Here is a 72,089-nt window from a genome sequence, read left to right on the forward strand (position 1 = left end):
CATCAAAGTGTCGGCTAGAATATCGGCTCCCCGCTTTTGCTCTCTAGTTTATTCTCTCGTCTTCCTGTCGACGTCACGCTCAACATAGTTGCAGTCCAAAAACAAGGAAGGGGGGGTGGGGGAAGTTATCTGCTTATGAATGATGAAAAATGTTGTTCAATGAGCTATCAAACGCATGGTCGTACGAGATTTGTCGTATAAGTCAGCAGAGTAAGCGGACACTCACGCAAACACACTTGCGCGTATCATTTAGGCTGTTGATTTGTTCACTCATGGTCATGCGTATACTCCCTCCCGTCGGCACTCAATGACGTTCATGTTCTCACTCTGACCAATACTCACTCGCCCTCGCTATCATTCACACTGACCTGCACCCACTCGCGCTCAAGCTCGCGTCAGCTCCCACTCACTCGTGCAATTACTCACGCACATACACTCGCATCAATTGACATTATCTGACAATCGACCGCGTTCTTACTCACATCCATTCAATGTCACCGTCACTTTCGTTCTCACTAGCGTTAACCAGTACTCACTTGAATTCACACTCCCGTACAGCCACACTTTTGATCACTCGCCCGCGCTCTGTTTAAAGCAGGGGTCTCAAACACGCGGCCCGCTGACCTTTTCTTAGGGGCCCGCGGCTTCACAAAAAATAAAATGTTTGTGACTATGCTAAATGGTACTCGCATTATTTACTCGCCTATTGCGATTAATAACGACTTTTTAGGGTAAGCTACAGAGGCGGGACTAGTCTTGGTATGTAGTATTGATATGTTTGATAGTAGGACTAGTACCGATATGTTTCGTGAATTGATGGCAGATCCCCTCCGGAAATTATTCATGTACAAGATATGGGAAATGTGTTATTTCAAATGGCAGCGTTCGATGACATTATGTTTAACCCCCCCCGCCCTTCCCGCTTCAACCCACTTTGCTGTCCCGACACTTACGGGGCTAAATTTCGTGACTGCGGCCCGCTAGCTGAGGTTAGTTTGAGACCCCTGGTCTAAAGTCTGGGAAATGGAGTGTGTAGCAAGTATTGATTAGTGCACTCGTGGGTGTATGTATTACGCGTATCGTTGGGATTACATTATAGTATGTATGAGAAGTGTCGTAAACGCCTGCTCTACAACTTGTTTCCTAGTTACATAGCTAAGTTCTCACATCTACCACTAATTCGAAACATGGATCGGGAAAAGCATGACTGCGGCCTCTTCGCTTGAAACGAATGTTAGGTCACTGGATTTAATTGTCCATTTTCGTGTCTTGCTACCCAACTGTAACGCTCGTCCCGCCGATATGATAGGTGCACTCAAAATACGGGCATTTGTTTGGCCGCTGAAATAATTCATATATTGGTTTTTGCTGCTGTTTTCCGTATCGCTTGCTTATTGATGGTCTCACGTCATTATCATCGTCATTGTTATATTTATCTCTACATCTGTTTATATCTTAAGGCAGATTAGCAGCTTCAGAAAGGAGAGCATGGGAAGCGACTCCAAAGAAAGTCTAAAGAGCCACCTAAATCAACTCTAGCTGTCCTAGTGTTGACGTCAAGATGGCACGGTGTTAAAGGCCCTCAAGCATCATAAGCCCCCGACAAAATTCTTAGTGGTGTTTTGTGGTGCAAGGGCCATGGATGGCCAAAGAGCGCCACCCGACAAAATTCTTGCAATCTCTTGACTGCTGCTTCGTAAGAAAATAAAAATAAAAACAAAACATAGATGTTTTGACACTATGATACCTGCGAGAGCTGTCATCAAAACGGAGTGAAACAGCCGTTGCTACTTTGGAGTCGCTCATGATTCTTTAGAAATATCGCACGCGCGGGCCATCATGACCGAACGTGATACCGGATGTTCGCAAATTTTATGAAGCGCTCTCCACGCACTAACGCATTTTTTTTTCACCAGCTTGTGCTGATTCTTCGTCGTCATTTAAAGCCTCAGTGCGTTTCACGACATTATCTGTTCGAATGAATGATTCACATTTGTATATATTTGTATATATACACGCACACATCCAAACGCACGCACGAACATACATACCCACTCCTCTACACCACTTCCCCCCCAAGAAAAAAATTACTGGCTACGCCTCTGCGCTACATTGTCCAAGGACATTTTTACCTTTCAAATCTTTGCAAAAACAAGACAAAGTAAAAAAAAATCACAGCATATCCACGGAGTGAATGATGATGAGTGGGCGAAGCTGCGGAGGTTCATCGGTAAACCGTGAATCTTCCGTGAATTCTGCCCAGTACGTCATCACCGACGTGAGATCGGGCGCGTTTATACTAAAGGTTCGATGAGTTATGACGACTTGCAGCTCACTTTAATTTTACATGTACGCTGTGAATTTTCATTGTTTAGAAAACCATTGCTTTAGAAAACATCTGGCGTCTTTCGTTAAGCAGCTGGCGTCTTTTCGTTTTGCTTTAGAAACATCTGGCGTTATTTCGTTTTGCTTTTAGAAAACATCTGGCGTCTTTCGTTGGTTTATTTCATCAATCAACGGCGTTTTGAACAAACTTTTTATTGTTTAATCACGCACAGGAGAAATCTCACCAGGCGCTACCTTGGAGGTAAACAATGGCCGCTAATGGGAATGAGAGACAGAAGAAGTCAGCTTTTAGCTAACACTTACACTTCTACTTCTACTAACGTTTCCTACTGGAACATGCCAATGGCTGCTAATGGGGAATGAGAGACAGAAGAATTCGGCTTTTAGTTAACGCACACGCTGCGAATTTTTTATTGTTCAGCAACGCACAGGAAAAATCTCCCACCGGCACCACCTTGGAGCTCAAGATCTGGTACTAGCGTTACGACTGGTTACGCACTACTACGACTATGAGGGACGAACAGGTGCCGCCTTAAGGAGCTTCGCCCCTAAAAAACGCGCATCTCCACGAAGTGAATCATGACGAGTGGGCGAAGCTCTGGGTATCGTATGGGTGAGTAACCGGTTACCCGGGCGTTGCCCCACATAATGTAAACTGAGTAACACAAAGGGACATAAAGAGTCGACGACAAAGCTAGGTCCTAAGGTCCATAATGTCTACGTTGAAGTCGCCGACTAGTATAAAGAGTTTGTGCTTGTAGGTGATGTATATTGTTCTGTCACCTAGGAACACGTTCCATTAGTCTTACACGTGGTATAGATCACGTGTGCGAACCGCTGTGCACGTGTATAACATAAGTGATTAATGCTGCATGAGCATTTCCTCTCCGAGAAATCTAGCGATGAGGCGACGTCACGTCTGACAGCCACGCAGCAGTTATATTCAACGCGAGTAAGCCTAACCCTCTACCCCATTCCCTGTCACCCCTCTGGACTCGCATACCGAGGAGATTAGACGCCCCTCAAGCGCAGGCAGCACCGTATGCGCGCGCAAATTCGCGACGCTAGTTGTGTGCAGAAGCGGGCAACGTCCAACGTCAAGCTGTCCTTTCTTCGCTTTATATCTTTTTTTTTTTGCATTGTTGTTTCCTTCAACTCTGAAGGAAAGCGATAAAAACAAAATCATTGAAAGAGATGCTGGATTACTATCGCAACCTCGTGTTTCACTACAGTTTAGACCACATTACGGATGAGTTAGGGTGCCGCCATAGTGGGCAGTTAACCTTGGCATTTTTTAAATGCGAAGCATTTCTTATCGCACCTTTGGCACTTTGAGCGTTTCTATCTATCTATCTATCTATCTATCTATCTATCTATCTATCTATCTATCTATCTATCTATCTATCTATCTATCTATCTATCTATCTATCTATCTATCTATCTATCTATCTATCTATCTATCTATCTATCTATCTATCTATCTATCTATCTATCTATCTATCTATCTATCTATCTATCTATCTATCTATCTATCTATCTATCTATCCGCCTACGTCGGGGTGCTCTCATGATTGCCTCCATAACTTGGTGTAGACCAAAACTGGCATGGGAGGGTAAGAAGATATGACGACTATGACTCTCACGTCATGACATGAATAACGTGAAAATCCTGTCGCTTACGTCGTCAAACCCTTTCCTTCAGACACGTGTGGCACATACCCGTTTACCACGGGCCGCGGTGTACGGGTATGCGCCACAAGTGACTGACACCTTATATCTACCCAGGAATGGCGAGAACAGACACTAGTAATTTAAATGAGAGAGCGTTAAGGAAAACCGATATCGGCAGCGTTGACCCGACCGTTGCAGATAATAAAGATTACAATCCTAGCAGGAATCGAACCCAGGCATTCCGCGTGGCAATCAGGTATTCTAGCACAGAGCCCCGACAGGCCTATAAACTGGTTTGGAGAAACAGCCTAGGCGTAATATCGGTGCAACGTGCATTATGCTTGTGGTGCTGGCTATCTAATTTTACAAGAAAGCAATAAACACTACCTATGTACTCCTACGATACAGGCGTCATATGCAACTAACGTCTTTGGTTCCAGTGTTGGCTCCGCTTTTATAGCAATCTAATAAACATTACATTTGTATTCCTATGATTCAGCAAGTTATATTGAAACATTGCTCGACCACGGAGGAATACATTAACGAAAGTTACGTGTGATATTCACGTGATTGCACCATAAAGTGCACTTAGTTTCGATAATACTGACGCATGTACTCTACCGTGAGGGCTGACGTTACGTCGCATTATAAGTTACCCTTTAAACGCCAGTGTTGTCGAGCGGTACGTCGTGAGTGGTACGTCGTGAGCGCGGTGAAATTGAATGCGAGACATCGTAGTGACGTGATGATATAATAATATCTGGGGTTTAACGTCCCAAAACCACGATATGATTATGAGAGACGCCGTAGTGGAGGGCTCCGGAAATTTCGACCACCTGGGGTTCTTTAACGTGCACCTAAATCTAAGTACACGGGCCTCAGACATTTTTGCCTCCATCGAAAATGCAGCCGCCGCGGCCGGGATTCGATCCCGCGACCTTCGGGTCAGCAGCCGAGCGTCATAACCACTAGACCACCGTGGCGGTGCGGACGTGATGATATAACATTTATATATTTATTTTTTCCTGCGTGCGTGCATAGTCTGTGCGATGAAGCTCATAGATGAATCGTGCCGCTCTCTGGTGTTGCGGCGTGAGCACCGCTCCTCGGCAAGAGCAAACGAGGTGGGTGGACCCGATCTTCGCCGCGGGCGTCTGTCAATCAAACTAATTGACGCACGAACTCGAATACGAACTCGTTGATTCTGAAAATGCCCCAGTTCAACTCGTGACTCTCATAGTGCCGGTGTGCCTGTCAAGTGTTTCATGCGGTGGACGCTAGGCAGCAGCTTCTTTGCACGTATAAAATAAATTGGTCAGCCTGCACGGCTTGTGCAAGGCTGCACCCATCAGAGGAGCTTGTACAGAGTCGTCCACATTCAAGCTGAACACCTCATTAGTATTCAAGACCCCATTGAAGCTGTTGTTTAATACATAATTCGGAAAATCATTACTGTGTTTGTCGACACCATGATTAGACGTTCTATAACGGGCATTGCACTCGTGAAGTATAAGAAACGTTCTAGTTTTGTTGGTTTGAATACTAATGAGGTGTTCAGCTTGGATGTGGTCGACCCTGTACTTCTTCCAGCTTTTCACGTGGCTCGTCTGCTCAGTCTGCTCGCTCTTCTCCGGAGTGAAGGCCACGTAAGGTCGGTCTCAGTTTTGATGGTATTAATTACCTATAGGTCTTAATTAACGTAATATTGAATAGTTCTGTCCTACGTGGTAATGTTTTAGTCAGCACATTAATTACTCAGGTGTAATTAGCAAGTTTTAGTATAGAGCTAATCAGCATGACCTTAGTGAGTAAGGCCCTAATTAGCTTGGTTTTAATTAGCGCGTGCCTAATTAACGACGTGGCCTAATTATTTCGGTCTTAGCATGACGTGGCTTAATTAGCTTGATCATATTATATCCATGTTTCATTAGCTTGGTATAACGCCCAGCCAATTAGCTAATCAGCCGTGCGCGCGTGCTAGGGGAGCGAGCAGACGATTAATAAGAGAACGAAGAGGCGCACGCCGGTTGAGCAACGCGCTAGAGTGTACGTACAGGCCGACCATGATGATTACACATGTTGCTTCGGCGGTTAGCTCCGGCCGCGGTGTTGTATGGCGCTCGGCTGGAGCTAATTTAAAAGGCCGCGGTGCTGATTATTCTACAGTATGCTTATTGCAGACGTTAAACACTTGAAAAAGGATTGAAACAGCCCGTACCTCTAAAAAAAATCGTTAGTAAAAGTTTCTGACACTCTTCTTGCGTGGGTGCACTTCTGCACTCAGAGGAAGGACAAACAAATGAAAGAAGATGCCTCTGGTTTGAAGACACCACCCAGCTTTGTCGACCGCCCTTCACGTGACGCCGCGTTCCATCGTAACCAATGGAACGCAGCACGCGCTGAGGGATGGATTTCACCTTTTCGTACTGTTCGCTCGCTCAAAAGGGGGTGTCGCCAGAGCTCGGAAAGATTCCGAGTTTCGCAAAACTCGGGCCATCCTGTATAGCACCTCATGCATGGTTTCGGTTCTCGGTGGATGCCTCAACCGTGCCGCGAGGAAGAAACGTCTGTGCGCGTAACATTGGCCGTTTCAAACTATCCTAGAGTGCCTGCTGCAAGTACAGTTGCGGGGTGCCCACTACATCATAATTCTTCCTTTTGCGAATCGGCACGCGCCCGCAAGGCAAAACGCGCCCGTAAGGCAAAACGCGAACCTGCGCAGCTACTCACTTTTTTGATGCTTTTGCTGCTGATGATGATTAAATATGTCTGAGCACTTTGTAATGGGTGGGCCTTCGAAACACCTACTCGTTGCGTAATTCACATGTTATGACGCTTGGTGCGATTCTACGCTTCACCCACGCAATATTACTGCATTAAGGAGACTCCGCCCACTACAAAACATTCACACAGGTTTTTTTTTTTTTTTTTGAAGCTGTTTCAATAAATGGCGCGGTGCTGATGTAGAACATTTGCTTGCCACGCAGAGGGACTAAGTTTGATTCTCGCTCGAACCAAACTTTTTACAGCGAAAGATGTTATGAGATCACAACAACAGCCGCTTTTGGCGCCGTAGTTGTCCGCCGCCGCCGCCGGTGTCCGTAACCGCTATCGCGCAGAAAAAAAACAAGAAAAAAAAAAACATCCAGGACTGAATGGTACTAGAACCTGGGCCCTCTGCGTGGGAGCCCAGTATTCTACTACAGAGCCATGCCGCTGCATGAAAGTCTTCTGCAAATTAACCCTAAACAGGCTTCATGTCGGGAAGGAACCACATTAACATATGTAATAAAGCGTGGTAGAAGAGTAAAATAATAACCAGGCGCCACGCAATGAAAACTGCGCAAAGAGTGGGTCGTTGAATGCTTCCAACCCATTACACAACGCTCAGCCATAATTCTTCATCGTCATCAGGGACAGCATCAACAAAGTGCACATAATGCCTTACAGATGTGTAGCGAGTACCACGGTTCTCCGCAGAATGACGATAAATGGCATAGTGGATGCTTCCCTACATAAGAAAAATTGTGATGATTTATAGCGTAGGGGGTACCTAGCAGGTGCACTTGTATTGGTTACCAAGGAAGCCCATAAGGCCCCCATGATCCATTTCCTCAGGGCCTCAATAAAGACCTGCCCCCTACTCTCTCTCACACATTAACGTAATTATTATAGCGTGGTAGGAGAGTAAAATAACCACCGGACGTGACACAATGCGAATTACGTAACTAGTGGGTCGTTTAAAGCTTCCAACCTATTACAAAGGGCTCAGCCATAATGAAAGAGGCCGGATTAGTAGAGGTCGGATTTCTAGGCAAGAAAAAAGGCGCGTTTTAGGCGCCAAAAATAGGCAGGCAAAACAACGGTTTAGGCCTGCAGCGTCGCAAATATTGGCACTATAAAATTTTACACTAATGCAGATAATTTCAAAACAAGGCCGTGCGCGACCTGTATCTACGACAGCAAAGCAAGAAATGCTATTGTTTATGATGACACAAAGGCGCCAGCCGTTGAACATAGTCGTGCAGTTGTCCTTTTTCCCGCACGGTTCGCAGAACCCGGTCTCTCCTTTTGTTCTATAGCATGGTGGGTCATGTGTCCTCTGTCGAATCAACACACTCCAGGGCAGTGGCGTAGACCGGGGGGGGGGGGGGCACCGGGCCCGTGCCCCCCCCCCCCCCCGAATTTTTACAGAGCGCAAAGTGACACTCGACCACACTTATCTGCCCAGACCCCATGTCGGGCAGATAATTTCATTTTCTTTTCTATTTCGCTTTTCGAGCCCATCATAGCAGCTATAGTGGCGTGACCACTCATTACATGCGCTGTATTTTCATCTTCTCTAGCTTTGCGTAAGACCTACGACAGTTACTCTGTACGACCAGACTCGCCGATATTGCTGAGCCTATATTTCCTTATTCATTTATAAACTCGTAAGTTACCTTGAGATTCATGTGACGGAGTCTCACGTACATAAAAGCGACTATATAGAAGTCAGCTTATAATTTGAAATATATATACAATTGATAGAGAACATAGTAAACGCGACAAACAGGAAGCTTGCAGGAGGTGTCTCACCCCCTATAGTTTTTCCAATAGCACTGTCTTAGTTTTTTTTTTATTAAAAAAATTGGGGGACGCTTAAGCTTCACCTTTAAGAGTTGAACGCGATAGCGTTATCCTGCCCCTAGTGCGTACTTCGACCACTTAGTGCATACTTCTTATTGTACAGTGTTACTCGAGAAGTTCGGATTGTGCATTACTGCAATGTAATTGACAAAGTACAAAGCGGTTGCATATAGCCGCAGTATGCCGAGCTTTGGTGTCTGCCTTCTCTGCCTTCGTCTTGCGTGGCCGTCCTCGTTGTCGTGCGCCACTTGACACTGATGCCCCACCAAAACTCGCCGATGAAGAAGACACCGCAGTGTGGTTGGCGCTTGTAGACGACACACAATGCATCTCGAGCGTGTCAAGAGCCCGGTGGCGTGAGAGAAGCTCTGTGGGCGTGACATTCTTTTCGAAGTATCAGTGCACCAACTACGTGTGTGTAACAGAATGAGCGCACTAAGGTGTGTGCCTCATGTAATGGGTAGCATGCTTTAAACCAGGAGCAATATTGCGCGAGAAATTTTTCCGAAGTTGCGATGCACCCACTACGTGGTCCTAATGAAATGCGCGCCTTTTGTAATGGGTGGCTGGCTTTAAACCACCAAGTCGTTATGGTATTCACATGATGTGACGCCCGATAGCAATGGGCGCGTGTATCACGCAATATTACTGCGATATTACATCTCGTACCGTGACACCCGTTTACAGGATGCCTACGTTTGTGAAGCATGAAAGTTACTTTCAGTGCAGTTCCAAGCAGAGGCGTGGCTGTGCGTTAGAACAACTGCTTGCCACGCAGACGGCCTGTGTTCGATTCTCAGTCGGACTCAAAATTCTTATTATTTATTTTATTTGCAGCTTTCTTAATTTTTCGGTCTCGGACGAGATGATGATTTTTCGCTCACAACCAACGACGCCGACACCGGAGTTTCTGCGAAATGAGCTATTTAACGTTATCGCGTTAATAGATATACGCTTCTCTGGGTAATCAGATCATGCCAAATAAGCTCTAAAACGAGGTAGCACTGCCCGAAAGCCAATATTGTGCGCACATCATGACAACCAAATACGAAATACAAGTCTGCTCACTACTGCTTCTGAGTGTGACCACGTGCTCCTGTAACAATTTGGGACGCCGGTCATCAGAGCGGACCGAAAGGGAGCATGGCAGCATTTCACCCGGAAGCTATATTACACTCGGAACACACTGGTCACCTCGCGTGTGCATCTGTTTCGCATATGCACACCGAATCGCTCTCGCAACACGCGCGAGCGCACAAGGAGCGAGTGTCCCGGGCTTGCACAAAAAGGAACCGCGCTCTCCAACCTTCGAACATTTCACCGCGCTTTCAGTCGTGACGCGTCACACTCACCACGACGTCACTGTACGCGTATGAGGACGAGCCCCGCCTCCCCGCAAAAAGATCTCGCGCTCCGAAGCGAAAGCCGCGAAAGAACGGCGACGCGCCAGCGTTTGGGTTTCCCCCCACACTCGCCTTGCCCTTACCCATACTCGAAATCATCGCGTTTGCACCTGTTGATCCACTACCACTCGCGCACTCTCCTCTACTCTCCTACTCGGCTTGTGCGCTCGGTGGTGGAGGAGGAGGAGGGCATCGGTGCGCTCGGGTGCGAGGGAAGTCCTCGCTCCGGACCAATCGAGTAGCACGGAGGCCGATGCGCCTGCGCCGCCGGTGGGCACATAAAGACCGCGCCGGTCACAAACAGCGCGCACACATTGTTTTGGAGGCACGACCCTTAACGCGCATTTTCCCGTCGATCCCGTTTCGATATCGGCGGCCCCCTCACGCTGCAAGCACGACCTTGTTCCTCGCACGTGGGCAAGCGACCACAAAGGAGAGAGAGAAGAACGAACAGTGTGCATTCGACGGACGCGCTGTGGAATCAATAGTGTGACTTTCGCTTTCATCGCACGTGCTTGGACCGGCGTCTGAGAGAACTTCGTCGAGGCCCCGCCTTTCTCTCGCTGATTCGGGATCCGCGTGCTACCGGTCCTCACCGGCCAGCGGCCCTTCGGTGGAACAAGTCGAGACCTACCCCCGCCCACATTATCGAAACCGGTGCGACCCAACCTCGGCTCGAGAAAAACACAAGAAAATCGTCTCGCCTGCCGCTGCAGACCAAGGTGAGTTGGCGAAAACTCGTGTAACGCGAGTCTCAGTACTGTTTGCAGATAGGTTAGGTTGAGAGAGACCGCGAAACTTCGGTCTTCGAACACAAGGCCTCGTTTTGCTTTTGCCTTGGTGAGATGAGCGTGGAAAAGTGTGAGAACTTATTCCGGCGTCGCGGTGGGGGAGGCGGTGGGGAGGGAGGTTACCTCCGTAACTTGAAAAAGCCGGCTGTAGAAAAGTACTGAGCCCACATGATCTCACCATTGCTATATGCAGGATGCCTGAGATATCAACGATTTATAGTAAACCTCTCTGCAGCTTTTTTTTTTTAATTCGCATAATAATCTTTCCGCTCTTAACAAACTAAACAAAAGCAAATAGCTTTTTCTTCTTTTTACGAGGCTGCAAAGTTTTGAAGCATAGCCGTGCTTTTTGTTTTACATTCGACCTCTTCAAAACTTTAAAAACGGCATGATTTGCTTTAATGGGTAGCACATTGGGCGAGCTGGAAAATACTCGTTATGGCCAGCACCTGTGTCGTCCTTTCCTTTTCTCGTACCATGTTCTGTATGCACTCGTTGTCATGAATATTATTTGCTTATTATTATTATGGATGATGTGTACCAACCACATGAAACGTTATATGGCTGTTCAAACATAAGTGGCTATAGCGAGAAACGTCCTTCAAATATAACCCGTATCATAAGGGTGCCATTCTTTCGATTCCAGAGAGCCGTATAAATGATGATGAAATGTGATGAAGCCACCTTAAGCACAATGCGGAGCTGCGATAATTGTTTCCTGAAAGTGAATCAGAAATACCACTCGCAATCCAGGTAGAGCTCTATCACCAAAACTGAAGTATAGCTGTCACATTCTTGTTGTTAAGAGGTAGTTGTTGTTCCGCGCAGCCAAACAAGGGTATCGCCGCGCGAAACGCCGTCTGTCGCGCGAACAACTGAGAAGACACCGATGAGGACATTGACACGCGCGGTTGAACGATATCATTCCGATGCTCTCGTGCGTACAAAACACCGAAGATTAGCCCCTCGAAACCGGTGGTACGAGACAGAAATACAAGCAAAAGAATGTGCGCACGAAAGTGTTGCAACACTTTCGTGCGCACATTATTTTGCTTGTATTTCCATGGAAATACCGGAGAACTATCGCCTGGATAAGTGATGCCTGCTTCAATACCATATTTAATGCTTGAACCTGCAACTAAACACTTTCACAAGATCCTTGCGGTGCATTCAAAAACGATTAATGGCGTAATGCACCCCGCGCACTCATTACTTATCATTACAAAGATGGCGCTTTGTTAAGCTACAAATGTGATTGACCCTGACGCTGAAATGATCATCAATCAGCGCACAGTCGACCGATTTCAGGATCACCTGTCTGGTCACTGACCAATAATAGATAGCATCACGCACCTTTGCAAGCACTTTGGGATGCAACAAATCGCGAACTTGTAAACGTACTTGCATAGGCGTGCGCAGGGTTCCCAATTAGGGGGGGCGAAGGTTCATCGCAGCGCCCCCCCCACCCTACTATGCCCATGTATGGGGCAGATTTTGCGCCCCACCCCCTCTTAGATCACTAGAAGGGTCAATGTCCAGAGCAGATTTTGCACCCCCCTTCTTAGATGATTAGCCCCCCCCTGCCCCCCCCGTGCGCACACCTATGCGTACTTGGCCCATAGGTTGCGCTTGAAATGAGTTACGCCAGTTAGTCACGCCGCTTGCAGTGCGCTTGGTATAGCGTCTATAGTAACAGGCTGTCGCCTGAGTTACTTGATCGTAGCAGAAAAGTAAACTGAGCTAGGGAGTGCTATCGCGCACTCAGCAAAACGAGGTGCGATCAAGTGACAGTTAGCGGGATCAAACAACTTTTTTTGCTCGAAAGCGATACCGCAATTGACGATAGACAAATGTGGCGTTAAGGTTTGAAGTGTTACGGGAACGCCCTCATGATGATGGGGAAGGAATAATAATAATATCTGGTGTTTAACGTCCCAAAACCACGATATGACTACGAGGGACGCCGTAATAGAGGGCTCCGGAAATTGCGACCTCCTGGGGTTATTTAACGTGCACCTAAATCTAAGTACACGGGCCTCAAACATTTTCGCCTCCATCGAAAATGCAGCCGCCGCGGCCGGGATTCGATCCCGCGACCTTTGGGTCAGCAGTCGAGTGCCATAACCACTAGACCACCGTGGCGGTGCGATGGGGAAGGAAGGCGCTATACCAGCAGGGTCGCAGGTCTACGTGTGTAAAGCGCATGGATACCTGTGAGGCGCTCCCTCCATGACTGTGCAACCGTCCGGTCATTTCCATCAAAACAGTTCTCTACCCTACGCTGCAGCAGAGAGAAGGGGGTTATGAGGAGACAGAGAGCGCTAAAGAATGAAGACTGTGAGTGCGATATAGGACGAACAGAAAGGCTACGTAATGCCACTGAAGTCGGTTTTATCCGAAAGCTGCTGGCTCACGAATAGCTTTCCTGTGTCCTTGACGGACGTGGCCGAAGACAAGAACTGTTCCTTCTAGAAATTGTTGCACAGCCTATCAGTTGAAACATCTTCAAGAAATGCTTTCACGGAGCCCTTGACTGCCCCGGGCAGACAAAGTATGCTTGGAGAAGTTCCATGCAAGCGTTCCTCTTTCGCCTACTGCTAATAAGTACATAAAGCATTTCTCCTGGAACTACAACTGATCAACCTCAGTAGCACTCTGGGTTCACAACATTTATGTAAAGGTCATGATTCGGTTGGCGTACGTTATTAACAGGTTGTTCCTTCCAGCTGTGAAAATTCCACTCTTTATCGAGCGCCCACGAACGTGTATAACAATCATACTCGGAGTAAAGCCTGTCAAATCCCCCCCTTCGAGCAGAGTCGTTTGAAACGGAAGCACTGACGGCTCTGCAGCTCTCAAGTGATTTCTAAACTGATGCGTAAATTCCAAAGGCACGATAATTTGCCCGCTGTATGACTCTCATACGGACGAGGACAGGTCTCCTTGCTAAATAGTTGGCTCTGGCGACATTCCCGGCTCCACCCTTTGTTGGTAACTTGGATTCTTTACCTTCCAATGATCCGCTGCCTTGTTTCGTCCTTCGTGCGCGAGGCATTTCGCCTCGCAGAAACACTGAGTATAGACGGCGTTTAACCCAGCACAGGGCTGCCGCGGCTGTTCGGCAGGGACACGTGTAAAAGATCCCGATCGTGAGCGCTCTGGTTCGCTTCCGTAGGTTTTCGCCGATCATCACCACATAGCTGCCCAGCTCTTGCCATTATATAGCCCGCAATACGTGCCGAGAACCTGCGCAGGAAACGATATTGCAGTCGTATACCGCCGGCGCCTACCTGGACATCAAAAGGAAATGCTCCTTCACGCACCTTGAGGCTCGATATGAGAAAGTACGACGACTGTGAAAAGGCGAAAGATCGGTATAATCGCGAAGCGTCACTCTTAGAGACAACAGCAGCCGCGTGACTTCAGTAGGCATATGTTCATCTGTTTCAGCCTCTTTGTTGAGGTTGAGGTTTTGTCGAGAGTCACGTTTCTGTCGAGAAGATTGCTCGCTTTGAACTATGTACCGGACATTGCTTACGCCGTTTCTTATTTCTCGAACTTGTTTCTGGCTCTCGTTTCGTTTGCACGAATATATCAACGAGAGGACTTCATTCTACGTTGAGGAAAGCCTGCATACACTTTTACTCGGCGCTTGTGCAAGAACTATAATAAAGATGGCCGGCCTTGTTGATTAGAGACCGTCAAGTTACCTGCTATAGGTATATCGCTCCGTGTCTATGTCTGCGTCGTCCACTGCCGTGGTCGAGATCTCGCGTTCAGTCGTGACCGTAGCTGTCGCATTTAAATGGGGGCGAAATATATACGAAAATGCCCAATACCCATGTGCTTAGATCTAGGTGCTCGTTGAAGAACCACAGTTTGTCGAAGTTAAACTGGAGTTCAGCAAAACAGCGTGCCTTTTAATCATAATGCAGCTTGAACGCGTAATATTCCGGAATTTCATTTTTTACGGGAATTTCCCACGATCTACCTTCGGTCATACGGTCTCGCTCGTTACATTGCGGCTGAACGAATTTTATCAGCCCAGCTTTCAAGGTTCTATTATAGTATAACTGTAATGTTGTGAAATACTTGCAATATCAACCTCAGCACTTCGTGAGTGGTAGGTCTGAGTGCTATACTGAATTACCGTCGGGCTCCGTAACAATGTCACATACAAGTCGCTGATATCAAAGTATACGGCCATTTAGAAGAACTCGACACTTCACAAAGGGGCTATCACATTGTGATATAGCATGGAGACTGATGTTTCACGACTGTCTGGACAAAACCGCAGACAACGTGCACCTCGCTGTTATCTTACCTTCTCGATAGGGGTGCAAAGACGAATCGAATGATGCAGCTGGAAAAGGAAACACGATATAATACAAAATTGAAGCCTGGGCTTTTGACTGGAAACCACGATATGATTACTAAGCACAGCATAAAGGGGGGAGGCTTCGGTTTAATGTTGATCACCTGTGGTTTCTTTAACCAAGAAGGATAGTGGGCATGCATACGATGACACCATCTGAGTCCGTGCGGAGCACCTGTGCCTACCATCTGTGTCCGTGTTTGCACGCCCGCACTCTTCCATGATGAACACTTGTCTGAGTACGCAGGCGTTCTTGTATTTCGCCCCCGGAGAAATACGGTTGCAGTGACCGGGAATCGAACCCGCATCCTTGAGCTCAACAGCATAACACCTTAGCCACTAGCTACCACGGCATGTCGGTTGTAATGCGGGTTATGGTTGAGTAAGATTATGATAGAGCGGTTGGCACCTGCTTGCTTCCAAGGCAGCGCTTGATCCACGCGTTGAATTTTCTGCAGGAATGACACGGGTAGTGAAGGAAGGGGACGTATTATGCAGATATAATGAAACAGTTTCTAATCATGGACTGATGACGACCCTTGACATATTATGTCTAACACTGTGCGACGTATACAGCGGGTGCTAATGGTGTCAATGCACAGGTACGTAAGCGGGAGCATGTAGTAGTATCGGTACACGAACTCTTTGATTTAGAGCGCCTGGCGTTCAGGTCTGGCGTTGATTATGCCCGAACATTGAAGCCCATAATTAGGCGAAGAGTCAGGTTTCACGATCTGTACCAGTAGTCAACGCAGATGTTAACCCTGTACGCCGAGGAGCGGATGTCGTTTCTTATCACATTCTTAGAAGAATTCCATTATCGCTTGGCTGACCTTTATTTTTGGCTTCAATCTGATTTTTGACGACCTCGAAGCGAACGTTCGACCAAGGCACGCCCGGTGTATTATCGTCGCTTTCGTCAGGCCTGCACGGTTGGAGAAAGTGCGTCAGCAGAACGGTAATGGCGAGTCGAGTGTGAAAAACACCTTGCTTTACAAGACACGTGTCGACAGCTCTCCAGCCCTGGATCCTCAATGGGCATACAACACTTTCGCCTATCGTTGTGTCTGCGAAAAAAGTGTCTAGGAATCCTCATTGTTTGCCAAGGAGATCTCCCAGTTGCCGTTAACAGACTTGTCGGCTGCCCCTTCTGCGGTTCTTCGGTGTTTGTGAGACCGGCGACACTTTTTGCGCTGTGAATAATCTTTTCCGACTTTAGTGAAATGTCGAGAACGGGAAAACACGCACATAAAAAAGAATGAAAAGCGATGCGATAAGAAATTGAAAGCCACGCAAACTGATTACGAAATGACGTCAGCTAAATGTTGTTGCCGTTTGCAGTATGCCAGGAACGCGAACGGCGCGCCATTGTAGTGGGTTTGAACCGGGAAATTATCCATAACAGAGAGTAGTGAAGAGTTGGCAGGCTATGTTCGCGGCAAGGCAAGTGGGCCGACACCTACTTGCATGTTAGACGGGCATGCGGAACCAACGGTATCATCGCGGTCGCATTTCATAGAAATGACTCTAAAGATAAAATACTTTTATGAGCAACTACTGTTTCACACGGATTGGTATCCACTGTTCATGAAATGTACTGTTGTAATACACTTCTAGAACACAGCGTTCCTTGAAACTTCTCTCTGCGCAACGATTGTTGTGCGCTTGTATAGGCAGCCTTAAGTATTTTGTTCGCTATGTATACACATTAAGCACATTTACAATAAATACCATGAAAGAACAAACAAACAAACAAACAAACAAACAAACAAACAAACAAACAAACAAACAAACAAACAAACAAACAAACAAACAAACAAACAAACAAACAAACAAACAAACAAACAAACAAACAAACAAACAAACAAATAAAAGATATCTGCGGAGGCATACTTTTTCTTAGAGAAGGTGATCATGTAAGACGACAGTGTTTAAGCATGTATTCAAGAAAGCGTTATGCTGTGGTTATCATCGCGTCGTGTTCGGTAGTTCACCAGCCTCATCGTCAGCTTCATCCTTACTAAGTAGCAAAGAAAAAAAAGAAAGCTTTTCTCACCACTTGCCTTTGCGGAAACGTGTAGCTTGCACAAGTCTTATAACGACACAATGATTGAAAAAAAAAAAAAGTTGCAGCAGGAATTGATTTGAACCGTCACTCTACTGAGACAGAAGAATGATGTGCGCGTTAAATGAAAGAAGAGTGAAGGAGTGATTATTAGACACGTCCACATTGCGTTGCTTACTAGATATTCGTTCGCGTGAGCATGCTACGGATTTGATAAACCGACATGCGAAAGTACCAGGTCTATGAAGTTACACAAGGTCACTGTCGAAAAGGAAGCTTTCTTGGCGCACTATCTCTTCGGTGCACTGCCTGAGCAATTGATCCTTGCTAACTCTTAAAGAGCAGGAAATCTCACGTTAAGAGGAAAGACGTATCTGTTGTGACGACCGAATTCCTTAGGCCGCTATAACGCGCAAAATTGTTTCGTTATCGCCCTATGTCGCCTTACGATTTTATATCTGTCAGAGAAGTCGCAAAGGTCGGCATTGTCTGCGAACACTCGATACGGATAACAACGATTGAAGGTCTCATCAGGGAACTCATCTCCTCAATGCAGCCAGTTCCCTCCATTCAGAGGATGCTAGATGGCGTGGATAAAGAATTGCCCCAACAGTCGCAACTCATTCATAGATAACGCTATCGTTATGATGATGTCCCTGTATATACTGGGCTGTAAAATACATCGCACGACCAAACACGAAGGTACACGACGAAACGGAGCCACGATGGAGTCCAGTAAATCTTATTTTGTGTGGTAACATCCGTTCTCGTCATATTTGCGATATGAATAAGATAACACTTCTTTGCGCGACGACCCAGCGTCGCCTTTCATAGTGGATTCACGCCGTGCGTTTGTTCTTGAGGAATTCGTCATGAATTAACCCTGTGAGACATTCGTTTGGTGTTGCCCTTCGGATACGCCTGACTGATTACACCTCGGCAACTCCAGCCCACGTACTTCTTAACACTCACTTCTCGTTTACGCCGACGTATGTGGTGAATAATACAATAGTTCTTTTTTTTTTTGCGGAGGTCACGCTGCATTCACGTTCTTTCTGTCCACGCAAGAAAATATGTGTCGGGATTATATATCTACGCGCTGCATGTTTTAAACGCACCTCTACTTCATCTGTTCGCGAATTTCGCTGGAGGACATAAGTACAAGGGCCAGGATTCAAGGGACTTTGCGTTCAGAAAAGCCGTTTTTTCATTGATCAGCGTGGCCTACATCATAATGCTCTTTTGTAGCCTTTATAAGAAGCTAATCTGGACTCTCAGTGGGTAAGAAATTAGCTGCTAATACACTGATATTTTTTTTTTTACAATAATGGTTGACAGGCCACGAAATGCTTATGAACTTGCTGTAGGAAAAAAAGACTCGTTACAAATTGTATTGTTTTTCGTGTATTCGTAATGAGTGGACATTTATATGTATTCCTGAAATGTGTATAGTTGTCCTATGACCAGCGAAATTTTTCAGAACGGTTAACTCCATAAGAATTGATATAATGCGCTAGTCAACAAACAATTCAATGCCAAACGTCTACATTATGTTCATATAACTTCTGAAGTCGTCGCACAAAAACGTCCAAGATACTCTTTACACCGTCTGACTGAAATTTTAAGGTTAGGACAAGCCGAGTGACGTTCTCGTGAACTCGTATTCCTGACTGCATCACTAAAAAAAATTCCAGCTGCCACCGTTGCTGTTCGCAATGTTGCTACGGCATAACAAAGCCTGGCATTAATAGCTGGCATTTGCGACGCTCGAGTTCCGCTAGTAAACAACACAATGCACGCTCAGTCTACCATAATGTTGCAGCCGTGTCAGAACGCTGTAGAAAGAGACGCGATACCCGTTTTCGTATTGCGCGCGGTTATTCAGGAAACACTGCAGCACGCCCGATGAGCAAATGCATCCTGCTTTCAGTAAATCGAACAATGTATTTCTGTCCCCATCGTGGACAATACGTGATCTTAAAGTCTGTACAGAGGGATACAAATAAACAGCGAGCAGTGTTGAGAGTCAACGCTGCGACAAACCCTGATCGCACTAGGAATGAATGAATGAATGAATGAATGATGAATGAATGAATGAATGAATGAATGAATGAAGGAAGGAAGGAAGGAAGGAAGGAAGGAAGGAAGGAAGGAAGGAAGGAAGGAAGGAACAAGCGGAAAGAGTGGCCTCACCGCGGAGGCCACTCTTTCCTTGAAGGCCACCCTTGAAGGGACACTAAAGGCAAATATTAAGTCGACGTTGATTGTTGAAATAACGGTCCAGAAATCTCGTAGTGCTACTTTTGTGCCAAGGAAGTGCTTATTTTGTAATAAAATCACGTTTTAGTGGTACGCATCGCGTTAGCGCACTTCAAATCACCCGCCTGAAAGCGGTGTTTCTCACGTCACTGCTGCCGTGCCCAACGTTGCCCGCCTTTACTGCGTGGCGGCGTGCACTGGCGGCGTGCGCCATTCGGGCATCGGGACATATCACATGCATGTGGCATCTTGTCGAACTTTCTGTCAGAGCAAATTTCACGAGCGCGCAAAACACACGCGGCAGTACGCAATACCGAAACTACCACTGAGACGCGACCGCGTGAGCGAAGCAGGGTGCCGGGCGAAGCGCAGTTCGGCGAAAACGGTACCTTCGAACCACGCGCGCCGTTCCCCATGGCAACGTCAAAGAGGTTCTTTTTTCCATGAATCAAACAGAAACGAACAAGCAGCATTTTATTGCGTCTCTTGATGCACGGAAGGTTCTTTTTTTTATTGCAGCTAGTTTGATTACGAGTGATTAATTGTAGTCGAACTCTCTCACGTCAGCGGGATCATTTCCAAAATGTGCCGCTCGTGGCGCTCATCGTGTGATACATTTAGCTTAATTTCTCGGTAAGTAGGGCACTGCTGTTTGCTGTAGGGAATTGCTATTTGCCTTTAGTGTCCCTTTAAATATCTCGTGGTGCTTGCAACGGAATTCGGATATGTCGTCCAGATAACCTTAACATTTGCAGCTATACTCTTGAAGTGAGAAGCGTTCCTTACAATGCGCCGCCTGATGACCATTGCACGCAAAGCTCACAGCGTGAACAAATTTGGCCGCATGACCCTATGCGCGTTAGTTCTTGGTACCTTGCATTCGACAGAAGTAACATCGACGAGGAATTCTTGTTGGTCAGCGCTAAGAGCACTCGGCATTCTTCTTTAAAGGGACTGTCTACCGTCCTTCATCGCTTTTCTGTTTTGTACCGGAGTAGAAAGCGTAGCGTCTGAAGTGTCCAACCTTGGAGCGGTTTCTCTGGAAAGTGAGTAGCAATTTTTAAAACAGATTTTTTTTAATCTGCGTTTGGTATTCTTCCATTGGCGTGAAACATGCGCACAACACTGGTTGGTGGACGCGATGACGACTGTAGTGCCGGTAAAAATTAAAACCGAAAGCACATTTGATATCTTTAGGATTACTTTACTTTATTTTCGCTGAACACTAATGTAATGAATGTAACAGTCGTTTTCAGCGCGCTAGCGGTTAAATGAAGCCTTATTATACGATTACAGAACACTTGTTTTGCTGTAATCGCAGTCTATGCGTTTATTTTAGCACTGCTGCCGCAATCCAAGCCAAGTTGATTCATCAAAAAGAGACGATAAATGCACGCATTCACAGCGTAGCACATGTGAGACATCCTAACAACAATACAGCGGCACAGTATACGACCAGCGCAGAGGGCCGCATGGCATAGCGCATGAGTTGAAGCAGACGAAATCGAAGACGGCGCCGCAAGCAACGCCACCGGGCGCTTTTTGAATGCGTGAGAAAAAAAAAGCAAGAAATTACTCTCTACGCAACCGAAAGCTGCCTCAAGTGCGTAAAATACAATTTCAAGTTATACATGTTCGTTTTTAAGCAAAATGAGTCTACCTGCGAGGATTTCTTGTCCTACCAGTAGATTGACCACATCGCTGTTGGGTGACGCTAGCGGTCATTCTTTCACGATTTTCAGCATCAAATTAAAAATATAATTCGTTTTAGGGGCGAAGCTCCTCTTAGTCTAACCTTGTCACGTCTCCGTTGTCCGGCGTAACCACCTTTGCAAACTGCCCACTACTTCGTCTTTGCAAACATCCCGCTACGACCCATCACCGATCCTTTGCAAACTGCCCACTACTTCGTCTTTGCAAACATACCACTACGATCCATCACCGAACCATTACTTCACCGACCATAAAGCCGTTATAATGAAGGGGGAACGGAAGGCAAGTCTAGCTACCACTTACGATTATTAAAATTTCTTGTATAAATATATACACTGTTTGTCACGTCTTTGATGATGCACTGGGCTATCGCTTTGATTACTGCTGGGCGAAACCACTGAAGATTTCACGGTGTAACCATGATTGCTTCAGAAGCTTCGCGCAAGCTCTTCATCGTTCACCCGTGGATATGCTGTGACTTTTTTTTATGGGGCAAAACCATGCTCGTTGCCGCCGATGTGACGAACGATCTTCTCATTTTCACCACAAACAGAAAAAAGTTTTCCGAGCGGTAGACAGTCCCTTTAAAATAGCGGCGCGCGAGAGAAATGTCCGTTGTCAAAGATTTGACTTTTCCTCCGTAAAGACCGTTTCCTCGCAGTTGTAGTGTGTGCGTCGCCGCTTACCATAGCGATCGACGCGACAACGAAACTGCGACTATTGGTAATTGGTGGACCAGTGGTCATTGGTGGACGAAACTTGTGAGAGAAAAAAAAATGTTACCCGCGCTTATACACTACCGATCTATGTAAAACATGCGGGCACAGAGCAACGCTGCGCCACATGCTCTGGAAATGCGCCGGAAACAACTGTCGAGAAACGCCCGCCGTTCGCGATGCGCCTATGGCTGCTGCCAATACCAGGCAACAGGAAACCTGGAGCTCACTCGTTCCCCCCGACGTCCCGGCTGCGGGAGCCGCGGGGGACCTTCTCCGTCGGCTACGCCGCCATTGGGAGGCGGCGCTGAGAAGCTCGGAGCTCAACGACCAGCTCTGGGCCGTCCGGCAGGCCGAACATGCCGCCCGAGTTCAGGGACTCAGCGCCGCCATCTGAGGCCACCAAGACCAATCTGCCGGCCAAGTGCTAATAAAGTTTCTTCTCTCTCTGTGTTAGAACAGACATTCGCCTATATAACCTGCCTTGCGCAGGGCAGGTAATGCGTCTGTTTCGGCCATAATATTGCTTAAATGCTGAGGATCTAGAGCGGGTGAGAGAGAGACAGAAGGAGAGAGAACTAGACAGACAGATAGATAGATAGATAGATAGATAGATAGATAGATAGATAGATAGATAGATAGATAGATAGATAGATAGATAGATAGATAGATAGATAGATAGATAGATAGATAGATAGATAGATAGATAGATAGATAGACAGACAGACAGACAGACAGACAGACAGACAGACAGACAGACAGACAGACAGACAGACAGACAGACAGACAGACAATGAGTGAGCCATAGAGAGCGAGAGATAGACATTCTCACCATATAGAGGTATACGTTCTGAAGACATTACCGGAAACTATTTAGGTATAGCTTTATGGTATATAACTATTGCTTGTTAAGTAATAAAACTTCGTCTTTTTTTACCTTAGCAAAGCGCCCGCTAATGTAACTTCGTTGGGCCCCGGCACCATGCGCGGGTCGTACGCGTTGAACCCATCACGCTTTTATCACTCGTGGCACATTTCTCGCCGTCGCCGATTACCCAGTTGCGTTGAACGAGCGAGGCGAAGATACGGCGCTCCACTTACCTGGCCGTGGTCTTACAAGATCCGCGGCGGCAAGCGCCTGCAAACGTTGTTAGCCGCTTGCCTTTGACCGGCGGTCTCCTTCAAAGACCGCTTAGCGGTCTATATAGAGAGAACGCTGGGACGTACACGGGGTTAGGCTAATTTCCTTTTACAGGCGGCCACATACGCATTACAAGCACGCCTTGAATCATAGGGACAGCGAGAAGGGGCAGAATAGGGGCTGCCGTAATTTCCTTTTATTCGACGCCTCGTTGCCAGAAAAAAAAGGTCATTAAGGCACGATGAAACGGTCTATAAAGAGGTGGCCATATATGCAGCGACGAAACATAAACGAAGAGAAAGCGTTTAGCCAAGAAACATCTGTTCTTACATCACGAGGTGGGCCGTTGGTATAAATTTCCATAAACGCCTCATTATGACTGCGTTGGGATGCATTTAGGCTGATTTTTCTCGAGGCTAGCTGCTGAGCACTTTTCCCGCACGCTTTGAAACGCATTAAAGATCACCCGCGTGACGATCGGGCGTCTTTGATGAATTACTGCTTCTACATATAGGATTTTTCTTTTTTTAAAGAAGACAATAAACGCAGCACTCTGAAGTTAGTACTTATCGGAAAAACATTTTTCACCGTGCTCTCGGGTTTTTCTAACGCTAGAGTGGGAAGGCTACGAAACTTTACGGCTTAAGGTCACGAGGAATACCTTAGGAACTGTTGTATATGACGCTTGAATCGAGTTGTTTACCTTCATTTGTTGTGCTGTTCGCTCACGAAGCCGAAGTGTAAGATTTGCAACTCGTCGTCATTCTTAAACATCTTTTTTTTCCTTTTTTGTCGTCTTCTTCCAACTTCGAAAGGTGATAAAATGCTGGTTCAGGCTAACCTTCCTTTTTTATTTTGATGAAATTGTTCCACAATGTAGTCAGTAATATCTTGCCAAATATCTTTGTTCTGCGGAAGATTCGTGTGTCGCTAATAGAGCTGCTACTTCTTTGCTCTATGTTTTATGTATTTTGCTCTATGGTTTATGACAAACAAAATTGTAAATCGTTGCTCGTGCCACTGAAAAACAAGAAGGACAAAACACGGGTCGCGGGAGGCAATCTGACACCGCATCGCGTCTTCGCTGTTTTGCGGTCGCGCCTCACGGCAAGACTATTCTCGTCGCGGTGCCGGCCAGCCAACACGCCAACAATGCGCGCAGATACGGATTTACACGTAAGTGGCACAAATCTTGCGGGACACTAAACAGAAATGGTGCGTGGCTTATCATCGCCTCACCGTGACGACTGCCAAGATATTGCCGCGCGCACCTGTGCTTGGAGGCCTGCGGTTGTGGCACGCGTATTGCTGACATTTGAGCTTCTGTTGGTTGTCGAGGTGGTGCTTCATTCAGTGATGCAGCACCTGCTTTCGGTTGCCTCGTACTCAGTTCCAACTTTACTGTTTGCTGCTTGGGTTTTACGTCCCAAAAACACCTTATGATTATGAGGGACGCCGTAGTAGAAAGCTCCGGAAATTTCGACTTCGTGGTGTTCACCTAAACCTACCCACACGGGCTTCTAGCATATTGCCTTCATCGAAATGCGGCCACCACGGCCGGAATTCGAACCTGCGACCTTTGGGTCAACAGTCGAGCACCATATCCACGAGACCACCGTGGCGGGTGAACATTGATTGTTGTCTGCCAAATATACCGTGAGCGGAAAAGCTTCCGCTAAACGTTTCTGTCGAGGCTTCACTCAGAAAGGGTGCTTGCTTCTTTGTCGCCACGCTTTCTTCCCTTGAACGGTACAGTCGCTGCTGTGTAACTAGACAAGCCACCCATGATACATTATATGTACGGAACGAAGGGCGAGTTCCCAGAACGGCGTCTGTGGTTGCTGTCCGACGCGCTTTCGTCACTGCTCCCCCCCCCCCTTCCCCTCGTCTAAGGAAAGAAGATAAAGACGGAAAATGGAAGAAATGAAAACTTTACTTGTAAAAAGGAAGTCTGGCTGTCTGATTAAATCAAAACAACCTAAGGCGCCCTCGGGCTACGGCACTGCATGCCTGCTTAGTGCTCCAGCGCTAAGCAAATAAAGTCGCGAGAGGGACTGAGCAACAAGCAGAAAGAAACAGTCTCATTAACGCCGGGCATTTCTCAAGCATCGAAAAGTTTAGCAGTCAAGGCTTCTGTAAGGCGTAACATTAACAAGGACTGCGGTCGGTTGCTAATAAGCCTTATTTCTTAAATTAGATCGTAACAGTTGAATTTCCTTGTGTTCTTTTACAAAGCAGGTCGGTTGTACTGCGAAGGCTCAGCGTCGGATATTGTTGCACCATGTCCGCGCGGGCGGCTTAGGGTGCCCAGTGCGGCGTGGCATTTCCACGTCCTTTATCGGGCGCAGAAGTTGCGAGGCACAAAATAAAGGGTAGAAGACCGTCAAGTGTCAGTCAGTCAGTCAGTCAGTCAGTCAGTCAGTCAGTCAGTCAGTCAGTCAGTCAGTCAGTCAATCAATCAATCAATCAATCAATCAATCAATCAATCAATCAATCATCAATCAATCAATCAATCAATCGCAACACTTTGCTAGCTGGTGGGCCAGGCACTCACTCACAAACATATATTAACGATAGAATAGCAAGTAAATAGACGAGCTAAATACAGCTATGCGCAAATAAACACTCGAATGAATGTTGATTTGAAAATTAATACACGACATTGTGTGTATGGATAACATATACACGTATTGCCAAAAAGTAATAGACTATGGCATGGCCCGAAGATAAGCGTAGATTAATGGCAGTAACATTGAAAAAGTATAATGTTACTTCTACAAAGGAAGACGATGATCATGCAACTGTACGGTGGTTTATAGGGGCTGACGAAAAGATTAATTCGAGGCAGTTAATATAGTTTGCTCACTTCGGAAGCAATACTATGGCGGTGAAAGCTTTCAGTAATCGAACACTGTCTGTTTATCACATCCCGGTTATGTCGCTGCAACTTTTAAATTGAGAAGTGGTAAGGCGTATTAGATAAACGATATCACCAACTTATACAGCGCGTTTTACACAATGAGAGCACGTGCACGAGGAAACAATATCAATAGCTTGTTTATATGAAACCATTGAAAGCGGGTCGGGTCGCAAGCACGGTCGAGACAGCTCGTCCACGGAGTGTTTGTATACCAAAATGTTTTGACAGGCTAATCTGTGCGATCTGTCAAGAAATGAGCGAGTGAGTAGTTTGCTACCAAATGGATGTTGACCGCAGCCCAACAGACGCGCCCTCGGCGCGACGGCTATAGTTTCAGGCCGTGAGGATTTCGTTTTGATATTGAGGACTATTCGCAGAAATGGCTCTGCGCGTGCCAGGGTACAGCTTGTGGCTGAATCCTTCAGTACACCCAACAGCTAAAGTTTAAGGGACGTTGGCTCCGCTACGAATGCGAATTTCTGCTCTGTTAGTGCGTAATGCTTCTAATCTAGCTGGTGACTGTAGATCTTGCGACGCCAATGCAGGCTCGAATTGGAGGTTATGTTCCTAGATAAAGCGAGAATATAGCTTTCTCGGGGCGTTTCGCGTCCCGCAGACTTCTGCTGTTGGGTGTACCTGGTAGGCGGCGACGGTTCGACTTGTTGGCGCCGATAATGCTGAACTAGGTGTGCGACGCAGCCGCAGTACGAAGCTTCGGTTGAATATATATTGCTGTCCTGATGGATCATTTTGCTGTGATCGAACTACTGGGGACTCCATCTTTTGTTCAACAGAATGACCTAACGGGGGCTGTGGAGCCGAAGGAATGAATGAGAGAAGAATAAAATAAAAAGGTAACTCTAAATAAATATTTGCCGCTCGTAACGTCTGCATAGGTTCCCAGTTTCTGATAAGGCAGGCTGTCAGTTCATTCTTTCTTACTTATATTTAGTAAGAAGCGCAGACAGAAACGACAAATAAAGTATAAAGAAAATGCTCGGAGTAAAACTGCGAGTCTGTGAAAAAGGGAAAAAAAAGTGAATACTCTGGAGTGCGCTTGAATTTTGCTTTGAATAGAGGCGTCTGGTTTCAGCAAGCGACTGATCATCAAACGAACTATGCACAATGACCTGGCCAAAAAAAAAAAAAAAGAAAAAGAAAAGAGAGCTGCATGGCATGGCATCACAAACAAAAAAACTCTTTTTTTTTTATAGGGTGCTCCCATTGTAACGCCTTTCGCTCTTTCCCATTAAAAAAAACGAAATAGGAGCACGCAGTGTCGATTAAGTTACGCAGCGCGGGCAATCAATTGTCAGAGACAATGGCGAGGATGTAATTCCTTGCTGTCCCTACTACGAGCGGCAAACCGCTTTTGTAGAATTTGCTTTGCTTTAAAAAGAAAATGTAATTCCACGTGGATCACTCGTTGTTGATATTTGACGTTGACGTGGTTAACTGTGCGATAAAAAAAATGAGCCAGTTATTGAAATAAGATTGCGTTATCACGCTCATAATGTTCACCTTTGCCAAAAGTTCAAGCGTGGCAGAAAGTTACGTTGGGCGCTGTACATGGTACATGCGATGTCCATGTTTCGACATGGCAGGCCTTTTGTTATCAGAGTACAAGCTTCTTATACCTGCTTTTTTTTTGGGGGGGGGGGGGGGGGGGGGGGGGGGTTAAAGTTCTCGTTATCAAAGGCAAATTTCAGGAACGTTGTTGGCTCTTACGAAGCTAATGACAGGACAGTGCACCGAAAATGGAGTTCTGGTACAGACGCAATCCTTGGCTCAGGTTTAAAGCTTAGTTGAGCACGCACCTAAGCCAACTTTGCTTTGCCATCGTTTGACAATGCTGTAGTGTACTGAAGCATCAGCACAAAGACCTTGCGCGAGCTCGTTGCTAGGCGCCGCTTAGCGAAAACGTAAATGATTTGTCGCTTTCCCCGACAGGGGACTCGTGAAATCGGTACACAATTTGCCCCTTGCACAAAAAAGCACCAGCATAGTTGGCGTTGCTAAGCATGGAAACGTAGCTTCGCAATAGAAGTGTATATGATAACCGTGGCACAGGTAGAGCTCCGCATTGCTGCGTCTTGTTTCTCTACCCAGAAGCTTGCCTTATCACAGCGTGGTCATGAGAAACACTATTTTGCAGAATCAGTGTAGCATGAACTAAAAGCAGTTCTTGGACAGTCGCTCGTTTCCAAGTTTTTGGAAATGTTTTAAGAAAATGATGTCGCTGCGCTTAGTCTTGTTGCATTTGAGAGATGACAGACCCTAGCTTCTTGAGCTTTACAGACCTTCACCTGATGCATATTGTCATGAACAAACGCGTACCTTATGTGACAGGGAAAAGATGAACTCTAACAGAGAGGCTCCAATCGTAAATATTGACGAACTGCCCCAAGTGACAACGCGAATCGCTGTGATCACTACGAACCTTTGTGATGTACGTATGTTTGCAACGACTGTCACAACTTGTTCATTCCTTTTCTGCCGTCTACAAAACGTCTGTAAAGATTTTCCAATGCGCGAAAATGCAGCGAAGAGGTGGTGCAGAGCTGTGGGTGTGCAAGAAGATATGAAAAAATTGATACAGCAGCTTATAGACATGACTCTCGACATACTTCTTGTTCTTATTTGGCTCGATGTACATCCGGGTTTGAGACGCAGATTTTTTGTTTCTGACTATCATGCACGGCCAGACAGAGTACAGAACGGGACAGAAGAATGTGGAGCATACACGCAGACTGAGAGCTCTTTGGCAACTTTTGGCGTCATGTTGATAGACGACCGGCTTGTCTTGGTCGACATGCTGATCTAGAAAGTGTAGAAAGTGATCTACAAGACTGTAGACAAAAGAATTCGCCGTGCGTTTCGTAGAAGTAGCTCCCGCCTTCGAAACTCACTGCAGTTTAGCCACGAAGTTCTTAACGTGGCACCGAACATTGACGCTCGCCTATATCAGTCTGGCAAGCTGTCTCCCGTGTTCCTGCGTCCACAGGAGCGCAGTGTCAGCGCCGTGCCATGACCATGGAGATGAGCACACCGATCATGATCACCACACCTCCGACGACGGCCACTTGAAACAGGTACTCGCGCAGGACTTTGCGGTGGATCAGTTCCTGCAGCTCACTGCCCTCGATGTTGCGCGGCTCCTTCACCAGCATGGTCTTGGTGAACTGCAACGCCGTGTTGTAATGACCGAGCTTCGTGTGTGCCAGCGCGCTCATGTAGCAGCAGTCGATGGGCCTGTACTCCAGCTGAATCAGCTGCTCCAAGAGCACGATGCCCTGCGAGGCACCGGGGTGCGCACGGAAACGTTCACTAGCGATGTCGACACTGACCACCCGCAGCATGGACCCTAAAACCCGCTTACACAACCCCCTTAAACAACCCGCTTAAGGGGCCCCTAGACAACTCCGAGTTGAAAGACGAGAGAATGGTTTATTCCTCGCCTTCACTACCCTTCCTACGGGCGCTATCTATTCCTCGCTACTTATTTCTTCATAAAACACGCGCACAGCGTCAGCAATAAGCGTTGAACCTATCAGGATTTCGCGCTTTTCGGCTACATGCTGTTATCTCTGATTGCGCAGTCGAAAACGCACGAAACGAAGTGAAATCAGTTGATCGCGCACGATAGTCATGCGAGACTAGGCAGGACGGGTGTGCGACAGCATCGAAAAGCAGGGTAAAAGGCAATTCAGCCCTCATATTTTTCGTACATGGATCAATCGAGAGCTTATTTCCTCTGACGTCACGTGAACAGAGTGTCACGAATCGTACCAAAAAGACGCGAAACGCCAGGAGAGAATAATGCGCTTGTTTTCTGTATTATTTTCAGAGGTTGTTTAGGGACACCTTTACAGCTTGTGGATTCGGTCCCTGTGATCTAGGCATGACTGACGTATACCTTGATGATGTCCGCCGGGAAGCGGCTGAGCACGAGGCAGCGGCCGTAGTCGTACTGCACGGACGGCAGCATGTGCCCGTGTTGCAAGTGCTCGTTGTAGCTGAGCTCGATGCGATGAAGCTCATCGGAGTCCACGTAGGCGCGCAGGAGCCTCTCGCTGCTGGACAGCTTTTGAGGAGACATGGCCCGCCCTTTGTTGGCACGGCAGCTTCTGCTCGATACACGATATGGAATGATGCTTAGCTCGGTGGCGCTGCCTTTGTGCAGATCTCCGACTGCCAAGGCGATGATGATGATCATTCAGAACGTCGCCACGTACCCACAGCAGGAGATTGGACAAGAACTGAGTGGTAGAACGTTGAGGAAGAAGCGCAAGCAAAATGTAGCATGTGCAGTAGTATAACACTAAATAAATTCAGAAATTATTATTTTATGGCATGTGCGAATAGCACAACAAAAAGATAGTCTTGTGCGCCGTCTCTTCCTACAAGAAATGCTGAAACAAAAAGCAAAGATCGAAGAAGAAGACGGGAAGATGGGTGCTGTTGTAACCAGCAGGCATCCGGCGACGTCGCTTGAAGCTTTGACGATAATCACTGCTTCCATCAGTGACAACGTTAAACATATCGGTAGCGACATCAACTGGCGTGAACCACACGTGCCCGCATTAGCATGCTGTCCGGCGTACACGCGCGAACATAAGTGCGACATGACATTGAATTCAGGTTACATGTTTGACTTTTCCACCTGCATTTTCTTGTCGACGCGGGCGACGCTGCAACTGACGTAGGTAGTTTCGGCGTATAGATGTAGCGAATGAGCTTAGCGTTGCCTCTAAAATATTGACAACTGGCCTAAGTGGCCCCGCGGCTCGCAACGAACTTGGACGACTTATCGCGAGTGACGACATTCGAGCCAGCGCGTCCTTTATTTTTCCTGGAAGCGAGTGATCGCCGTATGTGGTCCATAGTCAAGTATAGTCCGTGTCAGTAATCCCGTTAATGGGGATGGCAATCGCCGGGCAGATTCCAAGGGCGGACGTATCGGCCCCCCGAAACGCACCATGAAAGCTCGGACAATTTGGAGTTGGCCCTTTTAGTGCGCCGGCGAACGTCGGTTGTGGTCCAAAGACCGAGTCAGAGCCGAGAGTCGATAACACAAACTAAATATATTCTCAGTTAAGGCAGTACAAACATTACCTAAACATGCACACTCGGCTGGTACCAGTTACAACTTCACAATATAACTCATGTGGTGTTAACACAACGGAAACTAAACAAACATATCGCGCGCTACAAATGCAATCTCACGCATTACAACCTATTCAAGAACAGTTACTGAATATTCAACAGCGTATCCAGTCCACAATTCTCGGGCGGTACTTGAATGTTTCTCTCCCAGGAAACACTCACGCAAACTCCAGCGTTGATCGTCGTTGTGTTCCTCCCGTCAACGGTCCCGAATGTTTCTCTTCCAGGAAACACTCACGTAACTTGTCACTGCTCACACGGCGTCGTCATCCGATTCTTCCAGATCGACGATCGACTGACCGCTAAACACGTCTTCTTTGGCCGACGGAGCCACACTCAACATAACTACACCATCTCCGGACCGACTACTCCCCGACTGGTCGTCGATGCACACTTTTATCTCCTCTCCCCCGGGTTCCAGAGGCGCCGGGAGTGTTCTCCGGCGTGCAGCACAGCCGCAGCTAGGGAAAAAGCGAGAATTTTCCCGTCGATTCCGCTCGCGGTGCCGTCATTCGGCGTCGCATCATGCTTTCCTTCGAGATGGTTCCAGGCTTTGCCGGGCGTTGGATCCGAGACTGTCGGTTGGGGTGAGGAGGCGCTCTCGTGGCGTCTTTTGATACTTGTTTTTTTCGTTGTTCACGCTTGTTGGGCGAGCGGCTGGCGCCGTGTTATCCCACTGCCGTTTGAAAGCGGCCGCGCGCGCTTTATTGACGCGCTCGTTTGTGACAGTCCGGTACAACTTCAGTAGTCAGCGGCATTTCCTTCTTAAAGGCGGATGCGCACGAGCTTGCATGGATTGGCGCGCACTACAGATGGACGTCGTGAGCCAGACGATGAGAGGAACGTGTTGTTAGTTTTTCTTCCTTTTGTCTGTGTCTAGTGTTGCGCTGTAACGAAGGTCAAGATGGTGATTTGAACCCGGGCTTAAATCTAAGTTTACCGTTGTTTTTATATTTCACTTCCATCAAAATGCTGACGACGTGACCGAAAATCGAACCCGAGTGTATGATAGATAGATAGATAGATAGATAGATAGATAGATAGATAGATAGATAGATAGATAGATAGATAGATAGATAGATAGATAGATAGATAGATAGATAGATAGATAGATAGATAGATAGATAGATAGATAACGGCCGGCCTTTTTAGTTGCGAAAACCACGTTACGATTGTGAGGCACCACCACGCCGTAGGGGTGGGGGGTGACTTCGGATAAACTTCGACCACTTGGCGTACCTTAACGTGTGCCGAAATCTAAGCACACAGGTATTCTCTTGCATTTCACCCCCATTGAAATACGGCCGCCGTAGCCGGGAATCGAACCCGCGCACTCGAGCTTAGCAGCGCTACACCTTACATGCTAAGCTACCACGCCGTATTACAGAGAGAGAGAGAGAGCCACGTACGCGCACAAACACGTCCTGGAAGTCTCGTCGTCGCCGTCTTCGCCGACGCAGTCGTCGGCGGCTCGATTCGAGGTTGCCAAGAGTGGCGGTATTAAACTTTAACGACCTTTAAGGTTCGGGTAATCCAATGAGACTCGAGGGAATCGCTGGCGACTCGATTAGATGCAGCCGTTCGGTCCCCGTTGAGACTTCGTGGAGTCGGAAAAAAAAAGGGGGACGACTTTATTCGATTTCTCGACCGAGCTTCCAGTCCCGCAGACGTGTTTCACTCTGGTGACCGCTTCGTCTCGTCACGCAAGCTAACTGGCTGGCTGGCTGGCTTGGTAGTCGGCTTGGCACAGCCTTGCGAGTCGGCATCTGACTCAGCTTCATCTTTTTTACAACACGCCCACAACCCTCCTCCTTTTTCTTTCTTTTGTGAAGGTTTTGGAACCGCGGAACTGTGTGACCGTTTTCAATCCAAAGGGCCGGAATTAAGTAAAGGCTGAAGCGGAAAAGAAGAAAAGAAAAAAAAAGTACTTCCCAAGCGGTTCGAGTACAGCGTGTGGACGTTTCGAACCGCATTGCAGACAATGACTTGTCTCTGACACAAGAAAAAGAAGCAGAAGTCTCGTTTAAAATACCTGAGTACCATAAACAAGAAGTTGAACTTGTCCAAGAATTCCGCGCGCTGTGTTGAATATGTTATCGAATAATTTCCGATGAATTCTCTCGCTTAATATATACCTGCGCCCGTGCTACCTTGTTTGAATTAGGAACGGGACAATAATGGAATGTCTGTGGGTGACCAAGGACTGTTCAAATACCTTCGCGCCTACGGATTGGCTAGAGACTCGTTATTGCACGAGGTGGAGAGGCTTGCTTGCTCTCTTGTACATTTGCGGAGCGCACGAACTGTTCTTTTACACTCGAAGAATGAATTTCAAATTGCGACGCGAAAACGTTCGGGGAGAATCACGGACTGCGCGAGAGTGCTCGAAGCGCTGTGCTTGGAATCAGAGGATGGTGAAATAAAACGAAGTCTCCGGCGGTTTTCAGTCAGGGGTGCGAGGGGGAAAGCGTCGGAGGGTTCTTAAAAAAAAAAAACCCCCGACGCATATGGCACCACCGCTTCGCCCTCAATGTCAATGCAAACCAGAAAATGAGCGCCTGATTGCGCCCCCAAGTCGACGTATGCCTTCGTGATTGATCTGTCACACGAATTGTTTGACCAATGGGGCCGAGCAAGTACGCAAACACAGTCTCTTCTCGCGGGTGCGAAGGCCCCGCCGCCCGTCTCCTTCTCCACCAACTTAATTGTTTTCTGTAGGCCATCCACCTATTTGCCCGGATGTACAACTAAATTTGTATGCCCATGATTACAGAAGAATAAGTATGGGCGCAAAACACGTCACTTTGTGTACACAGCGAACCGCCTCATTCATCAAAGTGAGAAGGAAGCGGGGTGCTTCACCGCATGCGCTTTCGTCGTACCAGGAAGCGCACTTCGTTAATGGGAGCGCCATGCGTAGGCGTTGCGGGAGTTGAGCTTTTACTGGTCCTAAAAGAACAACAAAACAAGGCGTGAGTGCAGCATGAGAAAGCTTGTTCGCGTTCAGCCTCAGATTGTGTTTGCCGGCGTCGACGTATGAAGCGCGTTATATGTAATGGTATCGAGGAATGCTGATTGTGGGCATTTACATTTAGCTCTCAGGTGACACTTCGCTTTAGCGGAGCGAATGCTATATTGTACGCGATTAGTCTTGAGTGGTGGTTTCAGTGTCACGGGTTGCGAGTTCATCAGAAATAGCGAGCAGAGACGATGTATCCGGTCGGATGTTGCGCTGTTTAAGTAGGAAAACTTGCCTTCTCAAGGCAAGGTGTCTTGTTTCAGGGGGTGAGACAAAAATCATGTCGAAGCACCTATCGCGTTTAGACTTGAAGGTCAAAGATGATTACGTACTAGCAAAGGTTTTACACTTACTTTTATTAATGTAAGAACTGAGGCGAGCGCTGTATGTCATGAGCGTTATTCGCATCACAAACTAATTAATTATAACTTTATGTGACAAGAGGTCAGTTTAGCCTGCGCGCGCTTTTATTCAAAGGCTCTAAATGTAAAAGGCAAGGGGATGGAAGCCGTTGGAATGTACGGAAATGATTGTGCAAAAACTTTGTAAAATGAAGTTTTTGATATGTTTCTTCGAAACACTTATGATAAGTTATTTGAGGCTTACTGATGACAACGGCTAGAGGAAACAGCGTTGAGGCAGGGATAACTCGACGCACGTATTTTGTGATCCTAAAGAGGCTCGCAGTACATTATAGCTTGTGACGATCTTACGTCACAAGCTACACAAGCATTGGTATCGCTAGCGATACTAATGTAAGCTCGTTGCTAACTGTCTGGGAAAATCTTGCCTGGTCGCGAGGCAACTACAGCAAAGCCACAGCGAAGTTGTTAGAGCAGCGTTGCACGATGCGCGCCGGAAACAAAGTTCTCATTGGCCCGGCTCGACGAAACGGCTTTGTTTAGGCGGTGGTGTCGAATGACGTTATTCCAACTTGGTCCATCAAACATGCAGGCTTCCTCAAATATTTCGCGAGGGTGCGGTCCAGATGCATTATTCGTCGGGGGACGCATGGGGCGGCAAGTCCGGCTCCGCTAGACTAACTCACTACCCTTACCTTCCTTCTTCATTCGGAGAGCCACCCTTTCATAGTCGTTTCACCCTTTCTCTCGCGTCTTCTACTTTTTTATCTTTGTCGTGGTGCTAACTGTTCCCTCCATGTATGCTGCCCTTGGGCAACGTTGGCTTTGCAAAGAGCTTGACCGGGCTGTTGCGACAGTTTCGGGCTGGAAGTAGCCACCGACACTGAAGCTAGGAGAGATGACGCCTCGCTTTTGCCCCTTCTCTGGATCCCATTTCGTGGAATCCACTCTGCGCTCGTTTCCGCAACACTTCGTATCGTCGTCCCTCGCTGTAGGGATACTTTCTCATAACGATATCCTGTTCTTCTACTGTTTTTTTCTTTTTGCAGCCATGAGGTCGAGAAACAAACCGTTTGCTGACGTCAGAAACAGAAACGATGAAACCCTGGCGTCCTCCATAATAATCATCACTCTACTTTTTGTTTCAAGAAGGTGGGCGTCAAACACATGGACAAGCAAGTGGACAACTATTGTCACTGCTCTTGAAGCTTTGAACTAGGAATGACGTTGTCTCGCTGATGAATTCTTGTGTTGTTGTTTTGTGTCGCGAGGCAGGAATGTTGGCTATATTTGGTCGAGTCGTGCATGACAGGGAGCTTCTTCCACATTGTTAGTTATTTAACGTAAGGCAGCCGCGGATGGGCCTTCCTGTGAGAGCTACATTACGGGAGCAGTGAATGAACTAGATTGGCGACAGCGGTCTGATGGAGGATTCAGTGCCATACCAGTACGCTCTCATTGCAGACTGGTAGTACAAGAATTACCCTGTCGTTTGCGATGGAATTACGTCGCAGGGATGCGCACAGCGCGTTGTCATCAAAAGTTGTAATGAACACGAGGGCTAATCGCAAATTACAAAGACAGTGCGGTTGATTAGAATGGAAGGACAGAGGGTAGCGTCGCAAGTAGAGAGCCTGCGCGCTTTTTGACGTTGTCCTACACTGCCCACATAACACTGTTTACTTCGCTGCCGCTTAGAAGCTTGGATTTCTGAGTTTAACTATCAGTGGTCATCCTTTTTGCGGGCAAGTATTCGTACTAACAATACTGACCATTGTTCTGAACGTTTCAAGATAATGGCACTGCGTTTGAAACTTCAGCAGTCCGACAGAACTTGTACAATAGATTGATTGACTGAGTGACAGATTGATCTATTGATCGATTGATCCAATAAATGTGTATTGAACATACCACTCGAGGCCTATTGCAAAAAAAAAAAAAAACGAAGGAGAGAGGACTTAAAAACACTTTCACTCTCAGTTGCTTTCAGCTTCATTCTCAGTTGCAGCCTTGAAGAAGAGAAGTCGGCTTGTCGAAACGACGGTTCCAGCGACCCCTCGTAATCACGAATGTTTCGTCTTTTCACTCTCAGAAGTTTTTCCATTCAAAGAAGCATTGGCTCCGGTCCTTAAAAAAGACACAACTTACGTTATATTTTCAAGCTGGACGTATCTAATATCTCAGCGCAAACATAGCAACAGTCTATCGACCTGACTGTTTCCTCGTCAGGTTCAGACATTGCTAATTTCTCCCGTCTTTTGATAGTGTCTCGTTTCTTTTGCTTTTCATTCGGTTTCCTTTACTGTATCCTCGTCAGCTATTTCGCCTTGCTCGATTATCTTCCTCTTAAAAGTGTTTGTGGGGCAAGCAAGGTTTGTTACTCATACACGAAAAACCGTTATGTAAGATAAAAATGGCCAGGCTAGAAGCTCCCCAGGCTGCAACGACGTTTGTTTTTCTCGCCCTTCAAAGCAGGAATGGGCTCTCAGGAATGGGCTCTCTTTGCGGTTCGAGGTCACGGGAGGCCAAACATTGTTACAAGCTATTAAACGCACACTCAGTGTACAGAGCAACTATGGGTGTGGGAAAGTCGAGGTGTTGTCAGGAATAAAGAAAGATAAGCTTCCTGTTTATGATAGAAGCGCACACATAACCCACCTGTCAGATGCTGCCGCATGCCCTTTCACTGTTGCATCTTTACTTGGCACTGAAGAAAAAAAAAAAAGGTGGTGCTCTGGCACGATGTCGACATACACCTTGGTATTTCTTGCGTACGTCACCTGATCTGAGAAACATACTACATGCGCTATAACGACACAACGGCACCCTTGGAAGGCTCATTTACGACCGCTGACAAACACCAGAAAGATTCCGAACTCTTTGAGGTGGCTGGAACGTGGAACAGCCATAGCGAGCCTTTTTTTTAATTTTTGTCTTCGGCATTCCGAGTCCTTGCGCGTCGATGTTACCTCAGTGTATCGCAATTTCGCATAACTTCGTCGTGTTCCCGTGAATCTTGCATACCTATGTGTCGATATTGTGTAGAAGGTCCTGGAAAGAAAGCGTCATGCGAAGAACTGGTACAGCAACCCGCCGCAGTCGGTGGTGCAGTGGTTATTGTGCTCGACTGCTGACCCGAAGGTCGCGGGATCGAATCGGGGCTGCGGCTACCGCATTTCGATGGAGGCATAGTGCTAGAGGCCCGTGTGCTTAGATTTAGGTACACGTTAAAGAACCGCAAGTGGTCGAAATTTCCTGATCCCTACGTTGCGGCGTCTCTCATAATCATATCGTGGTTTTGGGACGTAAAACACCAACAATGATGGACGAATGATGTAGAGCTGGTAGAGCGGACATAGCTTGAGTCTTACGTGCGTTTTCATATGAAGACGCAATAAGTGCTTTGTGGAGGCTGCACAGACTAGAACTATAGCTAGAACTAGCTGTGCTAGTGCTAGCTAATGGTGACTAATTTTAGTTCCCGATTACCTGTATGACAATAACCGGTCGTTGCATTTATAGTTTTCCCCCCATTCCATTGCATGTATAATACACAAGAAAAACTGATTGATTGAATAATTGATAATGATGAGTAATCTCAGCTAGCGTTGTGATGATGAAATTATGCTATTCCAAGTAATGTATACGCACTATCCCTGCAGTAGGGAGTTCCTGCTTCAGTCGCTTATTCCCATCTCTTCTTTTGGACTACGCAGGCTCAGCCTCCGCGATGACCCTCACGTACCTGTGCCTGGTAACTTCGCTGCTGGTGCTCTTGCTGGCGCCGTCATGGGCGGATGCTCAGCCGCCCCGCTGCCGCGCACTCTGCCAGAAGGACCCTGGCGAGGACGCCTGCGAGCGCTGCCGACTGAGAACCTTCATGCGCTTCGGCAAGAGGGACTCGTCGCGAGCCATCGCCCTCATCCGAGAACCCGTGCTCGACGTCCAGTCGGTGCTGCTCGACGACGACGTCGACAACGACCGCCCGGCCGGGGGCGCCGCTCCCGGCGGTAGCTCGGCCTCCCGCGAGCAGCTTGTCTTGGAGCAGCCGGCTGCCCGGCCCAGCCGGGACCGGTACGGACTACTGCTCAGGGCCATACGGGACGTCCGAGGACGGAGCGCGGACTAAACCCAGAGGGCTGCACTCCTTCAAAAAAAAAAAAAAAAAAAAAATCCCCTCCCCAGCTGTCGTCGGAAAGTCCTTTCTGAGCCTCACCACAGTCCTGAAACCGAAGTCCCCCCCTGCCTCGACCATCGCGAGACGCTATATCGAAGCGACGCGACGCGCTCGCTGAGTTCTTGATTCTACTCGGAAGGCGACCCGTTGTATTTTATAAAAGAAGGAGGACTCTGTCCCAGAATCGCGAGAAGCCTACTAACGGCTTCGGCATTTTTTTTTCGAGGGCGTTGTTAAAGAAAAAGCTTATAAGAATGCAGCCCCGCCATACGCAGGAAGTTCAATGCCAACTGTCTCAGTGGTAATCCTGTTCTTGGCACGCTCTTTTTTAAACGTGTGCGAGATGTCCGAGACGAGCGTGCCAGTGGTGGTGTACGGTGTTGTTTGTCTAAAAACCAAAGCCCAGTGTCTTTTCAGTTGTTTCTTCCGGTTAGTCTTATGTTTCTTCGCTACAGTCCGATTAGTCCGTACCTAAGTAAATATCCCGCATAACTGTCTTGCGGGGAGGTCGACAAACTAATTTATATGCAAGGAAAGCTTTAACCTAACTAACGGGTTGGGATGAGAAACCAATAGGGCTTATAAACGTTGTCGTCGAGGAATCCCTCATTATTGACCGGGAACGAGGATCTCTTTGCTGCCAAAGCAATCAGTGTAGGGAACGCCGTGAACTCAATAAACACAGGAGGCTGTTTTGAAATCAACGGGATCGACTGTAACGTTACTGTCATGCCCGTACGACAGTGCGGTTAGCATACGGTAGCACCATCTTCTCATTATCTTGTGAATTTAGGAAACATGTCAAATCAAAATGGCAGATCTCGTGCGTCATAATGTTTTATGAAATGTGAATCACCTAGTGTGCACGTGTTTCTCAGATACACGTTGCCAATTGAATTGAGTCATCTAAGCTAAACTGTTTTGTACGCAGTTTTCAGATTATCCTTGTTGTTGTATTAGATTTGGAGTGAGCACTTCTATTGCGTTGCATTGTGAACCAGTGAATGCTTTTGCACAGGGCAGTGTCATTAGTCGATTACGGCGCTTGCAGAAATGGATCTTTTTTACATTAGTGAGCTCCGCTTAAATAACCCCGATGATCATCTGCCCACAGTCATCTTTTTTCACGTCCATCTCACAGTGTCTCAAATGAGCTTTTACGTAGTAACTTTTTCCGGTGTGGTGTTATGTTAAATCACAGGCGAGATGTTAACAGCGTGCCCTGTTCATTCGCAGTGGTATTTCAATTTTTACGATTAATGTTGCTATTTTGCACGCAGTATTGTCAACAAATTTTAACATGAGTGCCGTATTCTGCGATGCTGTGTTTTTTGCGAAACGCGAAATAAAAACGAAGGTGTGAAAAAGTACTGAAAGGATTTGGGCTGTGGTTGCGAGTGCTGTCAAAGTTTTCGCTTTATTTTTTACTTCTGACTGTCGGAGCTTGTCCGAGTGATCGAAAAAAGCTGCTCAGCACACAAGAGATACGGAGCACGTACATGTTTACTTTGCTGCATGCTGGTTTTAAAGACAGCTATTATTTATTTCGTCTCTTTTTAATGTATTTATTTTGATTTTGTATTTGTGTGCCTGTTCGTATTAACTTATTTATTATCTTATTCTCTATCTTTTCAAATTTCTTGTATGGGATATTATCCAAGAGACATAACAATAACGGCAAATCACAATTTTGCTGTTTAGCGTCACACTTTTGTCACAACCGCTAGCAGGAAAGGGACATGCAAGAGATAAACACATTTGTTAATGACGAGAGCACAAGGATTATCTCGGAAATGTAGCCTCAGAGCTCAGCTAGCGATATGTTTTACGGCTACATTATATACATTGATTTTATTTAAAATTTGGGCGAAAGAGGTATACAGAGACAAGCCACAGAATCACAACGGCACAAAGCTAGTACATCATTCACTGACCTTTTAAACACCGCCGGCCAATGGCCGGGATAAGACAAGAAATGTTCTCAGTTTTTTCCGTGACAGTATCCTGAGCTCTTCCATACTTCATAACCGTCAGACGAGAACATACTGGTGTTTTCGCGTGCAAAGTACTATTGGATCTGCCGTTTGTAATATCACAGTAATGTATTATCTACCCACGAACCGTGGGAATCAGAAATACTGTAGTTAGACGCGGAAACGAAGGTCACTCTTCTGTAATAAAAACTCCGCACAATATGTACCACAAATAAACATTTGGCTCGAATATCTGTACTCATATAATGTAAACACTTGAGCGATTCGCCAGAAATTTTGGCGAGAATCTATTATCCTGCTCGTCCTGCACATGATGTGAGGATCGATGTAAATAAAATGAAACGGAAGCTCGTTTCTTCGCGATTCTTCATCGCTCCCTTGTTTGACTGCTTTACTGCTGGCTTGTGCGAAAAAAAAAGAGAACGTTATTTATAAATTGTGTATATAGTTATTTATTTACGTGTTGTTTATGTCGTGTCCGTTACTTTTTTCGCATTAGCTATTTATTGTATGATGCGAGTTTCAGTTGTGCCGTGTCCCGAGTAGTCTTTCAACTTCAAAAAACACGTGTAGTGGTTGTAGGATGCTTCACGGCAGGTTTGCAGCGGTTTTCTGCCAAGTTGCGCCTTGGCAGATGTATTATGCTACATTCACGCGAAGATACTGTTTTAAACGGAATGTCGAAAAGTGAATGAATGAATATTGTGTGCACCGTATCAGATGCTATTACAAGGCCTTTCTTTCTCTCTCTCTCCCTCTTTTTTTTATCAACCTGTATTTATTTCATCGTCGTGACTGAAACAAGAGATACGTCAATAAAAACACCCTTTATTCTGGTCAAACAGGTGTGTTGTATTTTCAAACCCTTTGGTATACAGAGTCGTTCAAACAAATATTTGTTAAAAGTACTAGAAATGTAACTGAATGCAACTGTCCAACTTGCAAAAGAATGCAACACAATGCATTGAGTGGAACAATGCAAACGAACGATAATTTGATGATGCCTTAATGTGCGCCGACGCATCAAATTATCATTGAGTTGCGTAGTTGCATTTAGTTGCGGGATTGCAGTTCCTTCATAAATCGGTGCTCTTTAACAGGCTAACAGGGCTTTACAAGATAGCGTATTGGATGGCCAACAACAATTCACACATGACTGCATTATAAGGTTACGAGGGCCCCCAAATAGCCCCGCAACGCTTATTGTTAAGGTTACTAGGGGGTGCTGAAAAGTTCCTGGCATTACCACTTTGCATTTTCAATTGAAACATGAACGTAGCGCCATATAAAGGTCTCATATCTTACATTCATTTTAGCACCACCAATAGAAAAAAACACACTCGCACACAACAGATCACACATCGATTGGACGAGCACTAGTCCACGTGTCTTTTCTTGCCTATCTGTTTTTGTATTTTAATTTGCACTGCTAAAATGACTGCGAGTTCCCGTAACCAACCTGCCCGCCTTACCGCTTTGGCTGCCTCATATCTCGTTAAAAAACTGTGTAAGTATTAGATGTGCCTGATTTTCAGAACGATTTTTGAGACCGAGTCTGTGATAACAGAGCCACGAGCCAGTTTCACGAATATGGAGTTGGGGCTTCACGAGTTTTTATTAAGGCGAAAGCCTTAAGTGCCTCGTCAGACGCTACAGCCTTGAAAAGCGCGGCGCACGGTTCGAGAACTCACGTGACCTGCACACAATGAGAAATAGAAACCAGGGATGGAGCCGGAGTGGAAACCAGGCATTCTGCGTAGAAGTCAAGCATTTTACCACAAAGCCACGCCAGCGCTTGAAGCTTCTCCTGGAAAAAGACGGTATGCAGGTGTCATATCAGTCGAGAAGTCACGCTAATAATAGATGTAATATTGCGTGGCAGTAGCGTAGAACCGCATCAGTCGCCACACCATCTGAACTGCGTAACGAATGGATGGTTTAAAGCTGCCCACCCATTAAAAAGGCGCTGCCATAATTCATCATCAGCCAAATCATCAACACAGTGTGCAGCCGCGTGGGTCCACACATAGGGTACTTCGCTAGTTCGCGTAATGATGATTGATTATGGCTTACCGGATGTCATTCGCCTTGGAGTCGCTTTAGGCGACTGCATAAGAACCATGTGAGTTTTGTATCCAGGGAAATTCTAAAAAGGACATTAAAACTGATATGTCACAAACAGTATAGACGAGAAGTCTGCTTCCTACAGCACAGTGAAAACCTGGGCATCTCGTTTCAAGACAGAACATTGTACCATAGAAGATCAACTTCGCAGTTAGCGTCCTACAGCCTCAACGGACCCGACAACAAGCTTTGCTGCCCATAAGTTGATTCGTGAGGATAGGTGAATATACACCAGAAAAATAGCCCAGTTACTGGGAATCCACCAAGAGTGCGTTGGGTTTGATATGTGACAAACATTATAGAGAAGAAGTCTGCTATCTACAGCACAGTGAAAACCTGGGCATCTCGTTTCAAGACAGGTCATTGTACCATAGAAGATACACTAACAATATGCTGCACGAGCGCAAGCTTTCAGCGAAAGGGGTGTCGAAATTTTGCACCGTGAACACGAAGAGGCACGTGTTGAGGTACGAAGGGCTATTTCGGGTCATCTTGATAAAAAAAATTACGCAACTTGTGCTAAGTCGCGCAAGCCTGGGCCACTGCAGAGGTCGTGGGGACCTAGCTCGTCCTGGCTTGGCTAGGCTTTTACCCTCTAACCTATATCTTTCCCACCCCTTGCTATACAATTCTATACATCGCTACGCTTGCTCTCTCTCTCTCTCTCTTTTATCTTCGGATCGTAGGGACGTGGGCTCGAACCTCGCCTCGCCTAGAATTTTTTTTTCGCCAAGAATTTCTCATCTATCCTTCTTTCTTTTTCTCCCTCTGTCCTCGTTCTCTCGACCATGAGAGTTATTGAATCCCACGCCGGAAAAATGGCTCACGTGCTCTGGGAGCGAAGCAGATGAGTAAGAAGAGGAATGCGATGAAGAAGAGGACGAAGAGAGTGCATGCTGATTCATGATGGTGATAATCTATCTACGACACACGGCAAACACAGCTCTGCCGTAAAATTCATATAGCACGTATGTGCCACAAAAACTGGGAAGATCCCACTACTCACCACACTGGTCCTCTAAGAGTTAACATAGGAACACACAAGCGGCAAATACACCTCACGTTTCAGCTTCTCTTGTGAGCCAGCTGTACAGAGCGCTTAGGTTTTGATTTAGTGCGTGACGCTTCAGGATTGTGATAACATTCTACCTGGGACACACGGCAAACCTCGACCATAGCAGTTCTGCTGTAAAAAGAACTTGTGAATAGGCCAGCGACCGAGTATGGATCCTGGCTCCTCATTATTGGCCTCAATATCAAGGAACAGTCAAACGAATGATGTCACAGCGGTATCCATGCACTCTAAGAAAAAAAAAAGAGTATGCGTGACTTTTCGGAGAGTTCTGACTTGCCACGTATAGGACTCTCTTTAAATAGTCACGGTGACTCTCTTGGTGGGTCAGGGTCGGCTCGTTCCAGGAGAGTCCCGTGACCCTCTAGGAAGAGTGGAAAGGCTCTCATAGGAAGGATCACCTTACCACTTATAGGGAGTCAGACGACTCTTGCCGGTAACACTCCTATGGGGGTCAAGTGACCCACACCGAAGCGTCAAGCGACTCCACGAGTATCTTAAGCTACTCATTTGACCCTTGCTCTACTTTTGCGCGACTACTGTTGAAAATAGTGGAGTATTCATTTTAAGCAAGTCCAATAATACTTGCCGTTCTGCCCAGCGACTGCAAAAAAAAAAAAAGAATAGTTCAGTTCAGTAGTGGATGCGATAAGTACACGCCGTAATGTTACTTCAACGAGGCCTAGCAGCTAACTCTTTTTGCTCCGATCTCACTTAACTCTACAAAACGCTGGTGTATGGCAGTACGACCGCTCCTGAGAGATAAGTGGTTTTCGGTCAGTTTGTCGTATCAGTGGTCCGAGCGCGAAACAGTGAGATCCCAGCGCTCACAGCGCGTAGAAGGTATACGAGCCATTCGCTTGGTGATGTCTGCCGAAATAGCGCGCGTGCCAGCGCTCTCGACGGCGCCCTTATAGTCAAAGTTCACAGATGCTGCTCGAGTTAAGCAGTCCATTTCCAGACGTCCCTTCCTGCTACATCGCCCAGCAAATGACGGGCGAGGCGTTTCCTTCTGCTTGAGGAGCAATCAACGGCAGGCCTCGCACGCGGGTTGATGTTATTCCGTGTGACGGAGATGGCCAGCTGGTTTCATCTCTGCTTTAGCTATGTTCCTTGCCAACGCTCGCGAGCTTTTAATCGCGAGTAGAACATGCAATGCGCGGAGCGATGTTTTCGATTTAGAGTTTATACGGAACATGACGGCGACGGTGAAAACCTGTCCTGAGTGTCCATACAATTGCTAACGCAATAAAAAATATACAAAAAACCATCGAAGCGGGCTCGTCTTTTTCCTGGAAAGCTGCATCGTCTTTGCTGTAAAGAGTTCGTCCATTGGAAGATACATATAATCCGGCGCCTTTTCCATTGGTTTCATCATCGCCTTCAAAACCCTTCTTACAGGGGACATCTCCTCGCCACTTATTTCTTCATAAAGGACGCCTACAATGTCAGCACTAAGCGTTGAACCTACCATGATTTCGCGCTTATCGGCTGCAGTCTGTTATCTCTGCATACGCGGTTACAAACATACAAAATGGAGCGAAATCATTTAATCGTGCACGATAGTCGTGCGAGATAAGCAAGAGCGGGTGGGCGGCTACATGGCAAAGCAGTATGGGAGACAATTTACAACTATTATTTCTCGTATATGGACCAGTCGAGAGTGTGTACCCTGATGATGTCACGTGAATCACTGTTCTGGCATCACGAAGTGCACCAAAAGACAAGAAACGCCAAGAGAGGATAACGCGCTCATTCTTTTTGTTTTTTGTTGTATTTTCAGAGGCTGTTAGGGGCCCTTTATAAAAACAGGGCGTGCAAACACGGGCACAGCAGAGTAGTCAAGACACCAGAAACGCCGCTAACAACTGAAAAATCACACAGCGGCGGTATACCGATAGACACAAAAATTTATCTGCGCATTCCCACGTGTACAAAGGCCATATCTATCAATCAAGCGCGAGTAGTGGTCTAGACCACTACTCGCACTATCTCTCACTACGTGAGAGATAGCTGTTCACTCTCTCGACTTTTCTCTTATGTCCGTGTTTCCAGGTCATGTCTTCCTAACATGAATATACCTACGAACTAGCTCAGCTATATTACAAGTTCGCCTTTCTCTTTACTTTTGTATTTGTTTATCGATTTACCCGAGTAAGAATGAAAGGAAAAAGTGTGCTAACGCACCGAGATATATATATTACTTATCTATTTTATTTATTTATGCACAGTGTACTAGGTCCAAGACTCCAAGAATATGCTATCCAGCGAGTTGGGTCGTCGCCCTTTAGGGCTTGAGCACGCGGTAGCGTTAAGGTCAGGCAATACTCGTGATATTTCTGGAGAAGAAAAAGATACGACAACTTCTGGGGTAAGCTATTCTCGATGCGTTCATCCAAAGGAGACGTCCACAGTCCATTTTGGCAGAGCGCATTCACTGATTCGAAAAAGCGGTGAGCCGTGATGTCACCTCGCTCTTGACCACGTCGCCGCACCGAACCCGCCAGCACATTCCTAGCGTAAGAAGAGAGTGGACGAAATTCAGAGAAACAGGAACTTTTTAAGTCTGAATTTGCATATGAATGTGTCCCAGATGTTTGAGAACGATGCAGGGAATGCGTACCGACTTTACAGCGGCGTTAGACGAGCGGCCGCATAAAGCCTAAATCGATGGCTAACACGATCAAAAGACATGTGCACCGAGAATAGGATCTCTGAGGGCTGCGTTCGTTGCATTGAAGCGCATTCCATCCCTATAATTTGTGTCGAGAGCGTCTGAAAGCTTCGTGATGTCATGATGGGGCTGCACAACACGAACCGGAAACAGGGGGCGCGCTTCTCGCCGAGCTCCCGCTATTCAGAGGCCGCTGAAGTGGACAGTTCATTATATGGACACATCGAGAAGCGCTCCTCCGGCGAAGTGCTGTACTTTATTTCCAGATTCCCCATTCGAATTAAAAGACTAACGGCGGCGCGCCGAAATTATTGCGCGGCGGCGGCGGCGGCGTGAACTCTCTTCGGACTTCGGCGGCGGCGCGATCGGCGTGACCAAACACAGGCAGCGGCGGCGGCGCGGCTGGGCGGCGCACACCTCTACCCTCCACTACGGCGTCCCTAATAATCATATCGTGGTTTTGGGACATTAAAACCCAGATATTATATTACTGTTTCGTTTGATGTATATAAATGTGCAAAAAGGTTATTTACCAGCATATCGTAAAGGTGACGCATCTATAGCTATATACTTCCGTACAGCAAGATTAACAAACGTACTGCACTAGAAACCACGATGGAACGTTGTTGTTAAGCAACGTTTCTGTTCTATCAAGCTGAAATAAATGAATCCCAATACAGTCTACGCTGCACCAAATTCACATTGTATATAACCGAGGCATAAGAAGGGCAATATAGTACTTTCCTAACAACATGCACGCCAAGGGCACTGTTTCGCCGAATACGACATGTACCAAAATAAGTAAAATGACAAGGCTGCGGAAAAGGGCAAAGTGTTGCATTAGGCGTTAAAAAAAGGTAAATAGTTTGTAAGCATTTTGTTTTATAATCTTAATAATAAATAAATAATGTCTGTCTTATTTTTTTTTGTTTGGAAACGCATGCTTGTAGACAATTAAAGGAGCGATCAATAAAACGAGGCAATTTTTTCAAGCTTCTACGAAAGATTGCGACTCTGACGTTTAAGCTTTCTGCGTTAAGTGAGGGAGATTAATGAAGCTTGAAAGCTTTAAACAATGAATATAATATTAGATTGCGATGCCGCCGACTAACATGTTTAAGCCGGACTTAATTAGGCGTTTCGAGCCAGTTTAACTCCGTTGGCTTATCACACAAGTTCTCGAATATTGAGTATGGCTTGGCCCGATTCTGTGTCGCACTAACTTCTTCATGGGCTGAGTTGGTGCTTGCGGAACGAAATGACATTGTAGCAGCGCGAAGAGCCCCCCCCCCCCCCTCTCCCATCATTTGTTACTCTTTCAGCCCCGTTACAAGTGTTATCAACGTTCATCGCTCAGTCTGCGGTCCCCGGCGGAAGCCAGGAGACACATTGAAGGGACCGAGGCGCGCGTCTGTATCAAGACTTGCGCGATGTTGTTGAGCGAAACCTCGCTCGATGCCTCGCAGCGCAGCAGTTATGACAGTGCAGAAAACTTGTACTGTGACAGCGCGATAGGCGGCATAAAAAAAGAGGTGGGTGGTATGGGCAGTGACTATCGATTGGAGCATGTGCGAAAGCACTGCAATATATGGTAGCGGAAGCACGGAGGCTGACGCTATGGAAACGTAATGTTCGATGGCAAAATATTCCGTTCATTGCTTGTAAATGCATTTAAACATTAATAAACACACAAGAGAGCTTCAAATAATAATAATAATTCTTGGGATTTTACGTCCCAAAACCACGATGTGGTCATGAGGGTACGCCGGTAGTGGTGGGCTCCGGAAATTTTGACCATCTGTTGTTCTTTAACGTGCACCTAAATGTAAATACACGGGTCTCTAGCATTTCGCCGCCATCCGAATGCGGTTGCGGCGGCCGGGATTCGATCCCGCGACCTTCGGGTCAGTAGTCGAGCACCAATAACCACTATATCACCATGGCGGGCGAGAGAGCTTCAAAGGAAGATAACGGCTTGAAGTGATCGCGAAATGATTGAAACAGAAATGTCGCTGGAGACGACGTTTCGACACGGGGGCTTGCTCTCTTCAGGATTAAGATACACGAGAAACTCGTCGTTTCAAGATAATCATCATTTTACAGTGCAGTCGTACACTCTTAATCAAGTCCTGCTTAAAGTGGCAGTCTATAGCCCGGAAACGAGACGAAAAATCTAACGCCTATAGACTGTCTGTTTAGCCGGCACAACCTGTAGGCGGTGCCACCCGTAGCCGTCCCTCGGCGTAATAGCTTTCTCAACGGCTCATCTCATAGGCGGGACTCAATATAGGCCGGAGATTTTTCGTCTCGAATCCCGGCTAGTTGAAGGCCGCCTATAGACATCTCCTCGTTCCACGTGACCAGATGTCCTGGCTACGGGGAGTCCTACCTACGGTGCGTCCCAGCTGCGGCGCGTCCTAGCTATAGGCGGTGTACGAAGCGGCGAAAAAAAATTAGATTTTAGGTCACCTTTTAAGCTGTATTCGGGGTATTTGGAGACTTAAACACATGTTTTATGACATACATAATCCATACACACATATTACAATCAGAAGTAAACCACAGAAAAATTCACAATGAACACACGCGGATTCGAACTCGCGAACACTCGACCAGCATGCGCGTACGCTAACCACTACACCACGTCACGCCGCGGCCACAGTGATAAAAGTACGGGGTTTATATGCACCAATGTGTCGCTACACGCTCTGGCGTATTAGTGCAGTGGAGGTCGTTATGCATGTAGCGTTCACTGATACGTAAGGAGACATTTTTTAAATGACATTCGTGAAACTATATACGGCGTCACTCAAGTTATTTCTGGGAGCATGCTTGAAGCGAATTTGCGTGCTTGGTATAAAAAGATAAAACTGTTCCGCATACATTTGGCAATGGCGCCTCAGTGACATTTAAAGAATTTTGGCGTGCATAATATCCGAGTTCTATTCATGTTGGCCGTCAGCCTGTTGCCTTTCGTGGACTGAACGAGTTTTCAGCGTCAAGATTCGCTTGCTGTGGAAAGTGTGCTCGGAATCCATCCACGGCAACCGCATACTGACGTAACCGATTACCGACGGAGAATCACCGTGTTCTCAGTAACGTCGCTGGCCGCTTCACCGCCGATGGTTACCAGGCCGGTAGCCGATATCGTCACTAAGCCTATTTAGTTTATTTCGAAGCCATAGTCGACCGTGCTTCAGAACAAACCGCTCACGCTCATATGTCAGGATGTCTTACCTTTTACCGTCGTTGGCTCGACCCTCTCCCCGCAATAATTACACACTGAGATGAACATGCGCTGATAATCGTGGTATTGTCAGCCATATATACAATATTCGAACACGCCAGAGCAGGTGCGGTGCGCCGTGCACGCACTGCAGATGAACTTCACTTGTAAAGGAACTCCTCTTGGCTCTAAACGTTGGATAGTGCACGTCGCTTCCCCTCAAATGAATGACACTATACCAGTACACACTGTTTTAGCTTCAATGAAAAATGTGGCCGACACTTGCGTCGACCATGGAAGCGAGGAGCTGGCGCTGAATGCATGCAGCTACGCGGTCGCTCGCCGGACTGCGCCCCGGAGGAAATGCCGTTTATGTTGGACGCCACTCGCGCGGCGTACGTGACTCGTGAATTGGGCTTTGCACGCTGGAGACGCGGCTCGCCGTTTGCCGTTCTCAGGCGCGCAGTGCCAATAGTGTAGGTGGTGTTGGCAGTGCGCAGGCAGGAATATGATGCTAACATGGACTGGATCTTATATGTGGCAGCACTTATAGCAGAAATATTTGTGGCGTTCTGTTACGTCTCCATCAGTGGCTATATTTTTGAGAACTTCTAGATTCACGCTGATATAGCGGTCCCACCGCGCTATTTAAATCACCTCATACTCGTCTTAAAGCTGAGATCGCGCTAAAATGACAGTGGATGATACTATATTTTTCACATAAGTTTACTGAAACATTTTCTGGAAGCCCGAGTCCATGCAATGTACTAAGTATAGTATTGGTGCGAACGGCACTTTCATGGGCATGCAGTGCCTAACTGTATACAAGTCTCACCTTTTGATCAATGTTTGACAAATCTCGCCGTGATTAATACGGCTGAACACGCAAACATTTACGAGCTACATCCACACAGCTGCATTTGCAAGCGCACGCGACTGGGGAATGTTAGTTTGTTGTGCTAGAGTAGGGATAGCCTTTTGGAGTGTTTTACGTATATACACGCACTTAATTTTTTATGTGCGGATTACTGAGAGGCGTTGCGTACAGCAGAAATCCAGAACATAGTAGAGTGGTGCATTAATGGGAAATGAATTTGACACCATCGAGTAATAGGTTCTAGTGTTGCAGAGTTTGCGCGGATTTTTTTATTGCGCACATACAAAGCGGTTGCACCTCAGTGTGGCAGTCGTTGCGAGGAACTGAAACTGCTAAATTATGACATATTATCGTAAGAAAGTTAACGTAGAGTGGCCATTTGTCGAACATGAGGGTGTTTAACGAATTCTGAACTTTTTTAGCCAATGCGGCGATGTTATTACGAGGTACACCCACAGGCGTGCGCACTTCGCGCTGGCACATATGTACGTTCCAGAGGATGGTAATTTAATTATGCAAATATTGTTTACCAGACTTAGACATTGCCTACCGCGGATTTAGGAGAAAAGAGTGAATCGTATTGCGAAATCTAGAACACCTCATGGAAGCTCTACTGCCTGCATTTGATTTCGACAGCATGCGGTTACTAATAGTAGAGCATTAAAATAGATATATGCATTTCACGGCAAACGATTCGAGCATTTTTCCAAGGAAGCATTTTGTTTTTCATCATTACTAGCCTATTTTATGTCCACTTGAGGACGAAGGTCTCTTCACGAATCCCCCATTGATCCTATCCAGCGTCTTCATTCCTATTTTTGTGTGTTTGTGGCATGCACAAGAACGAAGAAAGCAATCAGGTTGCGGTATCCGTAATGCGGACTCCCTTGACGTCAAGTGGCACGCCGTGTAGTGGTTGATTGTTGGCTAACAGAGTTTTAGAATTGTGTGCGCAGACGTTGCGATGGCTGGGCACGTACGCTATACTGTATTCGGAAAGTAACGTGCGTACACAAGCGTCTAGTCTTTGACAGATGTGCAGTGGCAACAAACACAAGAAACTGTGCACACGAAGCTCTGGGTAGCGTATGCTAATACTGCCTAATTTTAACCACGTGGATTTTTTAACGTGAACCGATTACATAACATAGGAGCGTTTTTGCGCTCATTTACCCCTTGATGGGTACCTAGATTGACCATTAACAGTAAGCTTGGAAACTATAAGCATGCAGTGTGTTTAGACATGCGTATAAAAATTCGCATTGTTTTTTTTTTTAGTAGCGGTGGTTAAAGCATGGACGCACCGCGTTCCCCATAAATGTACCGTTCAGCGGAATCATTTGAGAATCACTTGAAGGACCATACCAGCTTCACAGTTCAACAGTATACCTGCTGTGTCTAGCGTGCATAAGCATGCGAGAAACAGGTACTGCTCACGTGTAAAAATAAGTATTTATTGTAAAAAATACAAACAGCGCTAAAAGCAATGCTCAGCGCTGAAGGAAACGATAAACGTGCCATCCGATGTTTTTTTCGGACAAATATATTCTGGTGCTTAACGAATACCTTTGATCTTGTCAATGTCTTCAGCAGCTTCCTGCCGTTAAAACACCTGGGAAACAACTGGGTTCATTATACGCAGTACAAGACGAAGTATTGAGAATACACAGTTGGATATGTGAGGTCCTTAATATAGTACATCGTCAAGCACCAAATAAGGGCTTTCTCTAGAAGTGTGCCAGCCGAAAGTTTCACATTCCCTTGCACTTGATCGCAGTAGAACGCCTTGTTGTAGTACTCCCTCCAAATTCTGCGGTCAGGCGATGGGCGGGCTGCTGTCATGTCATCCTGACGAAAAAAAGAAAAGCAGAGGATACATGCGACGTTGTCTTCTTAGATCACCTGGTGTTTTCGCCCATCACCCAAAAACTGTAAACGGACGTTTTCAATCTGTTATACACCTTGACGAATTTTGTGTAGACAGCGTCACAGAAGTTACAAATATGAAAGTGTTTTCAGAAGTTGCTCATGAAGCTTTCTAATAGTGTTTTAAGCATAAACTTACTATAGCTATGAGAAAAAGCTTAGCATGATTTCCTCAGAAATACTCATCGATCTCCACGAAATACATGCGGGCATTGCACATCTGACCGAGTATGACTTTGAACTTGTTGCACTTCTCCATGAAACTTCCAGTTTTTCTTAAAAGTGAAGCTCTGTTTCGAATGTCGGCTGCAAGTAAAAACCACAGCACAGTCGCAATTTGATGAGAATCACGTACAAGGAAAGCAGTTTTACAATAGACTCACGATTCATTCGTTAAGTAAATAAAGTGGCAGGCAAACTTGGCATAAAATTTGGTTGCACAATATTGCACAATATTGCAACAGCACAATATCGCAAACGAAATTTCTTCCATACCAGGTGAATGACAGTCACGGCGAATATTTGAATGGTAGCAGCCAATGCATGATTAAAAATTAATTCGCTGCTGCAGGTCAATGCTCGGCTGCGGCAGCGATATTTAGATGGGAGTGAAAAGCAAAAAAAAAAAAAAAAAGAAAATGAATAAAAAACACAAAAAGAAAGATCGTGTGCTCAGTTACGGCATTGTAAACAACGCCACGGCCGGTGTTGCTGCTGCTGCTGCTGCTGGAAAACCTGCAAGGTGTGCGCTCCTTGCCAGTTGCTCGATAAAACTGCGCCTGGCTCTTGTGTCAGAAGGTTTTGTCACCTGCAAAGGTATTCAAATTCTCTGTATACTATCACGAGGATGAACAACAATTATGTCCCTTATTACGACTGCTGTATGAACTTCACTTTGTAATAACATTAACAATGAGCAATGCAACATAAATAATAAGCTGCCAACGAAAACAACAATACTTTTATAAAAACCACGGTTATATATCGCTGTTGCATCGCATGAAATGATGGATGAGAGAACAAAAATGCCATCAACTAGCTAACGTCTAATTAGACACGACGCGTTACTTTACCTCCATCGAGATCAGCAGTTTTCACAGGTACCACAGCCGGTGCATGATGCACTGATGTACTTGTCCACACTTGACTTGGCACTGCATAAGACCAATGGGCAAATGTGACCCGAAACCACAGAAATCATTGAAGGGGCACAGTAAATACGCAAGTGTATTCACGAGCATGAATGAGGCTGGCTTTAAAACTTGTTAGAAATTAGGCAGCAAAATGCGTTTTAAAGACCGTCGCTATTCAGAAAGTCAAATTGCTGATTTTTCCTGCTAAAAACAAGAGATGCCGCTAGTATCTATGAGCGCCTGATCCAATGAAACGGTACTAACGTCTTCGGTGCTCGTAAGTGCAGTTTTACTACTTTTTGATTGCGGAAAAACTTTTCCGCTTCCCAAAGGTAATCAAAGAAATGTAAATGCGAAGTATAACGACCTAACATGAAAGGATGTCCTAACATCATTCAACTGCTAGTAAAAATATGCTTCCTTTGATTGCCGCATTGTATCATTGATCATAAATGCAGAGGACAGTTGCTAGCCGAAATAATAAGAAGCCATGCGAGAGCTAAAATTACACAGCTTGTCAAGCAACACGAACTGATTTTCTCAGTGACACCTGTCAAGAGCGACGAAAGCCTCTGAACTGTATGATAGTTCACAATAAATGCGACCAGCACGACAATACATGCGTGACTATACAGACGGATGACGATTACAACAAAGATAAGTACTCGTATACTCGTATAGTTACTCGTACGCATACGCGTATAGTTATTTCAAAAGCCGTCAAAAGAATATTCTGGCAGCTCAATACCGTCATTCATATATATCAGCGCAAGCATGCAACAGCGTGAACGCTAACAGCACGAGCATATGTGTGAAGAAAGACGAGTACTCACCCAGGCGGGTACGATGCGCCGGGCTGTGTCCGCAGTGAGCGCACCAGCGAGACAGAAAAGGCGCGAAAGCGTCGTGTAAACCTGAAACTGCTTGCGTGTAGCCATTTCACGTGCAAGGGGATGTCGCTATGTCTTCGCAACACCCCCTTAATGTTGAGATGAGAGAATTTTTCCATGGCGGCCGAGTACCGGCTCACGCGGCACGCTCAACAAACCACACCAACCTATCAAACATCAACCACTCGCGCCAAAAACGCAACCCCCTTCCCATCGCACAACATCTTCGAACTCTCGTTTTGACCTCCTTCCCGCAAAAACAGCAGAAGCGGAGTGCAACAGAGAGCGTAGCAGCCCCTATTCTCTCTTACGCACGCAAGAGAGGGTGCGTAGTTAGCTCCATTCGTATACCTCCTCGCAGCATAGCTCGTCTTTGCGGCTGACGCTGTCGGCGCATGCGTATACACCGACGCTTGCGCCGACAAGTTATAACACGCGGGAGCATACGATGAGCTGTAGCCAGGATTCTCACTTACGCGGCCCACACCGACGCGCCACTAATGCTGCAGGCCGTCTATAAGGCGGCGGTGAAGGGTGCACGTTTTTTATATACACTTGTCACGGCTAACTCCTTTTCGAATCCCTACTATAGCCGGGAGTTTTCCTGAGTTTTGAAGCGTCCCGCCTACAGGGCATGCGTTAGCCAGGACTTGATTAAGAGTGTACAGTCGCGTGCAAAATTCTGGAGACCATGGGAATGTGTGCTAAATCGGATCGCTGCACCTTATGACGGTTTCACGGCTAATTTCAAGAGCGTGTACAGCGCATGCGCATACTTTTTTCTTGCCAGTCTGTTCGTTCGCTCGTTACAACCGCGCGCTTATCGGAACCTGAGATGAAGCGCAAAGTGTCACTTCTGCAACGGCAGTGGAAGCGTCTGAGCCATCCGAGCGACGGTAGCGAGACGAAACTGCATCGTTTGTGCATTTCAAATATTTTTCATCTCGATATCACCTCTCGGCGCTTCCGCATGCGCGTGCGCAGTACGCACTCTCGAACTTAGCCGTGAAGCCGCGAGAAGCGCAGCAATGCAGTTTGGCATGCGCTCCCGCGGTCTTCGGAATTTCGCACCTGGCTCTATACCTAAGTTCAGCGACCATTAACGACCCTTACCGGTTCCTGACAGGCAAATTTTGTTGCAGCAAGCATACTCGGCCCGGTAAGTGCTCAAGATTTTTGAAGTATTTTTTTTTGTCTATTACCGTGAATATAGTAGAAGCGTCGGCCAATGTCATTCATCGTGCCACGCTGACTGCGTCTATAATTTGGAACCGTGGCGATGGAAGCATTAGCTGTCATCACACTTCATCGTCAAATTTTGGGGAAACTGTACTCGCGTGCAAAAAAAGTAGGTTCGGTGCAAGTGACGGCGAGTTGCTGCGCAGGAAGTTGACTTCACGCGAACTGTTTGCCACTCGGCGACTTTGCCGTGCAGACTCAATAACTGGACGTGCTGTTTCTTAGCTCGAAGTCGCGGTCGTTCCATTTTCTGGTGGCGGGGGCTTTATCTCGGAAGAGAACAGAATCTAAAACGCTCGCGCACTGTTGTTTGAATGGATGCGTCCAGGAATGCCAGGCGGTAGAAATAACTAGTTATAGGCAGCACCAGACAGCGAATACATAAGGAAGGAGAAGACCAGCCATGCGCTGTACTCTCAACATGTCTTATCCGCGTTCCTTGAGTATCGGTTGTATAGCGCTGCACGTATACCATAATTATGAAGCCAAACCAACTTGGCCACCTATCCTTTATCCTATAGAAATAACTTAAACTCCCAAGTGTGATGTCATTCGAGGCCTTAATTTTCTTGGGGATGTGAAGCTTGATAATTTTTGTAAACTCACTCTCTGCAATTATATTTATTTCGCGGGCAGCTTTCTATAACCTTCACTTTACACACCTGCAAATGTTGCGCTGCGGAAGTTGCTCGTGCTATTTTTCTCGTAACTTGCATAGAGCACTATTCAATCAAACGTGTAGGGGCCTAGGAAGCCTTATTCGGTCTTTGACATGCGTTATTCTGCTCGTTAACGTCCGAGTGCTGCGCGTTAGCGCTGTGGTTTTTGTGACCCACTAAGAAGTGTGTATACGTCGCTGCAGTGTCACGGCTTTGTGTGCTTGTGGTGCAGCTAAAACTGCTGCTTGGGCGAGTTGGTTCATGATTAAGATAGATTTACCAGCGCAAAAAGACGAAACACTTAGGAATGAACACACACACACGCAGCGCTAAACTCACAACTGATTTATTACTTCGAACGCAGGGCCTTTTTCTAGGCACGCGTCGAAGCAACCGAAAGATTACATGATGAAAAGAAGCGATGAAAAGCCACGTGACAACTGCTTGCCGACAAAGACAATCCACCAAAGGTAACAGCGCAGTCGAAAATTCTTAAACCACAAAGTACGCCCCCGATACATGAAAGCAGTGAAAAGGGTAATTGATCCTAAAACCAACCGGCAAACACGTTAAAGCCAGAGAAGCCAAGGCAGCCACACAAGAAAGATAAACAATAAAAAAAAAGATCTAAAACGTTAAAAACTAAAATGAAATGTAAGAAATGTATAAAACACGGGGTAAAAAACTATTGAAAAGGCATGCGCCGTAGATAGCTTACTTCCTTATTTGAGAGGGAAATGGAGGGCCTGCTGACACATCTGTCATCCAGCCTCTGAATTTCGGCTGCCTCTAAAATTTCTCCAACAATTTGATCGCCATGCCTGGCTAAGACAGTGCAACCTTCGAAATGCCGGGAGCGGCCGCAGTCTCGGCAGTGCATCGCTTAATGACTGCAGGCGACCGCTGACAGGTTCTGCTGGTGCTCTGAGAGAGAGAGAGAGAGACGGTTTATTATAAAAATAGATTTTTGCCGGCGTCTGTACACCGCTGGCATGCTACTCTGTATAGGAATGGGGAATGGGATTGACAGACTAAAGAGAGGGAAAGAAATAATAAAAAGAAAGAATATAAAAAAATGAAATGTGCAAGTGAACCTGATAGAAATATTTACGACGAGGGTGGCAGGTAAGTTAAGACTTTGCTATGAGAAATATCCAACTTTCCGACAAGGCTAACTTTTGACAGGTAATTGAACAGCGACTGTAAAACCCATCGCTGCTTTGAAGGGCCGGGAACTGGGCCTAATATGTTGTGTAACGTTAACTGATCGTGGCAGCTCATGTCCATTTGTCGCTCAAACAATTCTCGCTCATCGCGGTACGCGGAACATTCCAGTAATATGTGCTCCACTGTCTCTATGCTGCTACAGTTATCACAGTAGGGACTAGTGGTGCGCCCTGTGCAGTACAAATAACTCTTGGTGTATGCCACGTTCAGTCGAAGACGACGGTACAGCGTCTCAAGTTGGCGAGGAAGCGTTGAGGAAATTTTCGCTCTGAGACGGACATTGAGACACCTGCTCGTTTGTCCGACATAGTACTTGACGCATGAGAGAGGCGTGGAGTACAAAACTCCTTGCTCACACGACACAAAGTGATGGCGGTGCTTTGTTTCGCACATGTCCTTGTTCCTAGGGGGAGCGTTCGCCGCTCTGCACAACCTATAGAGGCTTATCAAGGGCCGAAAATGCCACCCTGATGTCGCAACGCTGGGATATCTTTTTCAGGTTGTGTGTCAACCTGTGCATGTACGGCACCAGCACGGTCCTCTTTCTTTGAGTTGGCACCTGCTCCTGCACCCGGTCGGCACTTTTCATGCCTCTGAGCATGCTTTCCGAAACGGCTGATAGCACGTGGGATGTGTACCGTGCCAAAGCCAGGCGCTCTGTTTGCTTCGGAAAGCTTGTGTCAATGGAGCGCTGGCACGACTAACGCAAGGCGTTTGTGGAACAAACCCTCACCAATGCCCTCTTTACAAGTTTGGAGTGCGCCGAGTCAAATGGCAACATACACTCTAAGAAAAAAAAAAGTCAAAAGAGGGTCATGGAACCGTGACTCTCTTCGGGCGTCCATGTGACCCCTTTTGGAAGGTACAGGCAGAGAAAAAGAGTTCGTAGTTCGGAAGGAGTCACTGGACGCTCCTGAAGCGCGTTTCGATTGGCTTCCGTCATGAAAGAGGCACCGTATACGCCATAGGCCTGACTGGCTGCCCAGGCGGCGCTGCGAAAACGGTGGTAAAAAGCGCCCCCTACGATAAGTTCTTTGGTTTCGAGTAGTCAGACTGGCGGCCGCATGCAGCACTAAGCTCAGATGCGCAGTGGAGCCGCCGCTGTCGGTTGTGCTGCGCTTTGGATCTCGGCCAATTTCTGGCGTGGCTGAGTTCTTCAGGCCAAGCAATCTGCGTAAACGCAAGAAGCTCGTCAACGTAAAGTATGTTTACGACGTGCAGGAGATTGAAGGAACCATTTCGGCGCGCTGCAACTCACAAGTGCAGCGAATATCATACGACGTTGAACTCGAGTTAAGTTTGAGGAGGCATGCTCGCGCGATTAATGACAGTGCATAAACGAAAAGAGAATTAGCACACATACCTCTCACAATCACGTACACTCACTTGATTCCGTTATAGCGTCACTCGTGAGACAAAGTAGTGGTCGTCAATGGGCGATAATAAGATAGTTCCATTCCTTTTCAAGTAAACAGCCGATATTTAAGGCGTTCCGTAAAGTATTGTATTTTTAGAGTATTTTTTTCGCAACCTATGTTTCACCCACTACGGCAAAATTCAAATCACTGTAACAGACAAGAAAATTTTTTTTTCCAAAAAATACTTTCCGAGGGCAAATAGTGCACTGATATGAACGTCCACAATTTTTTACAATACAATTGGAGAGGGTCGAGCGCAATGTTTGGGACGTTTGGCGTGGAATGACCCACCAGTGAGCACGCGCTCCCACTGTCGCAGTTTAATTTTGTGAGTACTACAGTACTCACGGACTGAAACAGGAGAATTTAGGGCTAAGTAACGCACATACTTTCGCTTCCACCGTCTTCAGTTCGGGTCATATAGCGGCGTAATTTCGACGCGAACGCGTAGGTCAGAGCCAACATTAGCTTTAGAGGCCAGATTCGTGGCAACGTGACGCAGTTATCTCGAGCAATTACGCCTGCCTGTCGTTATACTAAAAAAAAACGCCAGGCCTGCGCTGAAACCGCAGCACAGTCACAGCGAAAGCTGGAAGAGCGGTGTTTCTAGAGCCCGTTAAGCTCTCTTGGGGCTACAATACAAGTACACTAGAAAGGTACCCACTACGCCATAAATCACAATTTTTAAGAAGTTCGGAAGCACCTACTAAGCCATTATTCGTCATTCTGCGGAGAGCGAGGCACCAGCTACACGTCTGTAAGGCATTATGTGCACTTTGTTGACGCGACGACTGATGACGATGAAGAATTATGGCTCAGCCCTTTGTAATGGGTTGCAATCTTTAAACGGCCCACCAGTTATGTAATTTGCATTAGGTGACGCCTGGTCGCTATTTCCCTCTCCCGTCGTGCTGTATAACATACGTTGACGTGGAAGAGAGACGGAGGGGGAGGGGGGGCGAAGAACATTACTAAGACCCTGAGGAAATGGATCATGCGCTTATGGGCTTCCTTGGCAACCAATACAAGTGCACTTGCGAGGAACCCACTACGCTATAAATCATTGTAATTTTTGAGAAGTAGGGCAGCAGGCACTGTGCCATTTTTCGTCATTCTGCGGAGAGCGTTGGTACCTGCTAAACGCATGTAAGGCATTATGCGCACTTTGTTGATGCTGTGCCTGATGAAGATGAAGAATTATGGCAGAGCCCTTTCTAATGGGTTCGAAGCATTGAACAACCTACTCATTGCGCAATTCGCATTGTGTGACGCCTCGTTACAGAATTCGCGTTGTGCGACGCTTGGTGCTTATTTTACTCTTCTACCACGCTATATTGCATATGCTAATGTGGTTCCTTCCCGACATGAAGCCTGTATAGGACCTTTTTGCAAAGCAGTTTCAAGCACCGGCATGGCTCAGAGGTTGAATACTGGGCTCCCACGCAAAGGACCCAGGTTCGAACCTCGTTCCATCCTGGAATTTTTTCTTATTTCGTTTTTTTTCTTATTTCGAGCGATACTGGTTACGGACACCGGCGGCGGCGGCGGCGGCGGCGGCGGCGGACAACTACGGCGCCAAAAACGGCCGGTGAAATGATCTCATAACAGCTTTCGCTGTAAAATGATGTCGCGTTTGTATCCGTGAATACTGTATACATAGATTTTCACTCATGCACTCTTGTTTCCAGCTAACCAAGCCCACGAGTGCACGCGTCAAAAGACAGAACGTTTGTGCTGTACCTTATTGGTTAAAAAGCGCCGAATTATGTTCTCGTTCTTTAATGTAGAGCTACTGCATCGTCGTATAAGCGAAGCGACATACCCGCTTTAAAGAAGTGAAGAAAAAAAGAAAAGATGTGGTATAAACGCTTAAAAAGTGACCCGTTTTGGAAGAACGCAACGGTGATCTTATTTTTGCACTGAAACGCTGTTTTTAGTCAGATTTGTTACGTGTACCGGCACGAGGCAAGAAGGCGGGATGTGCGATCTTGCCTAGCGCACGCTTTTATCTGAAGCGAATTTTGTGGCGTGCGTTGGGCGATGAAATAAAAAGCAGGAAGTCGGCAAGCCGTCCTCCCCCAGGTTCATGTCACGCTTCTCGTACAAAAAAGAAAGCGAGGTGCGTAGCAAAACAAGAATGCAACGCGGAATCTAAAAGCAACAAAAAAAAGAATGCTTGGCTGAGCACAAGGGGGCACGAGATTGTACGAAAGTGGCGTGCCTAAGAGAAGCATATACGCAAGAAAGTCAGGGACCGGCGCGCTCCGTTTCGCAGAAGGCAAGCGCCGCTTACTTCCACGGAAAAGGAAACGCTTCGCAAACTCTGCTCAAAATTACATTCTGGCATTTTACGGGCCTACCTTTCAATATGGGTATGGTGAGGAACTCCCGATTAATTTTGTCTAGCTGGGGTTCTTAAACGTGCACCGAAATTAAGGTATACCGCGTGTTCTTGCATTTCTCCCGCAATAAAATGCAGCCGCCGAGGCCGGCAGTCGAGCCCGGGCCCTCGAGCTTAGTGGAGTAACGCCACAGCCGCTAAATATCTAACATGTGAAGTTTTAACCCTTTCGACCCTGGCTGTCAGGGGCGTAGCCAAGGGGGGGGTTGAGGGGGTTCAAACCCTCCCCCCCCGAAATTTTTCAGTTTTGCTTGCGTATATAGGCACGCACACATACAAACGCACGCACGAACATACATAAAGTATGGTTGAACCCCCCCCCGAAAAAAATTTCTGGCTACGCCCCTGCTGGCTGTGTCAACTGGGACCATCACACAACACTTCCACTAGCAACTCGGATATGACACCAAAATTGCTAATCCTTAGGGAAGTATTTCTTCAATGATCCCCACTGCGATCGACACCATCATTGTGACATCTTTGTGGAGTTGGGAGCCAAAAAGAAGACGCCTGACGAAGTCATGGGTGACGCCGAGGCGGGTAAGCTGAGGCGCATAAGCTGAAGCTTTTCGGCACGAAGTCCTGAAGTTGTGTCATGGACTTCCACACTGCCATTTCAGACGTTGGTTCAGATTTTGTGTACTCTAGTGAGTAGAAGGAATAAAGAAGCCATTTTTTTCTCATTTCACAAGCACTGAGTCCTGAAGACCTTGTAAATCAATAAATATTTCAACAGTGACTCAGTTTTTCGTTTGTGGCCTCCTGAGGTCTTAACCATTAGGCAAACACACACACACACACACACACACACACACACACACACACACACACACACACACACACACACACACACACACACACACACACACGCACACGCACACACACACACACAAATATCCTCCGGCCAAAATAAAAAAAATTGAGGGCTCAAAAAGTAATGTCAATGCACTTTGATTCCGCGTGGTGCGTTTCCTGGTGCGAAATTCGACTCTTAACGACGACACTCAAGATGTTGACAGGTCTTCATGTCATGTCCGTTCTGGCGGAAAGAGTCAAGTGTACATTTGACCCTTTCGACGTCTTCATTCACGAACACCTGTTTAGATGATTTGATTGATTTTAGGGTAAGTTGTCAGGGCCTACAGAGCATCTGCAAAAGGGCTTCTGACGGCCCCGGATAAGCTAGACTATCGCTTCTTATCGCAAAACATGGTCGTGGCTTACTCCTGTACGATTGCGCAACAACAACAAGGACAAAAAGAGACACGGACAACAGAGAAGAAGACACGCCCACAAGGAATGCGGGCGGCTTTATGTTAGAAGTAATGATTCAATGTTACATCTCGTGCCACATGTGAGTCGGTCCATTTTAATTGATGCCGCGAGTGGATCATGATTCGTCCTCTTCGAAGGACTCCGGCTCGATGCGCGTGTTGTTGCAGACCACGGTCGCCGGGTTGTAGTGACAGCGGGGGCTGTCGATGAGGTAGGCCTGCGTGCAGTTTCCTCCCTGTCTGCCGTACAGGTCGATCTCGTTGTACACGAAGTTGTCCGAGCCGCTGCCTTCCAAGTGCTCGCGGCAGTCGCTGAACGCCTCGGCCACTTCTTGGGCGCGGCCGTCGCGCTGACAGTCGTAGATGGCCTCGTAGTTGCCCTGGCAGTGGAAGTAGCTGCACACGAAGAAGCAGTAGAAATATCATCGTCACAATGGCGTTGGTGACACATTTTTGAACGATACTTACGATCTCTTTAAATAACACTACAGTGTTCTTTGTATGTCAGTATATACTGAAACTCATACATATTTCTCATAGTAGGTCGTACTCACTTTGACGTACGCGTCTTCGGTACCCTGTGTATGGGGGGTGGATAGGGGGGGGGGGTGTTAGGGCCCCTCAAGCTGTTCTAAACTTTTTTACCTGTCCACCTCGTAACATACTCTTGTTGCGGAATAAATCTGAATTCAAATCAATATAGATGCGTTCAAGTTGCTTTTCTGTCCTTGATGGTTAAATTTTGTACCGCCCCAGGCCCCCCCCCCCTCCCCCACGACATAATAGCTCTATGTCAGTGTAGGTATTCTGTAAATTACTAAATAAATAATCATCATCATCATCATGAAGAAGCAGGGGCTGACAATAAGAACCGGAAGTAAACTGTGCAACGCCTGACCCTTTTCAGAAAAACATGGATGATTAGAAATACAAAAATTGAAGGTGGTCAGAAAGGAACAGGAATAAAAAAGAACAGAACAGCAGAGCAGTATAAGCGAACTTTCAAGGGGGCAATACCACGGCCATTACAGCACACTATAGGAGGAGGAGACAATGCGCGTGTGCAGTGGAGTACTGCTCATAACTGAGGATCATCGAAACTGCTGTTTATCGGCAATAATCTCCTAAATCGACAGGCGTCATTGTCAAGTTCGATCTAGCGCGCTATGCCGAAAGCATATACACACACGCACGCACAAGCACGCGCACGCGCACGCACGCACGCACGCACGCACGCACGCACGCACGCACGCACGCACGCACGCACGCACGCACGCACGCACGCACGCACGCACGCACGCACGCACGCACACACACACACACACACACACACACACACACACACACACACACACACACACACACACACACACACACACACACACACACACACACACACACACACACACACACACACACACACACACACACACACACACACACACACACACACACACACACACACACACACACACACACACACACACACACACACACACACACGTTTCATGCCGGAAACTCGTCACGACGCCGCATTGATGACCAGAAACCTTAGGCAGCGATGTTACCTTTGGCTATATATAACTTAGTCTTCCAACAGTTTCAAAGAAAGCAAGAAATAAAGAGGTGTATTAATTAGGTACCATCCCGTAGTGAAGCTACTCGCAAAGGTTAGTCGTCACTAAAATGATGCAGCGTGGGCGTGCGTGCGTGTGAGTACACTCTATCCAAAACAAACAACTTTACTGTTGCCCATGAATCCCTTATATGCCGACCAAAACACGTGTCAGCCTTTCTGTGTGCAATTTAGTCAACCTATGACAGCGCTGTGAGCCACATGAATGATCAAGCTTTTCAATTTTCCCGGGAGTTTGGCAGGTCAACGTGGCCGTGGTATCGTCGCTTATGCTGCTTATTTAATTTTTCGGGTCAGTCTGCCGTTTACGCAGTGTTCTGCTGAGCAAGTTCTAGTAACTTGAGCGTTGTTAGAAGCACACAAACTTGTCAGCGTTGTGATCGGCGTTTGGAAGTGAACGTGCGCGCGATTCATTGCGGAAGTGTACTGTATGCAGAACAAAGAAAAGTCACCTGTTAATGGAAGTTTCAGAGCTCCGTGGTATGACGGAGGGGGGTATCTAGAAGGAGAGAGGGGTCTACTCCCCCCCCCCCCCCCTTGCACTGCATCGCAATCTATGCCGTGTATGCTGCAACAAAAGAAGCAGGTACACCCAACAGCAAAAGCTCACGGGACGTTGGCTCTACAAATGCGGTTTCTACTCCGTTAGTGTGTAACGCTTTTAATGTGGCGGGTGACTGTATAGGTTGCAACACAAACTACAGCCTGGAATATTTATTTGTAGGTTATGTTCTGAGTCTAAGAGAGTGTATACATAGTTTTCTCGAAAATAGATTTCTCGAAAGCACGTGTAGCTTTCATCGCGGCTCGCTACATGACACCGCTTATAACCAGGAAAACTTACTTCTTTAAAATCCGTAATCCGTGGTGGCGTCACTGTTTGGGAAAAACACGGGATCTACTTACGCGTTGCAATTATGGCAGTACATCGATCGCCTGTAGTTGACGAAGAGCTTTCGTGCGGCGCAGTCGGCGTGTTGTTCCTGGAAGAAACTTCGGCCGAACCTCCGCTGCAGGCATTGCATGAAGTCCCCCCATTGAACGTGCGCCGTCGAGTGCGACACGGTGATAGCGTAGAACACCGCTACGACCAGCAGAGAGACGTGCATGTTTGACCTGCAATGTACGTCATCATGATGGCCAGCACAAAAAACATAATCACAATTGTTGTGCTTTTACGTCCCAAAACCATGACCTGACTATGATGGACGCCGTAGTGGAGGACTCAAGAAATTCTGACCACCCGGGGTTACTTAATGTGCACCTTAACCTATGTTGTACACGGGCCTCTAGCATTTCGCCTCCATCTAAATGCGGCCGCCATGGTCCGGATTTGTTCCCGCGACCTTCGGGTCAGAAGTCGAGCGCCGTGACCCCTGGAACACTGCATCGGATAAAGTGGTGAGAGTGGAATCGTGGTGTCAAATCCGAAAAGAAAGTATTAATAGCGCGCGTAAATTTATTGCCCCAGGCCTATAGACTTAACGAATTACGATGAAGTGTTTTTAACGTGGGCGGAGTTTGTGGGTTCAATTTGCCGTGTTCCATACATAGGCTGAATACTTGGAACGGAGACGTCTGACTACGGCAGTGCGTCTATAAATCTTTTTTTCTATAGTCTATAGTCTTTTTTTCACTCGTGAGGTATTTCGTTGTAAACTGAGGAGAGTTTGAAATCTTTCAAGCCACTTTGCTGTGCACTTCAGAAGTGATGTAGGATAGTTGCCTCGCGATGACATTGCCCCTGGTTTCGCACCCTCAGCATACTTTTCCTGGCGCTGTTGCGTGAACGGAAATGCAACTGCGTTGTTTACGCCGCTTTATGCAATTCCCATTGATAGGGGTCGAGTCGACTTAAAAAGGGCTACGCTTAACTTCCAGCTCCATAAAAAGCTTGCGAATCGGGTTGAGCGAGTGTCGAATCGGGCTGAGATTGAGCCCCTTCTTAAATGGGTCGTATCGCTGGTGGCTCGAAGCCAGCAATGAAAAGCAATAGACTCCGTAATCTTTCTTTTTTATTGAGATGATATAATGATGTTGGCGCACAAATCGCCGGCTACTCCACAGCTCTTAAGAGTTGCCAATCAGAGGACATACATGTTCAAAAGATTACATTTAAAACAGCGTTCTCAGTAACACCCGAACGTAACAAAAACGCAGCACATTCAATATACAATCTGAAAAACATCACGACACTCGAACATGACCTCCCGAAAATACCTATATGACGTTATGAAGTCATCAGGTGGCATATATGTCATGTAGCTAAATTATCACGTACATACATAGCATAACAGTCAAGACATCATAGTTAACAGTCGCCGTAATCGCGTGCCCTATGACCTCGTCCCGGGGTAATTTTGTTGTTGAAATGTTCACCGGTTAAGAAAGAGTTCACGTGACTGCTGTCGGACTGGGCTGAATGTGGACGCTCTGCATTTGCACAGTCTTCGCGTGACGCATATTCTTAAGCGTGAGAAAGGAGCCAGTTTCTGCGTACTATATCTTGCAAAAGGTAACACTGAAAAACTTGCCTTGGTTCTGCTGGGCATAGGTCGGCAAAAAATGTGGAACTCCCTCAGACTCACCTAAAAAAATACATTTTGCGCTTGGGGCTCACTCGGACTCAGACTCACTAAAATTTTTGCCAGCCGGACTTACTTGGACTCAAACTCACCAGAATATTACTCACCCGGACTCACTCAGACTCACGGCTCGATCTGAATCTGGGTGAGTCCGAGTGAGTTGACTCATGAGTGAGTTTACCGAGCTATGCTGCTGAATATCATGAACTGCGAAGGGGACACGCGTGACTCTACCCGTCACGGTGGTCTAGCGGTTATGGTGCTCGACTGCCAACCCGGAGGTCGCGGGATCGAATCCCGGCCGCGGCGGCCGCATTTTCGGTGGAGGTTGAAATTTCCGGAGCCCTCCACTACGGCGTCCCTCATAATCATATCGTGGTATTGGGACGTAAAACCCCAACAATTATTATATTATTTCAAGCATGACTCTCTTGAAAAGTAAAGAAAATAAACAGAAGATGAGCAAAATAAAGTCTTGCAGGCGAGGTATATTACAAGATTTATGAAAACTTTTTACGCCTGGTCGAACTGACCGACAGACAGACAGACAGACAGACAGACAGACGGACGTACAGATAGATAGATAGATAGATAGATAGATAGATAGATAGATAGATAGATAGATAGATAGATAGATAGATAGATAGATAGATAGATAGATAGATAGATAGATAGATAGATAGATAGATAGATAGATAGATAGATAGATAGATAGATAGATAGATAGATAGATAGATAGATAGATAGATGGGTGGGTAGATGGGTAGATAGATGGGTGGGTAGATGGGTAGATAGATGGGTAGATAGATAGATAGATAGATAGATGGGTAGATAGATTCAGGAAAGAAAGGCCGCTGTTGAGGAGAGAGGGTGGTAGGAAGGGGGTAGGTAAACACTCCAAAGTGTGCCAGTGTGACAAGCTTATCACGATGAACGTTTGAGTACGTCATTCTGTAAAACTTGCATGTCAGGATGTGAAGTCGAGCGCAATGGGTCTCCACTTGAGAGCGACTCCGAAAGATAAACGGCTTGAAACGGCACACTGGCAAATCAAGAAATATTTTTCAGTAACATGAGTGACAGAGAGCGAGGAAGATACCTTAATATTTCTGACATCGAAGACAGATGTCTTGTACCAAAAGCATCACTTTTGTGCGAACTCTTACTTGTGCCAGCCACATAAGGAATCACGAGCACTTTTGAGGAAACGACAGTTTTGTCAAACTTGATTGCAGCTACATTTTTATGCCGTTGATATAATTAGTGCACACGGGCACGTGGAACGTAATATGTACGCTTCGAGACGTAAAACTAGAACAATTATAATTATTAATTATGTACGCGCATTTCTTTACGACGTAAAGCGGAATTTCGCTAGACGTTCCATCGGAAAAGCAGCGAAATGTTTGTGGCCACTGATCACTAATGCACTTGCCCCGTGATGAAAAAAAAATTGACAGCTCAGACGACTTATCGTAGTGAGCCTGTTGCATTTTACAGTGGGATTATGTGAGCGGTGAGCGCTCCGGTCTCGTTGCAGCAAGAAATGTGAGTGCTTTTGTTAATCACGTAGAAGTTCATCAAAGCTAAGCCCACCCTTTTACACCCTTAACACACCTTTAAAGTATAACTCCTGCTTTTATTCCGGTAAGGAAATACTCAGGGTTAATCTAGTTTGTTACCATGTGCGCATTAAAGCAAAACAAAAAAAAATTTTTAGTCCTCTGAGGATTATTCCATCTCCGCTACCAGCAAGTATACAGGTAAGTAAGACGATTCAGCTCAATGTATAAAGGAAAACGTTGACCTCTTGAGCATAAGAGAATCACATAGGTGCATAGCACACATGTAATCATTACAGTAATTGCGCAGTGGTTACACAGCTTCCTGAGAAATTTTACGTGAACAGTCAACTAATGCTTTTATATGGTGTTCAGCTCTTTTTCAAAGGTAGATGTACAATAGCATGTCTGGTTCAGAGCGCACCATCTCGTCGACATAGTTTTAAGGACCCTGTAAACAAAGGGAACGATAAAGAGGGCGTCAAATTGTCGACTTAACATGTGCCACATGAATGGAACCTGATTTTATGCGTCAAAGTAAACGGATGGCGTGCGAAACGCTTGTGATTGTGAGCTTTCGCGCCTGCTGGTGTATCGAGGCTGAATCTTTAAAAGAAAGAAGAGGAGTTTTTTCTTGGCGCCCGTTTCTTAGTTAGACACAACCAATTGAATCCAGCAGACAATTAGGTCAAGGAAAGCATAGGATTCATTAACTGTTGTCTTTAACTGTAGTGTAGTAATAATAACGAAAAATCACCCTTCCGTCGGCGGGATCCAAACCCAGAGCCTTTCGATTACGCTGAACGTCTAGCGCCACGTTATTGAAAGTATAACTGCGAACCGTAAATGATCGGAAGTGTCTTTGAGAAACAGGGTTAGCTCACGAACATCCAGATACTACAGTACCTGAACGAACGACTAGCGGGGAAACATAACTGATCCGCTTAATTAACGCTATGTGAAGCTATGTAGACATAACTGTCAAGATAAAGGACCTCACCTTCGGCACCGCTGACGAAGCCCGGCACTACGGCGCTTAGACGAGTGTGTGGTGGGTATCCGTGGGCAGCGAGAAAGGCTGCGCAAGAGCGGTGCGTCTTGTATATGCTCTCGCCACGCGACGCGCGCAGGCCTATATGCATGCGGCCGGTTCTCCGGGTCACTAGCCAACACTGTAAGCACGGCAGCGGAATGACGAAGCTGCATAAAACGCACCGGCGGCGTGGAAGGCAGGTCAGTCGCCTTTCGCGTTTCTTTTCTGCCCTCTTCCGCCATGATTGCAGACTCTTCTCCTAGAGATGCTTGTTGTTTCTCTTCTCTCTTCATTCGGCCTCTTTCAGCACGGCCCGTGCAGAGGAGAGTCGTGACGCTCATCGTTTAGACGTGAGGCGTTTTGGACACGACTCTCGCGCGAGTCTCGTGGGTACCCCGCTACCAGCTGGATTATCCGGATACATTGCACGCGCGTATGCGCAGCGAGGGGGACGCTTTTGTTGTATGCCTTGGCTTTGCGGGCTGACGGGAGAAAGTGAAACTGTCACAGGATAGTTGTTGCCGCTGCCTCTCTCTCTCTCTCTCCAGCGCGTCTTCTGTTCGCACCACAGAGGCGAAGAAGTAAAGCACTGCCCCATTGTCTCGAGATTGTTGAGGAAAGATAGAAGCGAGAAGAAAATGCTCTAAACGTTGCGTGGACGGGTGAGCAGCGCACGAACTACCGCGAAGAGTAATGCGGGCGCGTACACCTGCTGTCGCTGCAAGTCATTCAGAGATTGACGGTTTTTCGTTTTTCACTCGGTTCGAGCACCTTTTCGTCGTGTTTCCTGCAATACGACTGTCTGAGACTTGACCAATGTACCTCTTGATGGTTGGGTTATACTGGCATTCACCGGGCACTGCTGGTTTAACAGCAGCCTCACATAAGCTGCTATTTGAGGATTATTACCGGCTAGGTCCATTCTATTGACGGAGGATAACAAACAGCGCAACAATGGTATACGGATAGGCAGAGACGACGTACACAAAACTGTGTCTGTCGTCTTGGCTTAACGTCCCGCGGTTACGCTGTTTGTTCCCCTTTATGCATCAACCAGCGCAGTTTTATAAACTCTCGTTAATTGTACTGCTTGGAAAATACGAGGGAGAGAAAGTGAGAACGTTTATTGAAGAAAGATGGTTTCGTAAAAGTGCGAAGGTACCTTATTCCAGGAACCCTCAGGCATTGCCCACTCGCCGGGCCCGAGGGACGAGTTGGCGCTGGTCGACGACGCCTGGCTTGACCGCTTCAGTGAGGTTGTTTGGGTCTGCGCCTCTTGCTGCTAGTTGTAGCGCTGGTATGCTTGCACTGCAGTAGGTGTGTCAGAATGTCTGCCACATTGCAGCGTGCGCAGATATAGCCGTAAAACATTGGTTTCATATAGTGCAGTAAGATTCCGTGAGTAAATGTACTGCATTGAGGTCGCCTGTAGTCGGTGCCTTCGTCTCTAGTGAGTTTAGGATGTAGAGGAGGGTATAACATGGCGTTCAAGCCAATAGTGTTGCAGGAATGCGTCGTAGGTTAGGGGTATCGATTCTCTTTCTTCTGCTGGTGTTGTTGAGTGGGAGGTGCCTCGGATCTCGTACGGGGAGGCCCGGTTGGCGCATGCGCGGATCACGGTGTGTGCCGCTTCATTCCCTTCGAGGCACTCGTGACCCGGAACCCATACGATGGAGGGATAGGGGGGAGGAGTGTCGATGCGGTTAAGTATCCTTATCGCTGTCGTGGAGATCCTGCCTTTCAGGTAGTTGCGTGCCGCTGTTTGAGTCAGTGAAGACCACGATTGAATCCTCACTCGTCTTGGTAGCGAGTGCTAAGCGGCCTCTTCGGATGTGTACGCGCGTTTGGCGAGGATGTAGCCGACGGCAGTGCTGTCCCCTTATAGTCTATGACGCTAATCGCGAAGGCGTTACACCCCGAATACTTGGATGCATCCACGCATCGCGTGTGCGGGTCATTAGGGTGGTTATTCCTGACGGTGTGCACCCTGGCGAGCCGCATTCCTAGGGGATGTTGAGGATGCATGTTGCGAGGGGCATACTCGGAGCTGCGACGGTACCTTTGCCCTTACGTTCGTCGTCGGGTTCTAGGGTGGTTGCGATCCTGTGCCTCGGAGGACTTCTCGGTATGTGGGCAAGAGCTTGAGTCTCTCAACCTGGTTCATGAGGTGTGCTTCGGCCACTTCTTCCCATGTATTGTGAACTCACTGTAGCGAAGAGGAATGCCCAGCGCTGCAGCCACATCGCCAGCTCTGCTCGAGGCACGAGCTGGAGCTGCCCAGCCTGTGTTTGCTGCAACGCTGCCGGCGCCTGTACAGCTTAGCTCTTGCTGTCCCTGTTAGGACGCTCCCGGCCCAATATTTTTATTAAATTTTTGGTGGACGTGC

At 46.8% G+C, this 72,089-nt stretch overlaps 3 protein-coding genes and 1 non-coding gene across 4 annotated transcripts; 1 reads left to right on the forward strand and 3 right to left on the reverse strand.

The window, feature by feature from the left end:
• Positions 1 to 4,927: 4,927 nt before the first annotated feature.
• Positions 4,928 to 5,000, reverse strand: Trnas-gcu (transfer RNA serine (anticodon GCU)). The gene has a single exon. It is a non-coding gene; the product is annotated as a tRNA-Ser (tRNA).
• Positions 5,001 to 10,350: 5,350 nt separating this feature from the next.
• LOC119382783 (uncharacterized) lies at positions 10,351 to 38,723 on the forward strand. The gene is made up of 2 exons (XM_037650631.2): positions 10,351 to 10,771; positions 38,293 to 38,723. The coding sequence occupies exon 2, from the start codon at positions 38,307 to 38,309 to the stop codon at positions 38,703 to 38,705; it is 399 nt and encodes a 132-aa protein (XP_037506559.1). The 5' UTR covers positions 10,351 to 10,771; positions 38,293 to 38,306; the 3' UTR covers positions 38,706 to 38,723.
• Positions 29,038 to 30,147, reverse strand: LOC119382782 (mitochondrial fission 1 protein). Its single transcript, XM_037650630.2, has 2 exons — positions 29,946 to 30,147; positions 29,038 to 29,322 (listed from the first exon to the last, which is right to left on the reverse strand). The coding sequence occupies exons 1-2, from the start codon at positions 30,126 to 30,128 to the stop codon at positions 29,044 to 29,046; spliced, it is 462 nt and encodes a 153-aa protein (XP_037506558.1). The 5' UTR covers positions 30,129 to 30,147; the 3' UTR covers positions 29,038 to 29,043.
• A 24,194-nt stretch (positions 38,724 to 62,917) lies between the features above and the next one.
• Positions 62,918 to 69,829, reverse strand: LOC119381150 (uncharacterized). Its single transcript, XM_037649118.2, has 3 exons — positions 69,671 to 69,829; positions 65,430 to 65,639; positions 62,918 to 63,283 (listed from the first exon to the last, which is right to left on the reverse strand). Exons 2-3 carry the CDS (start codon positions 65,630 to 65,632, stop codon positions 63,004 to 63,006), a joined length of 483 nt encoding a protein of 160 aa, XP_037505046.1. The 5' UTR covers positions 65,633 to 65,639; positions 69,671 to 69,829; the 3' UTR covers positions 62,918 to 63,003.
• Between the last annotated feature and the right edge of the window lie 2,260 nt (positions 69,830 to 72,089).

Source organism: Rhipicephalus sanguineus, chromosome 2 (genome assembly GCF_013339695.2).
Source record: "Rhipicephalus sanguineus isolate Rsan-2018 chromosome 2, BIME_Rsan_1.4, whole genome shotgun sequence".
NCBI lineage: Eukaryota > Metazoa > Arthropoda > Arachnida > Ixodida > Ixodidae > Rhipicephalus > Rhipicephalus sanguineus.

Bases quoted from the DNA above. Each gene is read 5' to 3' on its own strand.
- LOC119382782 (XM_037650630.2), bottom strand. From the start codon at position 30,128: ATGTCTCCTCAAAAGCTGTCCAGCAGCGAGAGGCTCCTGCGCGCCTAC. The intron at 29,323-29,945 runs GTATACGTCAGT...GGTGCCTCGCAG, and splicing joins TCCCGGCGGACATCATCAAG to GGCATCGTGCTCTTGGAGCA.
- LOC119381150 (XM_037649118.2), bottom strand. From the start codon at position 65,632: ATGCACGTCTCTCTGCTGGTCGTAGCGGTGTTCTACGCTATCACCGTG. The intron at 63,284-65,429 runs GTAAGTAGATCC...CTTCGTGTGCAG, and splicing joins TACTGCCATAATTGCAACGC to CTACTTCCACTGCCAGGGCA.
- LOC119382783 (XM_037650631.2), top strand. From the start codon at position 38,307: ATGACCCTCACGTACCTGTGCCTGGTAACTTCGCTGCTGGTGCTCTTG.